The sequence below is a fragment of the Corticium candelabrum genome, chromosome 1 (assembly GCF_963422355.1).
Source record: "Corticium candelabrum chromosome 1, ooCorCand1.1, whole genome shotgun sequence".
Classification (NCBI taxonomy): domain Eukaryota; kingdom Metazoa; phylum Porifera; class Homoscleromorpha; order Homosclerophorida; family Plakinidae; genus Corticium; species Corticium candelabrum.
This window is the reverse complement of record NC_085085.1, coordinates 9540074-9611553: the sequence shown is the minus strand read 5'-3', so window position 1 is coordinate 9611553 and position 71480 is coordinate 9540074. Positions and strand designations below refer to the sequence as shown.

The window sequence follows — 71480 nt, the reverse complement described above, 5'->3', positions numbered from 1 at the left end:
TGGAAACTATCCGTCCGTATAACTTTGAACCTGTTCGAAATGCTGGAGAAATGTCGGAAAGTGAGTCTGGCGGTAGCGACGACGATGACCAAATACTTCATGTCCCTGATACGCGTACGGAACGACTAGAAAATACCGACTGGTGTACTTGTGGTTTGTGTATCGTCATGCCGAGCATTACATGATGCATCTGCTGCAAGGAAGTCGATGTTCTGAGCTGGAGACAGTATTCACACTGTCTGCTTGCACTATGAAGTTCTACGCACAGCGGTAGGTGTCATGAACGTCTCTCCAGGCTCCATTACAGAACCTCTTACGGCCAGGTATGATTTGAAGTTACGATCACGTTCGTTCTCAACTGCTAGTGCATGGTAAATTCTCTGTGTAGACTTTTGAGACTGGCGGCTTACCGCCAATTTACTCACTGGGCTCACGAGATGTTGGGGAGAGGTGTACGAATAGTCATACCATCGTGTGTGGTGTCTGCTGTATGCAAAGCGTCTCCAGAAGGGAGTGGGCACTATGTTGGGTTTAGAGATGCTAATGATTCTCAGTGATGTATTAGCAAATGAATATGTAGTTGACACAGACAACTGACACAGTACTTCTAATGGAATCGAGTACTAGTTCGACGTATAATCTCTTCTTTGGGAGGCTGTTCATGCCCAGCTATATATGTGGCTAAGTCTACTGGTGAAGATTTAGCGTTGTGGTGCCTGATGGGATTCTGCTCCATTGATCTACTCTTCAGCACAGACGTTGAAATTTCGTGGAGGTATTCATATGATTTTGTCTCAGCTATAGGCTTTGCTAGCTTCAGGAAATACAACTTTATACCTCTTGATTCCTCCACTTGTTGTTCTCGATCAATGTTGTAATTATGGTCATGAGCAGCCAGCTGTATTCTTGCCATGATGCCCTTATACCCAAAATGCTGTCACTTAGAACAGTACTTTGTGAGAAGTGAGTGATACACTTCTAGCATGCCTGTGTGACAAAATTTGGTGAGATTTGTTATGTTTTTCAGTAACCTTTGTCTAAAACAACCCTTTAGGGACTCATGAGCATTGGAGCCAGGCTTCAGCCAGGATTTTTCGCCACATGCCTCACGTGTTAGTTTTTCGTGTTCACATGTTGTAAACTTGCTAGCACCTTCCCAAGAGTAGACATTTACTATATGGTGGATAACTGATGTCCACTGTTCAGTAACTATTTTGGAGTCTCCATCATAACACTGAGAAGACCACCACAGGTGATTGGAGATGGAGTGGATCAATGGCAAGAGTTTACTGCATCACTTAGATTTTCCCTTCTGTGTCAGCTTTTTTGCTATTCCTTTAGAAACATGCCAAACATCAAATTGATGGTCTATGTTGGGGTACTTCTTTCTCATGGTAGCTGCAATTTGGATATGTCTGTCAGTTGCCATTTGTTTGATGTGCAAGCCTTCAGTTTGAAACTTTAAAAGTGAACGTTCAAATCCTTCTCGTTCCATGACAACAGAGTTGGCAACTTCACTGACTTAAACAAGTTGGAAGTCAAGTATTAGTGCAGTTTCCTGCTCAATGTGACTGTATGTGCCATATTTGGCAGAACAGCCAGGACTATCACAGCGCGCGTCTCCTAGGAGACATAGGGGGTGTCTTTGAACTGTTGAAGAATGGATCTCTGGTGTTTTTCATAAAAGTCTTTATGACTGATACGAGGTATGTATGTTGGATTCGATAGAAGGTTAGCCTTAGGGTTAGCCGAAGGTTAGCAGTAGAACTCCCTGGGTCAGCCGCTATCAAGAATGAAGGGGGATGAAATGCCCTATCAGTTGAAGGAATGGGAGGAGGTTAAACGATATGAATGTTCTTCTGGATTCACAATGTGTGACAGATCGTACTGCGTTGATGCATCACACATTATTGGTAGAGTGTTTGACTCCGGTATCTCCTGGTCTTCCAATCTTTCAAATTCTTGGTCAGATTCCTCTTTAGCTGCTTTAGATGATGACTGTTCTAGTATATCAGTAACAGCCTGCACATTACATAAAATTCTTAATTTCCTAGTTCCTAGTTTGTACTATAGAAGCGGGGATTGTTTACGTGAACATGCTGTCGACCCTTGCCTGTCACCCTCGTTGATGTACTGTTTACACAAGAGAAGAGTGTTGGAACAGTGTTAGGCTTCAGGCACACCCTTTGTTTCTAAGAGCTCTGCTTGTAAATCTCGCTCACAGCAGTCGGAGTGGAAGTGCTCCGTACACACACGACTGTTCGGTAACAAGGGCGGATCCTTCAGACGAAGCTTGGGCAACCACTCTTTCAGCAATGGTTTGTTCTTAAGCGGTAATCGATAGAAACGGAAACCACGCTGTCTGTCCTAATCTTTATTGTTACAGCCGTACGCAATGCAATACACATGTCAGGGCCGGATCCAGATGGGGGTTCACGGGGTTACAACCCCTTTTCTAATGGGCGTGGTTCACCACTGATAAAAATTAAAGAAATTGTATAGAAATTGGTATGAAAGCTCGAGGCTTAAAAACCACGTGTTGTTTGCTGTTGCAGCGCACGTTATCTAGTCCACGTGTCGTCTATATCTTCGTGCTCTTCCGGGAATCAATGCAAACATGATTCCTGCTCTGTTTAAAAGGTTACCGTTCACGTTTTTATACTAGTTATGAGCCATTTTTCAGACTGATAGGTTATTCATGCGTCTTCATTCAGAGCTTTAGAATTGCACAACAATCCTTCCAAAATGAAACGTGTGGTCATTACCAAAGATGGTTCAGCAGCCGGCACAGAAGCTCAAGTTGCCAGTGAAGCGGTATACGATGATGTCAAGAAACAGCCCTGTCGGAGTTCGGAAGATGGACACAGTGATTCTGAAACATTGACGACTTTCCTAGTATTGCCAGCTGGCACAGAATGTTCTAGTTCTGCTGGTGGAACTGGGTTAGTTGACCTAGGAGCCCTACTACAGGTTGCACGTGGCTCCTTTGATCGTTTGAAGCAGTTGGCAAAAGAAATGCCGGATGTCCAAACAAAGCAATATCTTTCATTACACTTCAAATATTTTCGTTCTGCTGTTCTCCACTCTCATCAAGTTACCAAGAAGAAATGAAAAGAACATGGAGTGTATCTTTCCACCAAAAATGGCTAGAAAAATTTCCTTGGCTTTCATACAGCAGTGTGCTTGGAGGAGGAATTTGCTGCTATTGCATCCTCTTTCCTGAACAGCCAGAGAGGGGAGGTGTTAAGGGAGAAAGACCTGGAGTCTTGGTATTATCACCTTACAAAAACCATAAACCAAAGAACTTGGTAAAGATGGCATTCTTGTTTGCCACGAGGAAACTGTAATGCATCGTCATGCAGCAGAGCAGGCGGATCTCTTTATGCAGAATCTACATAATCCTGATGTAAGAGTAGATAGCCAGCTGACAAAGCATCAAGTTCAACAAACCGAAGAAAACAAAGTCATTCTACGGCAAGACGTGTTAGCTGTGGAGTTCCTGGCTAAGCAGGGTTTGGCTTTTAGAGGTGACCGTAATGACAAGGTAGATTTCGTTTGTGCAGACGTTAACAGAGGGAACTTTATTGCCACACTACAGCTCTTGGGAAAGGAAAACAGTGTTCTACAGAAGCACCTTCTTCTTGCCAAGAGCAATGCAAAGTACGCCAGTAAAATTATCCAAAACGAGATCATACACATATATGCGTGCAAAATCAGAGAACGTTCGACCAAACAGATGGGAGAAAATGTCTTGCCTTTCACTGTCATAGCTGATGAGGTTACTGATCCACACGCGAACCAAGAGATCTTGTCTGTGTGTGTAAGGTCTGTAGACCTGCCTTCGCCTCGAGATCCCCATATCAGGGCGTGGCTTTTCAGTTTATTGTACTTAGAGAGAGCGAATGCCAGCACGATATGCATAAGTATTTTAGAATCTCTCTCTGATACGTCAGTCTCTTTAGATCCATCCAACATCCGTGGACAAGCATACGATGGCGCTGCAGTGATGTCATCTTCAAGGGCTGGTGTTCAAGCTAAAATCAAAGAGACAGCCCCTCTAGCGATGTACACGCTTTGCTATGCTCATTGCCTCAACCTATCTGTTTCAGCAACTTGTATCATTCCCGAAGTTACGAATCTGATAGGTGTTATCAATGAAGTATCTGTTTTTAGCCAAAAGTACCAAGAGGCAGGCGCTGTTTGAGCTGACAGTAAAGGTTTGCCTACCCAGTCGTCACACACAAGGCTTCCTGGACTATGTAAGACCCGATGGGTGGAACGACACATGTTTTGAAGTATTTCTAGAGTTATACGAAGTTTTAGTCACCTTCCTAGAGGCCGTTGTTTCACCTCACGAATTTCCTGATCTAGCCTCATCTGACGGTAGTTGGAATTGGGACAAAGACACCAGAACAAAAGCACAAGGGCTGAAAGTTTCACTCTGTTCTTTTCAGACACTTTCTGTGTTCATTACTACTAAGAGCATCCTTGATGAAGTGAAGTTGCTTGCTGTAAAGCTCCAAAAGCGTGATTAGAACATCTTCAATGCTTACAGAAAGGTTGATAAAGTTCTTCAAAGTATCAAGCTTGTTAGAAGCAACATTGACATGACTTTTAGTTCTTGGTATGATGAAATAACCCCGCTGGCTGAGAATATCAGAGTACAAGAGTCGATCCCAAGAAAGACCAGCTTACAAAAATTCGGAGCAACACACCAAGCGAAAATCCGAAAGAGCACTACAAAAGAACTGTGGCAATTCCTCTACTGGACTCGCTTTGTACCCACATAGAAGAACGATTTTCTGGTGAAAATACCCATGCTAGAGAGTTGTTGTTTCTGGTACGTTCAGTCATTCTGTGTCATAAAAATTCAGAATGGTTCTTTTTGACAACATGGAAAACATGCGCTACTAGGAAAAAGATCTTCCATTTCCAAAATCATTGGAAAATGAATTAAAAAGATGGGAAGTTTTGTGGGAAAACAGAAACAGTCACTTGAAGCTTGATGAACAGGAAGGGCGACAGTCTCACATCTCCATTCCAGACGACCTTCTTCTGGTGCTTGTGACGCTGATTCTTTTCCTAATGTCTACCGTTTACTATTATTTGGATGCACTCTGCCTATTACAAGAGCTGAAGCTGAGCGCTCTTTCTCTTTAACGAGGAGGATCAAAACATTTGCTAGGTCTACCATAAATGAAGAACGCCTCTCAGATCTTACAGTAATTGCTATGAGTTACAGCGAAAGAGTCCACATTGATGAAATATGTCGTACGTTTGTACAAGAACACCCAAGGAAGCTTTTTGAACCTTCTCTGTTTGCATAAAAACTAAGCAAAAATACTACCAACTACGCAGAAATATTAACACTATACTAGGACACTTAGGACAGTTAGTAAACACTTTTAACGAGTTAATTAATGCTGCTGATTTTCTAATTCTCTAGACAAGTCATTGCGTTAGTCTTAGATATGTAAAGCCAGTTTAGCAGTATTGTACAACTACAGAATTGGCTACTTCCTGTATAGCACGGGATGTCATTACGCCCTCATGACCAATTAGAACGACCACCTGTGACTTCACACGCGCCGCCAGGTCAATTGTGGCATTCTAATCACTACAGGGATCATCTGTTCCAGAAACAAAGACTTCTTCGCTTTCCGAAGTCTCTTCTTCTTGACGCCTTACTTACTTCAATGAGAACACGGTCGACCGCTTCTTCAACTATCCCGTCGGTCTCTCGATAGTGCTTTCTACTTTTTGAATGACGCGCTTGACACAGCAGTTGGCCCATTTCCCAGCTGTAACCTGCGTAATGCCTTCTCTCGCAAGCTGCTCAATTTCCGCCATGGTGAAATCCTTGTTATGAGATGCCGCATAGCCCTTGACGTGTGCCCAGACCACCTCGATCGGGTTCAACTCGCAGTGACCGACAGGCAATCTCAGAACGGCATGACTGTGCTGATTAGCGAAGACGTCGGTCAGGTACTGCGAAGCCGGGTTTCTTGCTTTTATTAGCATGAACATCTCTGCCTTTAACAGTTTCTTGTCGTATGGAATTTAATGCGAGCCCAGATACTGGATTATGTCCTTTTTTGTGCTTCTTTTTGTCGGGATTTTCTCAACCACGCTATTATGATACTTGGCATTGTCAAGAACAATAACAGAAGTTGCTGGAAGGTTTGGAATCGACCTCTCTCTGAACCACTCCATAAAGTGGGACGTGTTCATTTCCGGATGGTAGTCACCGGTGCTTTCGTTCCTCTAAAAACGAGGTCAGCCTTAGAAATCCAACCCTCTTTCCACCCTGCATGGAGAATATAATGAGTCTTCCACCCTTTCCTGATGGGACTCTCAAACCTCCTTTGCCGTCGTAGTCAGTCCAGCATCGTTCCAAGGTATGGTGCGCGTTGAGCCATGTCTCGTCTACATACACTATTGGTCTTCCCTCATCTCTGTACTTCTCTATTTGTCTGAGATAGTGATGACGAGCAGCAATAATTCTGTGTTGTTCGTACAACGCTGTTTTCTTGTTGCGTGTTGTATATTTGAAGCCCATTTTCTTGACTGTTTCGAGAAGTGTTTGTTTGCTGTATGAGTAATCTATGTCTTGTTGTAGAGCCAAAATCAGTTTATACATCGTTGGGAGTTCTCTGTCTGCGTAGAAATGGTGAATTCTACGACGAATGACTCCTTCTTGAAAGTTGTCGGTCTCCTGTTGGGCAGGACCTGAACCAGACTTCTTGCCTTTCTTTGCGGGACTATGCACATCTCCTTCAACATTTACTTGGCGATGAACTCTGAATACAGTGCGTGTTCAGATACCTGCATCGCCATTGCGGTTCTTTTTGTTACACTCTCCAGCATGATTGGCCCATCACGCTTCTCTTGCTCAAAGAAGGCATGGACGTTACAGATCATCCGTTTGTGCGAACTTCTATAGGCATTGATCCTTTTTCTAGAGCTCCTTCCTTAAGTGTATTTGAGCTATCTGTAGGAATAGCTACGGCTTTTGCAATAACAGTTGAAGACATTATAGCAAATGGGCAAGAAAACACCAAAATTGAGATACTGAATAGATTGAGTGTACTATATAGCTAAATGTACGCGTACATGGAATTTATGGATGTTACATATGACATAGAGAATGAATGATTCATTACTGCACTTTGTACCATTATGACATCAGGAATATGTTTACAGATGAACTCGCTTCCGTTTTGATGTGTAATGTAATCTGTATACCTTCCGTGATGCCCCTCCTACGCTCCTATATCTACATAAACGTTTGCCGCAATTCTCACACTGCCAGCTATTGCTTTTCCTACTTTAGATTTATTTCCCATGATGCCAAGAGTTTACGTCTAGGTTAGACCTAAAGAAAAATCGAAGTCGCTTGAATTTCTGTCTCTTTAGTGAGTCCGTCCTTTAGTGAGTGTGTGTTCCGCGTTCAGATATAGAGCAGTGTGTCTATAGAAATAGAGCGTCAGTTTTCCGTGGTGTATAATCAGTGTGTGCGTATAAGTACAAGTACACTACAATTGGCGACGAGGCTATGGCAACGAGTAGACACGGGAAGATTAGCGATTTTCGACCGGAAATCGACAGTGTTGAAGACTACAAAGAGAGGTTTCTACTCTATTGTGTAGCAAATGACATTTCGACAGATGGAGACAAGGGCAAGACCGTTTTTCTTACATGTATCGGAGCTACAACGTACAATTTGTTGAAGATTCTAGTCCGTCCGCAAAAGCCGCAAGACCTGAGTTTGGACGAGTTGCTCGAAGCACTACAGAAGCACTATCAACCACGCATAGTCGTGATCGCAGAGCGCTATCGCTTTTACAAGCGACAGCAAAGGGAAGAAGAGTCGATTGCAGTGTACCAGTCAGAATTGCGAAGGTTAGCAAAGGATTGTCAGTTTGGTGATTCTTGAGTACAGCTCTCCGCGATCAGCTCGTCTGCGGTCGGTTTTCTGAGGCATTGCAACAAAAGATACTAGCGAAGGCTGACCTAACCCTCGCAAGGGCTGTAGAGATGGCTAAGCCTTCGAGACAGCGACTCAGGAGACGCGTTTGTTACGTAGTGGTCCTGCTGTTCAGCCGCCAAGGAGGCCAATTATGCAGCAATCAGAGACCACACATGCCGTGAGAAAGGAAGCGACAGATGGTTCTTTTCAGAGGAAGTGGCTTTCACAAGACCTCAAGGAATGTTATCGTTGCGGAGGTATTGGTCATCATCCAGCGAACTGCAGGTTCAAAACCCAATCCTGCCATCATTGCAAAGGAGTAGGTCACATTGCCAGAATGTGCCGCAAGAAAAGGAGAGACGAGAGCACAAAGGCAGAAGCCACGCCGTCAGCCACGCCTTCTAAGCAGAAGAGAAAACCTTTTTTCGCTCACAAGCAAGGCGGAGTGAACGTAACAATGAACCCAGCGGGAAGTGACGTTGATATGGAGGTGGATACGGGAGCGACAGTAACAGTGATTCCAACAAAAGACTACCAGAGCGCATTAAGTCATGTGCAGTTATCACCAAGTACTGTGCGTCTGCAAACGTACAGTGGCGAGTCGCTAGAAGTACGAGGAGAAGCAGATGTTCCAGTGAGGTATGGCAATCAATTCGCTGTGCTAAAATAGTTGTTGATGATGTTAGCAAAAAGCCTGCAATTCTTGGAAGGAGCTGGTTGCAGGTGATTCACATGGATTGGAGCTCATTGTTTCAAGTCCAGGGAGAGAAACGTCTTAGTCTAGTTGAGCGGTTCCTGCACTATTTGGTCCAAGAGTCGGTATCTTGGAGGGAAGTCAAGGCAGGATGACACTGAAGGAGGGAGCTCAACCGAACGTCAATAGACCCCGTCCTGCACCATACGCGTTACAAGAGAAAGTGGACAGTGAGCTGTCACGGTTGCAAAACGAGGGCATACTGAGACCTGTGGAAAGCAGTCAGTGGGCTGCGCCCATAGTAGTGGTCAGGAAGGGACATGGGACTGTGCGTTTGTGTGGGGATTACAAGGTGACAATTAATCCTTATTTAGAGAGCAATCCATACCCTATGCCTAATCCGGAAGATCTTTTTGCCACATTAGCAGGAGGAGCTATATTTTCAAGGCTGGATATGAAACACGCTTACCAACAGTTGCAAGTGGAGCTAGACAGCCAAGAATATCTGACCGTGAATACCAGTAAGAGGCTGTTCGCTTACACTCGAATGCCGTTTGGAATCAGCACAGCACCAGCGTCTGGCAGAGAGAAATGGATAGGATCTTGGCAGGAGTTGCCGGAACAGTATGCTACATGAATGATATCTTAGTCGTAGGAGAGAACGAATCACAGCATGATGAGAGACTCGTGGCAGTTTTACAGAAATTGGACAAAGCGGGTCTAAAGCTCAAACGAGAGAAATGTGAATTCAACAAAGTCACAAGTTGACTATTTACGCCATGTTATTAGCAGCAGAGGCATCCAACTGTCAGAGAGCAAGGTGGAGGCAATTCGAGATGCCCCACCACCGACCAATGTTACTGAATTGAAGGCATTTTTGGGTCTTCTCAGTTACTATAGGAAGTTCCTGCCTAATCTGAATTCAGTATTGGAACCATTATATGAGTTGTTGCAGAAACAGAGACAGTGGTCTTGGGGAACAAGACAGATGAAAACATTTTTGGAAGCGAAACAGAAGCTGCTGCAGTCTGATTTCTTAGTACACTACGACTTAAAGAAGCCTGTCATTCTATGCGGCGATGCATCACCAGCAGGAGTTGGAGCTTGCCTATCGCATGTCATAGCAGATGGAACAGAAAGACCGATACCTTTCGCGTCTAGAACTGTCTCAAGCAGAAGGAAAATATGCACAGTTGGAGAAAGACGCACTGGCTCTTATCTTTGGGGTGAGACAGTTTCACAAATATTTAGTTGGAAGGCAGTTCACTTTAGTGACTGACCATCGTCCATTACTACGGATCTTAGGACCACATGTTGGAGTCCCAACCTTGCCAGCAGCACGTTTGCAGCGCTGGGCTCTTATTTTGAGTGCATATGATTATGAAAGCCAGGAGTTGAGAATAAGGAAGCTGATTTGCTATCCAGATTACCAATTCCAGTAGAAGTCATTGACCCAAATGAGCAGTCGTTCAATGTGGATTACTGTGAGGCCTTACCAGTCACTGCAGCAGAGATTGCAAAAGAAACGCAGAGAGATCGAATTCTAAGGAGAGTTTATCAATATACGAAATGTGGTTGGGGACCAAATGGTGAACCAGTCATAGAACAATACAGGAGACGAGCGAGTGAGCTTTCGATTGAGAACGGTTGCTTACTATGGGCGAAAAGTGTCATCATTCCAAGCAAGTTGAGATCGTTGATTCTGTCAGAGTTATACGAAGGACACTTGGAAATGAGTCGAATGAAATCATTGGCCCGCAGCTATGTATGGTGGCCAAACCTGCATAAAGAGATCGAGGAAGTAGTGCAGCAGTGTGAAGCTTGTCAAAGTCTGCGAAACAAACCAGCTCGGATTGATCCTCCACACCCTTGGAGTTATCCTCAGAAGCAGGGTACGTACAGACAATCCTAAAGGAGGAGTGTAATATACTATACTAATTAGGTTAGCTACGTGTATGTTACGAGACAATACATCTAGTGAGTCTGTGTTCCGCGTTCAGATATAGTGCAGTGTGTCTATAGCAATAGAGCGCCAGTCTTCCGTGGTGTATAATCAGTGTGTGCGTATAAGTGCAAGTACACTACAGAAGGTAAGCCACTTCTACGTCATCATCCAAAATGGCGGCGCACATACGGCACGCCCCCAACTTTGCCTTCTTGTTTCTCTTCCTAACAAGCTTAGGTAAGAACTTGTTGTTCGAATGGAGTTGTAGCAACTAGTACTTTGATTAAACATTAACTTGTACTAACGTGGGAGTTAACATGTAAGTAACGAACGACATCGATCCCACTCGCTGGTTGGCCTGCATACACAACTAACAAGATTGCCTCTGCTATTTTAAAGCCTATGTTACCAGCCTAGGAAGCCAGACTATACCTCAAGAAACAACAACCAAGACCCACATCAGCGTACTATGAGCGCCGCCATTTTGATGCACACATAGTGCCCGGATTTAATAGTTATCCCGTATAAGCAGTTGAAGTCTGCTTTAGCTTATTTAACATTCAATACGGTATCACCACATTAGAATTTTGTTACTGTTGAACCGACAAAATTATTATTTGAAACTTTAATTGACATCTTAAGTTAGCTAATAATTTATCAAACACATAATACTGCCTATCAGTGACACTGTGCTATGTTTACAACGGTATACTTTGCCATATCGCCGGTACAGTACATTTTACAGATAATATAAACTTTTAGACCATGTATATGGACTACATGTACCAGAGTCCAGCTGTCGCGGTAAAAACGAAAGCGGAGCGCAGCATGGAAACTCGATTTTAGCAGCAGTACGCAGTCATGAAAGGGAACAAGGCTTCGGTCTAGATCTTGAAGGCCCTGTGAGTGTCAACGGAAAGCTCGTAATTAGACAAAGTTAGCGCCAGTGTATTTACATGCAACTGCCATTTGTCAGAAGAAAAATGAGTTTAACTTAATTAAATGTGTTAATTAGAGAGGTCCTGTAACATTGGTTATAAGCTCTTCTTTCTAGTTAGCGTATCTAGAGCGAATGTTATTCATATATATATATATATATATATATATATATATATATATATATAGAGAGAGAGAGAGAGAGAGAGAGAGAGAGCAATTTTTATATAAAAATTAATAGTCTGAATGGATGGTGGAGATGAAATTGCTGGTGGTGTTGACAGACGCAAAAACGAGTAATGCATAACTAGATACATACCAATGGTTTACTCTGTTAATTTACTTACTTAATTAACTTTAAAGAAAGATATGTGTATTACATGTTTCTTAGGAGAACACCATGCATTTTGAGATCAGTGACGTCGCTACGCATGAACAATATTCAACATTATAATAGGATTGACTTCTCATATTATAAGCAAGGTCTTATAAAACTCTAGAGATAAACTATATCACCATTTTAGACGTCAGCGCAGCCCGCAAATGTGACATTTTACAGTCTGAAGGTGTATGTCTTGGTAAAATATATTGCAGTACTGTAGTGCCACAACACTAGGTGATATTCACTAAACCCCTTTACATGTTTCGATTTGCAAATTGCAGAATTCGAAGTTATGTTGTTATCGCTAGCCTCGTCTCCAGACTCACGTGGGCCTGGCAGTGTCCGGATCCGTATGACTCTTTCAGACTCCCGTCATGCGGGAACCGGACACTGCCAGGCTCGTGTGAGTCTGGGGACAAGGCTAAGTATCGCCAGGTGACCATCTTATGTACTAGTAGCGCCGTCACTCATTAAACTAATGCTGTACACAGTAAAGATCGTATCTTACATTTCCTGCATGACGACGTGGTGGCTACTTGGTACAATAAAGTGTACGTGAGTACCAAAATCGTGGAAACGAAAGTTGACTTGCATCCAAATATTATATCTACTTCATAACTGAAATTGCAAATCCCTCGAGTTAGTCATGCCTTGCCTAGTAATACAACTGGAAGGGCTAATACACAGTCATGTTTCAAATTTGCGACAATCGATTTCCGACTGTCCCGATTTCGCTTTACATTTTTTCGTATCAGAATTTAGCGAGCTGTGTCGTATTACTAAAGCCTGGTTCACAATACACCTCGCGTCAAAGGAAGCCGTTTCCGACACGACGCGCTGGAATAGGAAAAAATTCTATCCAACACGTCGAGTCGCGTCGGAAACGGCCTTCTTTGACGCGAGATGTATTGTGAACCAGGCTTAAGACCTAGGGCGCGTTTCTACTAAACCGGTTAACAAGTGGTCTAGGCTAGACGGGTTTTCTAGGAATTGACCTGTTCCCACCTTCACCAAACCAGTTATATTTTAATTAACCAAAACCGCTTTCTTAAACAAGGTTTAGTAATTACAGTGGTTTAGGTCTAACTGTCGCGTGACAGTAGCGCTCTTGTTTAGATGGATTCTAACGACGTCGTTTTGATGATATTGACTGTTTTGCTGGGCCCTAAAGATGTACGGATCGTTAATTAATTAAAAAAGAAAGCAGCTACGGAGGGAGAGAGGACGGTGTCCTTGGTCATCGTCATGCAAACTCCTACTAGCAGATGCTGACCACCAACAGTTGCCATGACTCGGCGACAGAGCAGCCCAATACTTCAAAATAAGGCTTTCTCAGACGGTTTGTTTTGCATATCCCGGATATTCCTAGTGAAAACAGTCGCTTTCTTGAACTGGCTTAGTTTTAATTAATTAATTAAACGCGTTTAAGCTAAGGTGCAGCTAGTGGAAACAGGGCCTAAGATACACAGACAGTAATTGCTTAGTGCTCAAGATTATACTTACTAGCCAGTCCTCTCCTCGTAATTACCGCTACAACAGTCATGATGATTCCGGGGGGCAGGTCAACGCAGAAAGAGCAGATATAGTCATACGTCTTACAACGTAACTTAGTAAAAATACGTAAACTATGCCAGCCTGGATAAAATCACTTTCCGTGTCTTCCATCCGTAGCAACTGTCTTCTGCAACATACTCAACATATATTACTAAGTTCATGTCAGAAGACATACAGAAATGCCTACCGAATGCTTTACTTTCCAAACAGGATTGGGATGGCTGCAACATAAGAAATGAGACTCTTCGATCCCAGAACAGTTTAATTCTCGCTTACGTGTCTTTTGGGTAGTCCATAAAGAGGATGGATTGCCGGTGATCAATAGGAGATGGAGGAAGTGCCATGCTTGGTCTTGCAAGAGCACGAAACGAAATGCTTGTAAGATCTATGAAAATTATGTAGTACTACAGTGATAACAACACAACGAAGGAAATACTTCGATACCTCCCTGAGGTGTACTGGTAGCTCGATTGACTACAGCAGGATGGCCAGATTGCCTACACAAACTCACATAAACACTCATGAACGCATGCACGAACGCACGCACGCACGCGCACACACACACACACACACACACACACACACACACACACACACAAATGGCAAATGGATAATACAGAGCTGCCGTTAAACGGTAATGCCCCAGCCAGATGGCTGGGTTCCTGTTCACTAGGCAAGAACTATGAACGAGCACCAAACACACATACACACGTACGCACGCACACACACACACACACACACACACACACACACACACACACACAAACACACACACCCCTAAAAAAATCCTAAATGTCGGGAGCTGCTTCTCAAAAGTCACGCCCCCAGCTGTTAGGCTGCGCCCTGTGCGCTACTCAGGGAACTCTGGGCCTGCGCTAGCAACTCCTGGAGCCGAGCCAGGCACTTGCAGGAGCATCGACTTGTGAAGCCAACTGTGGTGTAAGCACCCGAAGTCTCACCAGGACCTCAGTGGCTGATGTCACGTCACAGCCGATGGCTGCTTACGACCCCAGTCAATGACCAGGTACTCATTTATACGCCTGAGTCGAGACAAGCAAAGTGTGTTAGTTTCTTGCTTAAGGAAATTATGCCATAGCTCGCCATCACTGTGACTTGAACTTGTGACCCTTCAAGGTCCCGGATGTAAACACTCCATAAGATAACTCTCTAACCAACTGAGCTATCGCACCACACACACACACACACACACACACACACACACACACACACACACACAAATGGCAAAATGGCAAATGGATAAGGAGCTCCCGTTCGTTACGGTTACGCCCCCAGCCAGATGGCTGGATTCCTGTGCACTACGCAGGAGCTATGGGCCTTGCTAAGCAATCTCATGGAGCCTGGCCAGGTATTCGCAGGAGCACCGACTGCGACGCCAACTGTGGTGTGGGCAGCCTAAGTCCCACCAGGACCCCAGTAGCTAGCTAGCTGATGGACTTTGTCGCAGTTGGGGGCCTTTGCCACCCCAGTACTCATTTATACTCCTGAGTCGAGGAAGGCAATTGTGTGTGAGTTTCTTGCCCAAGGAAATTATGCCATAGCTCACCATCACTGTGCCTTGAACCTGCAACCCTGCAAGGTCCCGGATGTACACACTCCATAAGATAACTTTCTAACCAACTGAGCCATAGCACCACACACAGACAGACACACACAGACACAGACACAGACACACACACACACACACACACACACACACACACACACACACACACACACACACACACACACACACAAATGGATAGGGAACTGCCATTATACACAATCACATGTCCTCCCCCACAGATGGCTGGGTTCCTTTGCACTACGAAGAAGCTATGGGCTGTGCTAAGCAATCTTCTGGAATCTTGCCAGGTCTTCACACGAGCACCTACTGCGACAACAACTGTTGTGTGGACAGGTGGCTGATAGACTTTGTCGTAGCTTTGCCACCCAGTCAATGACAGCTACTCACCTACAGTATACTCCTGAGTCAAGACAAGGAATCGTGTGTGAGTTCACCCCACACATCACAACACACACACACACACACACACACACACACACACACACACACACACACACACACACACACACACAACACTAGCAAACATGAAGAAATCAATCAGTACGAACTCATTAGAATCAAATACATACTCCTGTGAGGCTCCTTCACTAGTATGCTTTTCAATAGTTAGACCAGCCCCTTCGTGTAACTGATGGATCTCTGCATTCTCGCCTTTGCCCGCAGAAGTGAATTGTGTTGACTTCCTGTGTGAACCAAGAGCGGGACTACCACCGACCACACCTGGAGACTGCATTTTTCCAAAACAAGATGAACGAATAGCATCTTTTCGAAGCTGTGGAGCAATGCTTGACTTTGGCGTTCTCAGCAAATTTCCCATTGCTCTAGGTGTCCCGGGAGATACCTTAGAATTAAAGCCCACAATAAATCACACAGTCACTAAAAACACGCCTAATTACTTAATTCAAATCATGTACCGATAACTTTCTCAATATGGATTGCCTAAACTGCTTATTAATAGTCAGGTTGTTTAGATAGTGCAGCTCATAATAATCCAAACATTCGAAATAACCGATTACAAAAAAACTGCATTCCTACAAAGCAGCATGACAATAATCCTTTTAAACGAGTATACATTATTACATCAAAAACAATAAAGAACAATACAGAACTAACTTGTCTACATTACTTATAAGATGTCCGACAAGCAAGTATACAGAAACACTCAGTCATTGCAAACAAGTTAATCAAGGTGTACAAAAGTATTAAATAACAAAATATGTAGCAACTACCGGTAATGACAACTTGAGAGCAAATACATGTTAGTACCCACCATCTGAGCCGGGGAAAACCCAGCTCTGCTTGATAATTCAAGAGCACGCTTGGCTTCTTTTCTCTCAGCTTCAAATCGTCTCAAATCGAATTCAATTTCACTAGCCAACTGCCGATCAGCTGACATAATATCTACAGGCAACCTCATGATAACCACCTCATCACAAACAGAATGCAACTCAAACAAACCATGTAGCTCATCTTTATAATCTTTCAGCAATTCCTGTAAGTATGCCATTAGCTCTCGAAGTAGACAAGAGTGTGCTGTTTCAAGCTAACAAGAGTCATTCAAACAAAGTCATGTGTTACTGATTTAAGACACATATCTAGATCCCATACAATCTGCTTCAATGCAATAATGATCGGAACGATATTCTCCATGACAGTCTTCTTCACCAGCTAAAGTAAATCATAAAAGTGAGTCATGTAGTACTGTACTGCAATGGTTGAATTAACAACACATGCACTAGTCAAATAACATTTGTCAAAGAATACAGTACAAAAGTGACATTTCACAGTTTCACCTGTGACACTACTTTTGTTTTGGCTTTCGCCAAAGCCGTGGCAGCAGCAGGATTGTCTTCAATTACATCTTGCTCTTCATCTGCAGTAGATTTTGCTCGCAAAGTAGTCAGTTTAATCTCTGATGAGCAGAGAACGGTCAGCGTATCAGCAATTACTTCTGAGCTATGTTCATTCAAAGGAATCAAATCATCTATAACTCCACCCAACACCTAATGAAAAATTCACTCAAAGTACAACAGGACAACATTCAATAAGTTCATACATCTTGGCACAGTCTGGCTGTAATCCGAAAGCGTTGCTCATCTGTGACATTCTCCAGCAGGAAAGCATAAATTTCCATTCTGTCACTATAGAAAAACATCGCTGTAGCAATCATATAGCAAAAAACAGCTACGTGTATCAACACATGCAAAACCCAACTTCAGTTTGCATTCAGTCAATGCTGCAACATGCATAATAGTGTTCAAATATATTATTTTTCCCGTTTTTCCTGTAATACACTCCAACTAAAATCGAAACAAATTAGATCTAAGCTAACTAATTTCAGTTGGACAGTATATGCACCAAGTACTCTGCAGCAAAAACTAAGATAACACTTAGCTTTGTGTTGCACAGAAGAACTGAAGCAACAAAACATAAGTTGAAGAACTGCAGTATAAAATCTGAATACCAACTTGAAGTAAAGGCAAAATCATTAATCACTCAGTCACAAAAATATCAATATTTCCAAATCATATCTAAATCAACATACTTTTACCTAACCTTTTTAACAGTATGCATGACGGAAACCATAGTTTTTGAAGGACTGAAAAGATCTAACAACATTTTGAAAGTGTAAAAAAGGGAATATTAAAGAAAAGCATAAGTAACTATTGTTTGTCTACAAGACTTAGAATAGCCCAACTGTCATTTACATAGAAATTCTGAAGGACCAATAAAACAAAGATACTAACATATTAATCAATTCTACATGTACTTTACACATACATGTCAGCAAATTAGAATTTTCAAAAAATAAAGTGGCTGTGCAAACACCTGCCAAACTGTTACAAACTGGTGTGCTATCAAACATTTTAGTGCCAACAATGGCTGCACGAATAAATATCTCTACGAGTATGATAGAAGGCTTCAAGCCAATATTTCCTAAACTAAGTAATGTATCATAAAAACAAAAACAAATACGATTTTCGCTGATTTCCTCTCAAGCTGAACACTTTCTTCTCCTTCTCACTTTGCACGAATTTGTTGTAAGCTACAAAACAATTCATAGCAGCTGATGTTGCAAACATTGCAATCTGCTTACCAGGGTGAGAATTATAATCATTCAAGTGAAACACGCACTCAACAAAGTGGTGAAAAAACATCTCCGGATGACGAGAGTGCAGTAAACGCACCAAACAAAACTTGGCTAGCAAGAAGAACGTCATTAAAAGCCAAACACACAACATGCAACACACAAGAACCAAGAAAAGACAAAACAGTAATAAAATTTATCCATAATCTATACATGAATATATCACACCTGCTATTATTTTAGCATATCTGTGGTCTAAACTACCATATAAATTGTGAAGCAAAACGCTCCTGAAGTGGTAGAAATAAATAAATAATGCATGCCCAATGTAACTATATTTACTTCTTACAATACATATCCTATTTCAGATGTAAAAAGCTACAGACGTAGTGGGACACAAGGTTTCCCCAGAATTAAAATCAAACAGAGCGGATTATTAATATTAATACATTGCTATTAATATTAATAATATGTGGTTAATATTACTAACAGAGCTACTGGTGGTATATAGTCAAACAATCAGTAGAACAATTGATAATAAAAGTTAGATCAAACAATACGTCTAGCACAGACAGTGAAGAGATCTTCACCACAAAGTGGGAAGACAACCATGACAACCAAGTTAGATCAATTTCCCCAATGCCGCTTAAAGAATGAAATTAAATGCACGTTCACCTGTTAATGTCAAAACAAGACGGGTCTGAAGGCAGAACTTCACAGATCACATTGCAAAGCTGACACATGTATACCTACCCTATTTCTATTTAACATTCTCTCCACCTCTTAACGTGCCTTCTGTATGCATACAAATAGATAGAATGTTCATACTCGCGTAGAGTACTGAGATCCAGGAATTTTCTCACACTGTTGGCAAATACTTTAGGAGCACACCCTTAAATCCAAATAGTGTGGCCCACCCTGCTACAGGATCCTGAGGGAAACCCTGGTCCGACACCTGACACTACAGTTCCTACTGTTACTGCAAACCAATTGTGTTTCTTGAGCCTGAACGATGTATTTCACATACAAAGCAATTGAGCAATACACATATCCTACAGTTTGACCAATTTCAATAGCTCATGTGAAACGAAATGGTTTAGCAGCTAAGGCCAACTGTGACTCATTTTAAATTCATAACTAAGCTTTTAGTATTACACTAGAAGAACCATATATACTAATGGGTGTCACTTACAGTGTCAAACTACAATTCTGCACCTACCTAAAAAGCCCTGAAAAATATAAATAACAAAAATTGCTCCTTGTTTGGTGGAAACCAAACACCTGTTGGTTACATATAACACTAAACTCAGCTCAGTAGAACAATAAGACAACCAAATTCTTTTTGTGTGCATAAAAATGTAGCTACAGTACAGTGCGTACAACTGCATCACACAACAAATGACATCAAAAGGGAACAAAACAACAAGAAAAACCAAAACAATAAAACAAACATTTTGCATCAAAATACCAAATAGTCTTATGTCTTTGTCCTGGTCCACAAGGCTTGTGAGGAAATGAAAGAAAAGAGAGCCTCTCCATTTGACATAGTCTTCTTGTAGTAAGTTAGTCAGCAAAATGAGCGTTTGCCTTCTCACAAAGGGTTCACTGTCTTGGAGGCATAAAGTCATGTTCGACACATATTGATCAACTAGAGATGTATACCTACATGCAGAATAGCAATGTAGTCCTTGTAGTGACTGAGTACACTTTTGCAGTACTAAATTCCCAAATAAACATCAAAAAATTGTCTTACAGTTTATCCTAAAACAAGCAAAAATTAAGGAAAAAAACAACAATATTCTATCCAAAGACAGCTGAAAGCAATTGACAAAAGACAAATAACCAGTAAGAAAAAGCAAGTAAAAGTGCCAAACAAATGAGCAAGCCAAGAGTACTCAATTTCACCACGGTATCTAACTAAGAACTTCACAAACACATAGGTCGCTTTACCGAACACATAAGTCACTCATAACCACCATGACATTGTTCCTCACAACAGGATCACTATTCTCCTCCAGCTCGCGTGCCAATAATACAATGGACTCCTTTGCAAGTTCCCTGTTCTGCAAGCAAAGCTTCCCCAGTACAATAAAAGCATGAGCACGGCATTTACCACTCAGCACAATTCCAGCTGATGAACCATTTACTGGCATTCCAACAATTAGAGACTGAACCATGACACCTACATCATTGGCCAATAACTCTGGACAGCGTTGGGCTGCCTCTCCCAATACATACAAATATCGAGAAAACTCTTCATCGCCATCATCATGCAATTGAACTTCACCCATAACCACTTGCTTTATGTAATCAGCACACAGACTCAAGACTGGACCCACCCAGGATGACAATTGACTTCGACTTCCTTTCTTTGAAGCAGCAAGCTCTTCACTAAACTTTGTTAGGCATGTAAGAATAGAGCAAACCAACTCTGGAGAAGCCTTCATTTCCCTAAGCAAACTGCTGAGCTCTGTTCCAAGCTTTTCCATTCGGTATTCACCCAACTGACGAGTAAGGTGCCCCATCACATTGACAATCTGAGACTGAATACTTGACTTTGTTGACTGGCTTTCAAAGTGATAATAGCTGTTTAGTACAAACTCAACACTGATATTTGAACAATATGGAGCAATACAAGAAAGGATTAGCCAAACTCCCTGCAACAAAAGTGTTTCAATGCCAATCATTGTTACACAGTAACCAAAAACTAATTACAGCCATATCAAGTTTCTCATCTTCACCATGAGCTATAACAGCATTTACAAAGTCATTGCCAAGCTTTTTCTGACGTCCCCATGCAATGCAAGCTCGTTGAAAATACCTCCTACAAAACAAATTAATAAGCTGTAACACACATATAAATTTAAACTCAATATGACAGAACGAACACAAAGAATAATAGCAGGGTTGCCCCCAGCATACAAAAGGCACGGCGCTCTGCCATGCCCTTGGCTTCCACTTGGTACAGGCCCGCCATGCTTTGCTGTATGAGTAGGCAGTGATTAGCTATGAAGACAATGGACTTGTATTTGTATTTTGAAAAGTGGGAAGTTATTTCAGGCTAACAAGTAGTTCCTGGGATGCTTGGTTTGAAGATAAGACCAATTACGACAAAGACTGCCATATGGCATAAACATCATTGTAATACAAGTACTCGAAGATAAACAGTGGTGGTCTTGCACTCTGCCCACTATTTAGGTCAGTATCTGATGGTAACGAACAAAGTCTGTAAATGTCTGGCCTTCCTATCCTATATAAAGGGAGGTTCTCAACTTCTTGAGGTCTGGAAATTTTCCCACTCGCATTAATCTAACTATCATGTGATCAAGCACAGTGAACTAAGTCAGAGAGCAAACTTTTTTAAAAAAAAGATAAACCACTTTGTTCCTTTTGTGCCTGAGCATTCTGTGACAACAGTTTGTGGCATCTCAGCGTAAGCAAACCTGCATCAAAGCTTTTGTGGTCTGACCATAAAATTTGGAATGGGCGGGACCAAAATTTAATTAAGGTGGGCGTGGTTATTTCCGCCGTGCCTTCAAAAAATCCTGGGAACACCCCTGAATAGTGACTATAAAGCATCTACTCAGTGTTCCAGCTATGTTTCTTGAACAGAGTGCAATGACTGCCTCACTCTGAGTGCACCCTGTCCCTTTGTTAGCAAGTCATGACTAATTAATTATTAAACAAGCAGAAACTACATCAAATTAACACTGTGACACAGTCCCCAGCACTATACATAGTGCTGCCTACTCTGAGACTTGAAGAAACAGCAAACCCACAGCAAACAACTAGAGCATGCTAAAAGGAGTCAAGCAAAGAGCAAAGCTATATGTAATAGAAAATAGATGCAGTGTGATTTGCAAATATGATCTACAAAACTTCGTTTATGAAGACATAACGGTATTTCAATGTTTGGTATGTTGTGACAGTAGATAATTAATATTTACCCCAATACCTCTTCTAGTCACCATTGTGTCTGTCCACCACAGAACAAGCAACATAAAAGCTCGTTTGTCAGGTAACTTAGAGCTCGATTGTTATAAGCGGATAAAACACCAAACGTTTCCCAGCACTTGAGTTAGTGCTAATAACTATTTAGCATAAAAGAGTCCTCACTGCCTTTCATAAGATCGTCTCTAACTGCAAACTAAACTGTGAATAAAAGACTCAGATGCTACATCCCTCTAAAGCTCTCCCAACATTCGTGCACCTTTGTGTACATTGCATGATCTTGCACTCTGACGTTCTTACAATTGGCCAATTACTTCTGATGATTGTTGAACCTTTCACATGCAATTTGCCTCTGACAAACACTTTCTTTGAAAACATATAGAAGTTCCTTCACTTTCAAGTTTCTAAGATCAAGTTTGCAAAATAAGGTACTTACAGTGTGCACAGAAACACTTGTTTGTAGCTTAACAGAGTGGAGTGCAAGAGTAGCTGCTTGCACCATTGTAAAACATGACAGATATTTGTTTTTTGCCTACTTGAGTCTACCATTTGTCAACGAGAATGCAACTTTGAACCACAAACAAGGTCTGTAACATTTCAAAGACAAGTTTACAGTGTCACCGAAAGTATTAAGCAATGGGTAATCCTTTCTGAATGACTACTGCATCCAAAAGTCCTAATTTATAATTGCAACTGCAGACACAAACTGATTTCTTCAGTGCAAAGTTCAAAAGTCAAAAGACAAGGTGCCAAGACTACTAATTAGCTGTCGTATAACAGAACCCCACACTCAGCGTTCACAACCCAATTAAGAGAAATAGTCATGCCTTGTTTAAGCCTCCCAATTAAAATTACTGTTCACAATCAAAGCAAAAGCAAAGAATATTAAAGAATTGGAATTATTATATATAAAAATTAAACAATTTAAATCAATTGGTGCGACATGTTACAAATGTGGTAGCTATTAAAATATTTCATACACACGGTAAAAAAACAGCATGAAAGTCTGGATAAGAGGCTAGTATTCTGCTACAATAATTGTCAAATCCAGACCTCTCAGGCTCATGTCAATTTAGAGATATGCAAATTTGAAAGTGAGAATTCTAGCTGACCTACATGTATTGCACAATTACACATGCATACAAAGCACTGCAAACCTCAATTGCCAACCATCATCACTAGCTACTATATTCAACAAATTCCAAGCAAGTTGGTGTTCTACATCAGATAATCTAAGCAAAGAAAATTGCATAAAAGATGCCAATGCTCCTAACAAACATACTACTTTTTTGCTCCAATGACTTTCTTCATAATCATATTTTCCATCAAGTCCAAGCATTTCTCTTGAGCAGTGGTTTCACAATCAACAACAACAGGTAGTACAGCATCCAGCCACAAACTAAATAAAAAACTGTTTAACAAATTAAGCAACAAATTAAGTAACGCAGTCTCATTGTCACATTGAAATAAATAACCCATTACTCACTATACTGTGTGCACCCACAAATTTAATCTTACCCTTTTTCATTCTTACAATAATTGGTGGATGATTAATGATAAAGGTTATTAATGATAAAATATACTTAACCACTGTCTTTCATTATATCCACATCGATGTAACAAATTGCAACCATTATATTAGACTATACCAAGTTAACATAAATTTGTTGTTGCAGCTGTTATTCATATGTAGCTACTTCTATTCCAGTAGTGTCAGATTTGACAAAGATATTTCTTGACCTGTCTGCTCACTAGCAACCTAAATCTTAAATATGATATCAAACTAAATTTTAAATGACATCAAACCAGTTCATTTCGTAAGGTACATGTACGGATAATTTGAGAGTTGTAACTTCAGGCAACTACTTCACAATATGTGCAACCACCAAATAAATTAGTAATGAAATAGTATACATTAGGCATGCCTGATCAATAGCTTTCCCAAAGTAAGTCTGACACAACTGCTAGTATTTCTGATATCATCTGCAACAATCTTCATTTCAAGTTCAGAAATTTGATTGTCCTTAGACTTATGGCCATTTTCCTTAATGCTGTGCCGATTACATACAAAAACCAGACACAGCCTCTAAAACAGCTATAGGGAAGGCCAGGGTGTCCCTGTGCCCTCCTGGAAGTACATGTATACCACTGTAGATATCCTAAACTCAAGTAACATATAACAGTGAAAATATGCACAAGTTTATGACGTTTGCCATTAACGTAGTGTTCAACAAAGCAATTCAGTATTACTGTAAATGTAATGCCAATATACAAAACCTTTGTAGTTTCTTGTTGTCCGGCAATACCATGAGTAAAGAGGTGATGGATGAAAGTGCTTGCTTCCTAACAGACAATCCGGGATCCATAGAACGATGACAAAATACAGCAAGCATCTAAATATTAAAGCAAATATTAAACAAAACATAAAGTACAAGCTACAAAAAATAGCACATCTTCCGTGACCGATGAAATATCCAATAGCAAAACAGCTTCTAAAGCCTACAAAATCAATCATATTAAACTTTCAATGACGGAATGGCACCTTCATTAACTTATATTATCACCAGACTGAAATATATCATAAAGACACAACACTGAGTTACAATGAAATTAACTTATTCAAATTCTTTAATTCATCCCTTGACCCTTGATTTCTCAACAGCTGCCACGAGTGATTAAAGGTGCCTGCTCACGAATTCACAAACACACACAGACACACCTACGCAAACTTGAAATCTTGTCTTTATCTACACATTTACCATTGGCAGTTGAGATAGCTTGCTGTTGAACGACAAGTGATTTCTCAATCATTTCGCTGTGGCAGATGACCCAAAAATGGGTCTGGCACTTCAAGGCCAGTAGCTATTATGCACGATAGGTGCACAATCTGCATTGTGGCTGCATCTGGCACCTCCCTGTGGCTCTGACTTTCGGATGCCATCATGATAGTGCATGATAATGCTCTGGTTTCCACCCATTTCCGGATCATGTGCAACAAGAAAACGATCGAGAAAGCACTTTGCCGTTCAACAGCAAGCTATTCAAGATGGTAAATAGTAAAGGTGTGGATAGAGAACCAAATACACTTGTCATTAACTTTCTCGAGATGTCTACAAGTAGCAAAGCTGCCGTACACGTGGCAAACAAGAATGCGATTCGCATTTCTCTTTGTACTAGGGGGAAAAGGCTGTATGTCATATAACATGATTCACCCTAAGATATTCGCTTGCTCTGCTTCATTAGGACACAACTTGAAATCGTGGCACATTTTCAAGTTTGTGTGGGTGTCTGCGCATGCGCAGTGAATTGTGAGCAGGTACCTTTAAACTTAATTTCAAAATACAGAATACACAGTATGTGTGACTACTGCAAAGCCTCTCAAGTGGAAAGTGTTCCAAGATTTATCTTCTTCAACTCCAAACTCATTGCCAAGTGCACCTCTGCCAGCCACACTTCTAAACATGAGCATGATGTTATCTGCATTATCAGCTGCAAACAAATCAATTCCGGTACTTTGCAATACTGGCTGTATCTGCCAATAGCCAATAACCAATACGATTATCAGTGAAACCATAAAGGCTTACTGACACGCAAAAACCTAACACTATTTTAAATTTTACATTTGATAGTTCTAAAGATGTACATACTGGAAAAAATAATTTACATTTCAAAAGCAAGGTTTCTATGAAAAAATTGCACCATAACGTGCTGACATAAAAGTGAGAATGGATGTCACATTAGCACAAAATGTTTTGATGACTAGCTCAGTCAGTGAACGTAACAGAGCAAGCGGCTTTAGTGATGAAGATGGCAGCACTCTCAAGAAAGCTTTGCACGATCATTCCCTTCACGAGGTATGGTCCTTAGCAGGCAAAACACCATAGTTTACAGCTAGTCAACCTCCAGAATCGCTGTTGCATGGTGGTTTGAAACGATCTGTGTTCATAGAACCTTCAGTATCGTATGGAGTAGATGCTGGTGATGTGGAGAATGGCTCGGAAGATGACGAAAGTGAAGCCATAGAAGAGGTGAAACTGTCTGACTTTGAGTCTGTCGCGCGTGAGCCGCCATCGCTGGTAGCACCCAAAGACGAGCAAATCGAACGACTACTTGATTTATCGTGGCATTTTGTCTAGGTGTACAACTATGTAGTTGTGGTTGCTGACCTCTGGTCATAATTGTGGGTGTTGCCAGGACGTACTTGAAAATAATTGACAAATATTGCATCACTGTACACCCAGGATTCTCTGGCATCTTCCTAGATGTGTGGCTTCTGCAGACTGCATACAGAAGGACTATAGCATATATTGCCTAAAACTGATCCTCCTCCAATTCACGAGAAACAATTCTACCAACAATGCTGACATTTAACAATGGATTTCTGTGCTGCACAGGAGATATACAGATATACTTCTCACCATCAAATAGCAAGATGGTGTAAACTGGCTGTCATGCCTCTTATCAGCAGATTCTGTACCACCATAGAAATTGTTCAGTGGCTCATAGTTATAATCAATTTAATTCATCACTATATGCAAACTTCTAGAAAGTCTAAATACAACCTACTCTCTGTCTTTCACGTTTTTGTATGCCAATTTCGTCTTTCTTGGTGTTTCCAACTGCCCAGCCTTCACACTGTCTCAATCAGTATGCACAGCATTCTGTTCAATTTCGGTGCCTGGTTGCCAAAACTAAATTGCTTGCACAATCCTGGTTCATCTTTTTCAAAGCAGTCTGCTCAGAAATAACGACTACACAAGACGAAAGAATCACTTGGGGCTTCCCAGCGACGTCTCGTTTGTCTGACTTTTCCACCCACTTTCACCTTTGTTCGTGGTCTTCTGAAACCAAAACGAGCCTCACACCTTGTTTCACGATATTATAACACCCAACTGCAACACATCGTCTAACCATTCTAACCCTAGCATACGCTCGAGTCTTGTGTGTTACCTATTTCCTTTCCGCTAATGCGACATCCTTTCTCACTTTACGCCATATGTACACGCCCCGAATCTACTGCTTGAAACCAGGTGCGATCAACCGGAAGCACATTACGGCACAATTTTCTTATAGAAACCTTGCTTTTAAAAAGCTAGAATTATGTTTCCCAGTATATGCAGCTTAGAACTTAGAATAATTTTCAATTTTTTGTGTGTCAGTGGCCCATAGTTATAGGGTATTCTCTCTCAGACTCTTCATACATTTGAGGAATAGCACTGCAAACGGAGAAGCAGCCAAAATCATCCACATTGATCTACATTGATGGTGACTCTTGACTTGTGTATAGCATCCTCTTCATAGGCTGAAGACTATTCTCTTTCAAGTGCATTGATTGTGCCTTTATAGTGTTCTCTTGCCAAACCCAATGGCAATTGACTACCTCTCAGTCATCTGTAGTTGAGAGCCATGCATTCGTTATAACTTCTCATGCCGCAGATCTGGAACTTCAAGGAAACATGACATCAGCTTCAGTTTTGACGAGTAGTGCTGTAAAGAGAATGGAACGGGTAGGAAACTAAAACGTTTTTACATTGTCATAACCCTAACTCTAACCCGCCCACAAGCTCTGCTTTCAAACCTCCCTCAAAGCCTACTGACTAAAATGGTGTAAGTATACTCTGGAATGTTATCCAACTGCCTCCCTTTTTAGCCTCGAATGCAGAATCCACGCTCAATTGAATGGATATCTAAACAAACTTCTTTCTCCATTCCCGGCATGTTTAAGACAAACTTTACAAGTCCTCGGCATAGCAATGAATGTTAGATATCTCAAATCAAAGTTCAGATTGGCTAAAAGAGTCGTAAACTAGAACACACTAAAGCAGAAGTTGATGTTCCTCGAACTTCCAGACCTATGCGCACAAAACTTGTAGCAAATGCCTCTAATGTTTTCCTCTCATTGCTACAATGCTGTACCTACTTTATAGCAAAAGTGACTGTTCAAGTGTTGTCTCCAATTCAGTGATTTGATATTTGAAATTAAGCGATTTGACAATTGGAAATAAAAACAAACCGCATTTCAGAGCTTGCCTTCTTCTGGCTGTCTACTTCCGTCAGCCAAGTCAACACAAATCGCGAGTACCAAAATACTCAGTTATTGGCACACAAAAAAAACTTGTATACGCAGCAGCATTGCCACAAAAAAGGCAACAAAGAAAGTGTGTCTTCACACATACAATTTCCAAAATAACTATTTTGTCACAAAGCACTCTGTTGATGATCAGACTCTGAGAGTACTGTAAATATCTTTCACAGAACAGCAAAATGATTGAATGCGTACGTACTTCTAAACTAAACATGTGTAACATAATGTGTACAAACAAATCAAAGTTTGAAGAGTAATGCATCCTCATACTGTCTAATCTGCCTGTAGCATCTATGTAAAGTGAGCCCAACAAAAGATGCATGATGATGAAAGTGCAATAATGTATCTGCCTGTAATGGCTTTTGGCCTGCAATGGCCCTGCATGCTTGATTACCATTCAATTCCCAACATCATCACTTTTACATTGCTTGGTCATGTTTGCTGAAGATGAGTTTGAAACAGCAAACTTTGGCCAGTATTCCACTGTTATCATAAACAAAGCTCCAAGAGTTGGAAAAGAAATAGAATTGCACTCATTCAGAACAAGTATTGCAATAGTGAACCAACATCTCACAATGGTATATATCAATAAATTTCTTCGCTGACTTGCTCTCAGTATTGTCACTGCTGCTAGAGATCAAGAATTTTATCTCAGAAACAGAGGCAGGCACAATAATGAAACCTATATCAATCGCAATCTTTCATTAAGAGTTATTACGTCGAACCAAGTTGTTTAGATATGACAGCTATGCACCACTCATGAAGGCATATAAACCAGTCTTCCCTCTAACAAAGTCAACATGTGACATTTTGTAAAGCACTCCTGACTCCCGCCTCAATTATAAGGCCACTGCGGCTGGGTTACCATTATGTGCACAGGGCTTTGCCCACGGTGGTCAGAGGTGGTTGGGCTCGACCATATCAACAAACACCAACCATGACGCCGCATGTTCCGACCACCACTATATATTTTACCTAGTATTTTACTTTCTCCAAGCTAATGAGCATTGGAAAGAGAGAAGTTTGTCGAGCACTTTGTTCACACTGTGACAAAGTGGCAGACCCGCCATGCTATGATACGAACTATAGTAGGATCTATCGCTCAGGGCACTAGGGTGGTGTGAGATCCAATACAGCAGTCTGCATGTCAGCAATGAGCAAGGCAAGTGTGCATCAGATCCCGGAACTCGCAATGATGCAGTGCCAAATGACAATGTTGGGCTGCATATAGACTTTGGTAGATGTCGCGTATTTCTCACTTTGGAGAATAGTATGGCATTGGGAACTAGTCAGCATGTTCCAGCTAAAAGTGTAAACGACATGCTGATGCACAGCTTCTTCCCCAGTCACCTAAGTCTAGCTCTGGCAGTACAGCAACCGGCATGGATTGTCCGGTTGCTGACGTTATTCATCTCCTCGGGACGGTTGGCCTCAGAATCCCGGGTTGGCGTCTGTGACAATGAGGACACATACATCCTGCGGTCCAGTACTCGTGCATTGTAGATAATAAGAAAAAAATTGTGAAAAATAAGAAATTCCGGCTGAACAACCCTGATTATTACTTATGTTACCTAAAACAAGGAATTTTCATAGCGATGTTAAGCTAGGTTTACAATATGACGCTGATAACGCCCACAACGCTCGCGAAGACGCGGAGTAGGTGTCAAAATGATGACGCTGACACTGTACCATTTACAATATAATTTGATGAGAGTCAGCAACGAGCCTCTACACGCATGCTCATCATAATCGCATACAAAAGTCTGTGATTCGGTTTTCATTTCCTGAGTTTTTCCCTCACCAAGTTGTTGCGGAGACGCTTCCACATTATTTGACAGCCTGATGCTGGGAGCTTGGTTGTTTGGATACGTTTTTCCAAGCGTTTTTCTTGCGCCTCTCATCTCCAAGCTACCGTAACTTGATCTGTTGCAAGCAGCTGTACCTACACGTATACATTTTCGGTAGGCTTCTCTTCCATAGTTTACTTCCGGTTATTTCACTCCCAGATTTGATCACTGATTTGTCGACAAAAGGCACGTGCTTCCAGTAGACACTAGAACACTTCCGGTTTGGACACTAGAGTTGAACTTGAATCAACTCAAGCATCGGCAACACTGACGACGCTCAAGACACGAGGTGCAAGTGTTTACAATATGACACCTGCCTGAGCGTCTTCACTAGCGTCCTCGCCAGCGTCATATTGTAAACCTAGCTTAAGATTATAATTTTTAATAGCCACACTACATAACTATGGTATTCCAAGCAAATGCAAAAATACTAGCACACCAACAGCTTCTGAGCTGCTTCAAGATCCCACACAATATCTTAGAATTATTCCTTGTCGATAAAATCCATTATCCACTTAGATACAGCAGTAAAACGTATGCACGTGCCCACACACACACACACACACACACACACCGCGCCGCTTTGGTCTATGTGCATTTTAGGCACTCAAGAGGTATGCAAATCCACCGCAAAAGACAAGCACAAAGAAAACCTGAGTGACACCATCGAATGACATCTTGTACCCGAGAAACTCTTATCTGCACACACACACACACACACACACACACACACACACACACACACACACACACACACACACACACACACACCAGCAGACTGCCATATGCCCCTGGTGTACATGCATAACAAGTGACAAATTCATAAGCCATACCTGTAAAGCAGCCCTTCGTACGAATAACTTCTGATCTTTTGTTCGCCTCACTAACATTGGCAACACAACACTAGCCCTGTGTGACGCCAAAGTATCCTCAATATCAGATGATAAGCCTTCAACAAATGAAAACACATGGTGAGAAATTCACTTACGTCTCTTATAAAAATGCCTACTTTAATACCTTTTTGGTACAATAAATTATGCAACTTCTGTCTTAAAGTATCATGAGTAGCACACAGACCAACACTTGAAAGAGCTTTTGATCTTACACTAGAGTGCAAACAATAATTATATCCATACATCATCTTAAATCTTAATGTACCTTGAAGAGCAATCAGAGCATCGATCTAGGAGTACAGTGATCAAGTGAGCAGATGTAACGGTCTCCTTTTCAGAAGCTGTAAGTGAGCTTCTCAAAATTTCATCTGCAATCCAATACCAACAAATCAAGAATTGCTGATGCTGCTACCATGTGCATCAAATGTGTGTGCATGAGTGTGTGTGTGTGTGTGTGTGTGTGTGTGTGTGTGTGTGTGTGTGTGTGTGTGTGTGTGTGTGTGTGTGTGTTAATTGTCTGTGTAAGTAGTGCCAACATATTAATGACAAATAGCATCTCACAAACTGTTTGTGTCTCTCTATCAAAAGAACATCATTAAAAAGTGGTGTTGGATGTGTTGGCTACACAGAATCACTTGTTAGAATCAACACTACCACAAACTCACAGTTCCAAACGTTAATTATTGTATGACAACCCCTAACCCAGGAAATAGTATTTATGGTAGAAATTGACACCCATCCACCTGCCCCAAACAAGTAAAATATCAGTGGAGAAAGTGCCCCGTGTAACCAGTAAATTTGTAGCACCTGACGATCACCTACTGACACCCCCTGCATGTCCACCCTACACCAACACACAGGAAACACTTGCTACACATTGTTTGGCAAATAATACTAAACAGTACTATGAAATTGTAGGTGTCAAGTAATTCTGTAAGTGTCAAATAACTCTATTGTTTGACATTCATTATGCTATGGACACATCTATAATGGACCATTGGAAATTTTGTTTCAACACAAGTCTTGCGCTAGCTTGATTCCTCCTCTTCAACTTGCATCAGTGAGGTTTGCAAAATGTCCTCTTGAGCACCTTTCTGTACCAATGCAATAAAGAAGCTCTAACAACTGCAAATTATTGCCTTATCACTACAATGGAGCTGCCCTAGCATGTCTTGTGATACTCCTGGACCAAAGTTTGCTGGTTGCAGTGGAGGGGGACAGCAGTGAACAACCACCTGAAAGCTGTCGCATGTCCTCATTTCACAACGTGAGCCAGCCAAAAAGACCTATAAGCAGTGCTTAACAGTTAAAAATGGCAGGAGTGTAACGAATCGCTCTCCTGACCCGACCCCAGGAGAGCTAGGAGAGTGATTAAGTTTTTCAACATTTCGTGTTATATACGTGATTATATGCTACTCTAGCAATTATTCGACCATGATCTCACAAGGCATGGAAGGTGCACACTTGGAATTGAATGTCACATAAATAATATTACTATTGATAAACAAACAACAACACAATGATTAAACTGTAATCAAGAATGTGGACAAATGCACTGAAGACATTGACAGGTCACTCCTAGCTAAAACGACTGTAGTACCTACGTGATATTGGTTGTCTTTGTGTACAACACGCTTTAGGCACGTGCTGCACGTGCGTGTCTCTGCCAAGTTGCTGCAGTCTCTCCATTCGCATTGACCTGGCCAACAGAAGTAGATAATGAGAAAGTTCAAGCTCCAGGAGTGCTCTTTAGATCTTTATTGTTAATTGTATTGACGTAAATGGTGTCAGGTATACATCATTGTATACATCCAGAGTACAGAGACTGCCACTGTCCAGTAATTAGATCACATCTTTAAAGATCATTAGTGGTTGCAGATATGCAGACGTCTTATCGCTAGCCGCTGCTATTTTGATGCCAACGATTTCCACTTTTAGAAATGTGAGGTTTAGCAGTTTCGAATGATACCAAGGATCATCTCTCCAGAACATCGCGTAGCGAAGCTATAGGGAATTTACGATCGGCCAGGTCTCACTAACTTAAATGTCTAGCGAAAAGACTCAGGAGAGCGACAAATCGCACTCCTAGTACAGGTTTCAGGCAAATTATTGAGCGAGAGCAATCGCACGTCTCAAAAATCATGGTCTGTATAAGACGGGCTATGCATACAACTGATTGAGAATGACTGTCATGTTAGATTGCTGGCAGTTTCCTAGTTTAGCAGAAAGAAAAATTCCTTATTGACTAGAACTAGCAGTCTTCACAATAAAAACCTACCCACTAATATCAACCGGCTTCTTAGTACACAGTACCCTCAGTACTGCAAATGTTTGTTGCACATGGTGGGAGGGAGAGTGGGAGAAGAGAAGAGAAGAAAGCAGTCTGGAGACAGCTCTATTGTAATAACTTCGGAAATAAGCAGTGTTCATCTTAATCGATAATACCTGCGCTCATTAGAAACAGCAACAAACATAAAGGATAAACCAAGTAATCAATAAATGCTACGATACGTAACATAGAAGGAAGAAAAGGTGAAGCTGCTCAATATTCCATGAGGTTCAACAAATGAAAAGAGCAGTCTCACGTAGCCAGCCCCTTTCCCGCCACGTTCTACTTCCAGGTAAAGTATAACGCAACGGGAAAGGTTCTGGCTATGTCAGACTATAAAAAGTGATGCAAGATCAAGTCTGTTTAATGTTGATCAAACTGTCAGCAATTGAATTAGAGATTTAGATAAGTACATGGAAACAAAACAGCAAACCATAATTTAGTTTTTTGCACTACGACATTACTAAATGATATTATATAAGTAATAGTCACTAAGTGACCACACAGACAAAGCAACTACATTTAGTTTGGGTAAACTAAAAATCAACTTATCCTGCCCAATGAGCAATTCCCCTAAAAAGTTAATTCTGAAGCTCTTACACTATTATTATATAACCCATCTATAAATCAACTCAATTTTAGTTGCTTATTTGCAACTAAAAAAAAGTGCATCATAGAGTATATCAAGTACAGTGTAGGCTGTATGGTAGTGTATGCATATGTAAATGTATGTGAAAATGTGCTGGGTAAATGGCTGCTTCAAACCATTTCTTGTCAAACACTCCCCGGTTGCAAGACCAACAATTACATAGAGAGCCATCATTCTATTAGACACCTGCACAATTTCATTGTGATATATGAAGTCGTGCAAATTAATTACAAATATCTTAACCAACCTGAGAAGTTTTTGCTAATTTGCATATCCAAGACACAAGTCCACAAAAGCAGTCGACTGGAATTTGCTTCATTATATGACATACAGCCTGTACAAACAAGTACCATTGACTTCAAACAATTAACTTAGCCAATTTACATAAATTTTTTGCAAAGACCAAACAGCAGCTAACACAACCTTAACACAAAAATTTAGAGCAACTATTGCAACATTATTTTGATACGTAAGGATACACCTGCTTATACATCAACAACCAAAATAATCAACAACATTCTGCTAATCAGACAATTGATAGCTATATGTACTAGATAAACTGTTCAACTAATGATATAAATGCAATTCAAACCAGTCAATATTAGGGCAAGTCAACGGAATAAAATAATGATCATCACCATCTGTCCCAAGTTCCGAGGCCATACCAGACCAGATGGACGTGTCGCCATTACTCGCATCCACCTACGAATTTTTGAAGGAAAAAGTGTGGCAACCCTGCTTAATTAATTAAAATGGATCAAATGCTCATAATAAAAAATTAACAACAAAAAACATTTCATGTACCAAAAGACATACAAAATTGCTGCTTAATTAGTAAGAGTTTTGAACCTGGGTTACTTTCAGCCGATACTCTGCTCTGTCTGCTACACGAATACACATTTGCTGCAAAAGAGTTCTTGTAGCAGTCTGTACTCCTTCGTCACCAGCATGAGCCTGAACAACATGGCTGCAAACACAAAACAAAACATCAAGCAGTGTAAAATAATAATATCCCTTAGTGCCTAGTCAGACTACATAAGTGTAAGAATGGGTATAGCTGAGATTGCAAAAAAGAGTGTTACTCACCAAACAAATTCTGCTGTTTTGTCCTTTACTTCCAAAAGGCTATGAGGTATGGTTACTGATGATGTAACTAATCGACCACGGTGCATCAGCAGCAAGTTAGGTAGCAGAGATCTAAAAATTGTGATCAGAGATTGTGCAGTCGAACCGTGACGTGACTGCGACAAAGAGTCAAGACCAGCAAACGCCAGCTGACAGGGTGACCACATGTTGCCAGATGAAACAGCAAAATCAGGGTGAATACTGTTTTCACTTTGAGTGAGAGACACAAAGATTTCAATCAGTTTGTGAACAGTTTGGGTATTGTCCTGCAGAGATGTTTCACTCAACAACAACACAATATCCTATCAAAGGAAAGTACAAACAACAATTAAAAAACAACACTGAATATCATAAAACAAAATAAAAACTATGCCCCAAGTCCCAAAGCCCCTCTAAATTGACTATAATTTCAACCTTCTCTTCGAATTTAAAGTGTATATATATATATATATATATATATATATATATATATATATATATGTATGTATGTATGTATGTATGTATGTATATATAGCAAAGTACAGTAAAAAGGAATATAAATCACAGATGTTGGCCTATGATCAAATGTTGAGAACATCCAGGAAATGGGTTTATAGATACAAGATAAAGGAGTGGAGTCAGTGACTAATGAGACTCTCTAGTTCTTGATTCTCCTTGTGGCTTTCGCAAACATAACAATAGATCATGCCAGCATATGTCTTGCGTGACGAACATCATATATGCAGACATCAGCAATGTTCCTTCTAATGATGCACTAAAAACCCTTCCAAGTAGAGAGTCTGAGACAGTGCTAAAGCCAACCCAATGGTCATGCTTCCATGTCAGTTGGTAATCAAGTAACATATCCAAGATCTAACCTAACGAGAACACCAACAGTAATGCCAGCAATCATAGAACCTGATGCTTGCCTGTTTTGTAGTCAACAGCAATCAAAACACCATACTGTAACTCAAGAAAATTCTAAAATTCATAATTTTTCCATTTGACATTTGAACATTTCGTCAGATTTTTGTTTTCACTTACGCGAATGAGCAGTTTAGACTGCTACTGCTATGGTAATTTCTGGCAAGTAGCAGTTGTAACATCTGACAGTAAGCCAACGTTCTCTTGCCCTTCAAAATATGATCTCATCTCTTTGCCTTTATTGTGGGGATGTTCCCAGTCTTTAACAGACCCTCTCATCGAGCCGTCATGCCCCAGGCTGTATACGTAACAAGTTCTCACGTGAACATTGGAAGCAATCTACTCGGCAAGCAAATATAGGCTTAGCCTTGGTACACCGGACTGCTTTCTGCACGTGATGAGAGAAAAGTGAGAGAAGAGAAGAAAGAAAAGACAAATGTAAAGTGCATTCACGAATTAGAGCGACTGGTGGAATGTAGGGTACACCCTAAGGTGTGGCATAGTGCTTGTGTAAACGGATGTTATGTTGTCACAGGAGGCAATTAACTTCTATGTTTCAGAGCATATGGTGTCAATGACAAATTACGTAACTATATTGTTACGTGAAGTGTACATATGAACGTGTTGCCTCTGGCTGCCTCGCTGGCTTGAAACGCAGTTTGCTTCATGATGCAATGATATCCTAAAAATTGTACTTTTGCTATAACCCATGACAACAGACCTGGACGTTTCTATGCGCTCACTGGTTGTATGTGTCAGTTGCCTCTTGTAGGAAAAGCTATATGTACCAGATACATACACTCATTCACATCTGGCTCAGGGAAGCGTCTGGAAACCACAAGACCTTGACTAATTTGACCATATCAGAACCAAACTGTCCAGCCATTTAGTGCATTCTTGAGCATTGATGACATCACTATGAGGACTCTGACCTTCCTACTTCCTCTGACCTACAGTTATGCTGCACAGCACAACACAGGGATTGCTGGGTTTGCGATGCAAAACATCAAGCGCCTTGTAGAGAAGGGCTAGCAAACGTTACTGTGGAAAAGTGGGCAAACTGCGTGAGGCACGTACATGAGCAGGTGGAAGCATTACAGGGCAATACACAGTGTGTTAGACGACGTTGTAGAGGAGATGGTAATTGAAGTTGGTCCTGAATCAGAAGATTCGTCGTCGTATGAAACTGAAAGTTCCAAGGATGATCATGAAGACTAGAAACGGATCCTAGACGCACTCTTTCTTAGCTAACCGACACCCCAACTGGGAAGTTTACTGTGTTGGGTTACTGTTAACAGCCTGCTAGCTATAACAATTATGTACTTGGCTTTATGCAATTAACCCTGATCCTACCTTAGTCCCGCCTTTCTCTGCCCCCTAACTCATTAAAATACAGGAAATTGGCTCTATTAACTTCAGTTACGTCTCTGTAGCCCAAGGGTGAGTGTAATTAGATCCGGCAAGTGAAGAGCTTTCGATTGATACCAATATCCGCCCGGAGGGCAACACACTTGTCACGCAAATAGCCACATTCCACCAGTCTCTCTAATGCGTGAACACACTTTAGGTTGGCCACTCGCCCCGCACAAGGAAAGTAGTCTACTAGAGTTGTCCTTGTAGAGCCCTGTTACTGCACATACAACCATAATATGATACACACATACCAATTACCGTATTTGCCCGTAATAACGCCCTGGTCGTATAGAAAAGAAACAACTTTTTTCTGGACGTATACTAGAGCATGGTGTTATTTTGGTCCTAGGCGTATGCATGGTCGCAAAAATGCTGTCATTTGGCCAGTCATCATCTAAATACTTGAAGACAGAAATACCACAAATGCTTGCAATTATCCACTCGCAAGATCAAAGGTACTGGTATCCGTACAGCATCAGCATACATGCAGAAACTAAACACTATATGTATACACATGCAAACAAGAGTGGTCAGCCTGAAGCCCGTCAAAAGCATCAGGGTCGATAATTGCAACGAAGACATGAGTCTAGCGGTGAGCACTTCCACTCAACACTGACACCAGCTCATCAAACGCACACAGAAGAAGACAAACTCAATGTCCCCATTTTGTTTTGTCTGCGCATGCGTATTTGGGCGGACTCGATGACAATCCGGGGAATGACAAGGGCGGAGAGAGAGTCCACATGAGCGTTTTAGGGCTAAAAGTTCTGACCTGTCGCACATGGGCATATATATACACGGTTTTCGTTTACAAGTTAACCATTAATTAATATGATCAACAACCATCCTACAAGCAGCAGGGCTCAAAAATTGGTCCAACTAGATGTCATCATTTGACAAGTTTTCAAAAATTCTAGGTCGGCAAAAGTTTAGGGTGCCGTGTTGATATCAATCATGGGGTTTAGTGTTACCACCATATTTTTATAATTTTGCCTTCCATTAGAGGTTCTGAGCATAGATATTGTTACAGATATTTTGCTCTCTCCACTTCCTAACATGCTGCCTGGACACAGATTTCATGCCTGTACTTGCTCGGAATTGATCAAGAAATTTTTCCACCCAGAACACTGGCTAGTCTCAAACTTCTAAAAACTGGCTCGCGCACTCCCAGTTTCTTTATCTGGGATTTGAGCAATTTACGCTGCTGATGTATACAAATTATGCGTCATGTTTCAGTACATTACAGCTATGCACCTGCCTATTGAGACAGCCATGACAAATTAGCCTTCGTAGAAAACTGGCTTTCGCCTACTACTCATCCCTGCTAGCTAGTCGTCATTTGACGACTTAGATTACAACTTAGTCATCACTTGTAAAAAATTTACTTGTCAAATGACGACTTGACGACCTATTTTCGAGCCCTGAATTGGAGCTCCGGTTTAATGGTTTCCACAACATTTGCAGAACAACCAACATGTGCAGTTAGTTTTGCAATAATGCCGCATGTCGAAAGAAGGTTGCAATGCAACTTGCAAATCTAAGACTTGACTGTAGGACTAAATGCTAAAAGTCCAGCCCCAAACTTCCTATCTTGGCTGTAAAACGCTATACAAATCATTGCACTAAAACCCACAGTACCAACTGAGCACAGCTGTGACCATACTGTATAACTAAATTACATGCTGGACTTTTGAGTAGAACTAGTTGTACTAGACTTACCTCTAACAAATGACATTGTAACATTTGGATACGTCTCATCTCTAAAGTGGAAGTTTGACAATGAAGTGTCTCATAATTCCATGCACTGCTTTCCTGTGAAACCAGATTTTGAGATGAACGGTCATCCACACACTGCACCTTCTGTTTGTTTGTCATGCCAGCTTGCCTGCCTCGTTTTCGTTGAGTACGATTGATAACTATAAAACAAAACCTAAACTGTTACAATTAGTTTAAATACAGTATGTGACAAATCCAGCTCAATAAAACATGCACAAATGACCGCACGAGCATGCGCGCGTGCACGTGCACACACACACACACACACACACACACACACACACACACACACTACCACATTCCTTCGCTGTACATGCACACTGAGACATAACAAGAGTTTACTGTATCTTTCGTCCAGAACTTGACAAATTGTATGGACATTAAATAATTTTATGGAGCAACTTTGAGAAAACAATCCCTTGAATTATACAATACTCATGTCTGAGTGCTACGATGTCTCTATGACAATTCTGGCTGACAACATAATAAAAGCAACCTGTCATAATCCTGTCATTTTCAAAAGATGTATGTAATATGTTAACCAAACTCGCAACACACATGTATGAAAACCTTGATAACAGTTGAGTGCAAAGTCATTTTCCGGCTGCATGCTAATTAAATGCACCATAATTGCACTATATATGCCCATTTGAATTTTCAGACATCTCAAACAATATAAGTAACTACAGACAGACTTTACGCTTAAAATGAATTTCAAACCATTATTGCCAGCCCTAAACAAACACATAACCATCACCAGGTTACCTTGAAAGTGCCATTGACTGTAGTTCAGTAGCTCTAAACATTTCTCAAAAACGAGTGAATGAAACACTTTAAATGCACTGCTTCCTAAAAACAGCAAACAATGTAATCATTAGCAAAGCAATTTACCCATTAACCATCTTACCAGGAATTCGTAGCATTGACACATAAAGACGAGCAGCCAACAAAGCTGACTCCCTCTGAGGTCCACACTCAGTCTTCTACAAGTCAAATAATTTATTCTACATTTATAGTACAACAACAGCCTCCAATACAATTTTACATACAAAGGTATTATAATGGGATTTTTGAGTTTGGCGCGTTCAAATACTAGTTCTGGAACTCGAATTGACATAGGGGTTGTTCGTACTTCGTGTTCAATTAGAACTGTCAGAAGAGTTCTAGCAGTTCAACCATCTGAGCTGGAATTGTTGAACTGTGGGCTTGGCAGTTCCAACAATTCCAGTAAACTGCAACTATACTAGTATTCAAACGTCACTCTAACGGTGCTTTATTAACTGAAACCCCTCTTTCTGACTGGCACTTGCAAAATAGCGTCTTAAATAAACAATTTAAATAAATGATAAATATAAACGTATGTGGCCGCGTTAAAGGTGATTGCCAAAGTCTAACATTCGACCACGCCCCTTAACACTGTGATAGTATCGTTCTCTATCAACCAGCAAATTTGTCCAGAGGCAGAACATTATCATATACCTTATCGCAGTTTGAGACGAAACAGAAGACCATAGCTGTCAATCCCCTAATGTTCACTTCGCAGGAATTCAAATCTGCCCAAAATCCTACTCCAAACCGACAAATGCCAATGACTTACCGTTGACATCCTTCACACAAAATCAGGGAGAACTCACTTTGATGGACAACGTCCGTTTCCTGTTGTGTCCAGAACGTCAAATCATCAACCGTCTTCGTGAGAGGCGCGACTAGGTAATTTTCATTTTCTAGCGCAGTCTGAAACTCGTCCGGCCACGTAGTGTTAGAATCTGTTAAATCTGACGACCATATGTCATCAGTCCAGTCATCAAGCAGAAGGTCCAGACGTAGATTTTGAAAAATCTGCGAAGTTCGCGCCAACGACATTCTGTTCCTTTAGTAACGCGCGTTAATACACACCCTTGGAACACGGAGTTTTGTCGCGCATACTCGTGTGTGCAAATGTACATAGAAAGATATTTTGTAAATGTTGTGGAGAAACCTCAGGAGCGTATTGTGGCATGGGCTAGACTGGACTATAGCCTCAATCATTTGTAGGCGTTGTAAAAAATTGTGGGACTCCGGATACGTGTGAGGACCAAAGCAGTATACTCTAGAGTCTAAACACCACCCTTTTCCAGTCTGGATTCTGCAGTATCAATCTATTAGAAGCCAATAAAAGTGAACGTGTTTATAAAAATGAGCATGTCTCCTAACATCGTGATTTATCTCTCCCCCCACTTCGAGGTCACGCTACGCTCTTACTTAGATAGTGCCGAAAATGCCATGTACAGAGCATGGTGATGATTGTGGCCCATCTGTGACCCCAGGAAAAAAGAGAAACTTTGTCAATTAGGGAGTGTTACACAAGTAATGTCGTCAATTTGTCACTTTGCCTTCTACAATTCTCATCAACTAGCACTCATTCTGTTCTAATTCTATAACGTCGATTGTTTTAATAATATACGTATGTACAGTATATTACTGGTCAGTCTTGTGTGACATCAAACCGTAACGACGTTCGTAATAAGAAAACATGAAAGCATCCGGGCATTCTAATTACCGTATCTTGATATCTATTATCATTGACGGAAGGGAAATCTTCGCAGAGTGCGCACGCTTTTCGTTAATATTTTCTAGCAATCGAAATGACCTTTCTTCGCTTTTACGTTTCCTTGGTCGTGTTTGCAAGCGTCTCAAAACAGTCGAACTCGACGCCAGCAAGAGGTACTCACAAAGTAGGAAACTAATAAGAGCTTTTAAGAGGATTGCTTAATTTTTATGTTAGAATCGTCCAACAGTGGATGCGGCCTTTCCAGAACGCGTTGTGCTACTGATGTTTGCAGTTGGAAGGCGTTGAAAGACTACAGCCAATCCGAGCACGTGAGTAGGTTGGCGTTGCCAACCTGGTGCTCTTCAAATAGTGCATGCCACTACTGCAATAAAACGGTACTAAATCAAAGATTATTTATTGCAAAAGACACAGAAAACATCGGTGGCACTTCTGCAAACCACAATTTTTGCCCGAGCACAGATAATTGTGACGTTTTGGGAGATATCTACAACTTGAAAAATTCTTGCCCTTGTAAAGGTATCTAGCTTAATTAAAAGACGCATTCTTATCAGCTCTCTCGCTAGATATTTTGGACTAGAAGGCTTTCTGCACTATAGCCACGCCCACAATGTTGCACACGATCAGTCGATCTACAGCAGCCTGTAACCGGCCAGTCATATAGAACTCCTACTAGATATCTATGCAGTTAGAACAGCCTGTGTCAGTTCGACAACAAATGGTCAACTGCTAGAACTGCCTCACCTCTAGCTAGACAGTGCGATTCAGTTACTGCATGCAGTGCAATGTCCACCACGATCGTTTGAACTTTTTTGATGGTGTTTTATAGATACAAGCGTGCAGGCGATAGGGCGTTCACATGCATTTCGTAATACAAAACTGCATGGCGTTCGATCTAATTAATTCTATGTGTAGTTGCTTAATTAAAGTAAAAAACTTGCAAAACCTGTACCACAAATTAATAAACATTGGCTACATGTACACATTGTTTTATAAACGTAGCAACTTATGTAGTTACATAGCTCCCTTCAGACAACACTTACCTAAAGTATTTAATTAATGATAATATTAAAGTACGATTTGCATTGCTGGTCTATCGTGAAGTGGATACACTACACTAGTTAGCTAAGTTGATATGCATGCACGCAAAATGTGTTAGACTACATGTGCCGATAAATTTGCTTTAGTAAATAATGTACATGCAAGCAAATTCAGTTCTTTATGGCGTTCTTTCAGTTAGTTAACTATCAGGAATACAAGTGACATGCCCTTCTTACACATTTAAAGTTCTAGCGAGAAAACTGATGTTTCTTTGCAACAGTTGCTGTAATAACATAGACTAGTAGTTATTTTGATGAATGATTGGCAGGGACTCCTATGTCAGGAGCTCTTTCACCACTATACTTGCAAGAAGAAATTATTCTTGTGAACTTGACCTCTTTCAAAAGGTATGTCCAGACCGATACTCATTTTTTAATTAATTTTATTCATAAAGGAACGTATTATAATTCTATGTGGAACGCCTATTCTAGAGAGACCGCTGTGTCTATTGCTTCTATTCTCTAAGCTCATTGTGTTTGATCTTATAATTATGTCTACAGGCTTAATATTAGGAGCGCAGCGTGTGCTAGCGCCCCAGCATTTGCAGGCGTGGTCATAAATACTGTAAATATGTGTGAGGGCCAAAGCTGTATATAGTACCGGTATATATACCACCCTTTTTCCAGTCCGGATCTGCCACTCATTCGTATCAGTCAATAGCTAAAAGCTAATAAAGCGAGTGTATTCATAAAAGTGGGCGTGTTTCGTAGCATCGTGAAGTTTAGCCCCCCATTTCCAGAGGTCATGCTACGCCCCTGGGCTTATAAAAATGGAAATATTTTGAAATTGATACCTTTGTATATAATTATGTGCATTTCTATTATTATTATTATTTATTTTTTATAGTTTGTCTCGTCGTTTGAAATAATTGTCAAATACAGTCGTGAAATAGACTGCTTTCTATACAAAAATTATTCTATTTTTAACCTGGCAGAACAAGACAACTCGATGTCACACACCGCCTATTGCAAACGGGTTTCAGGCAACGCAAAACATCTCTAGCTATGCGCCAGAGGAACAGTTTCTACATCAGTAGCTTATTTGCATACTGGTAGACTCTACCCATTGCGCTAATAATTAATTGAGACAATTGCATCATCGTCAATGAACTAAAATGTAAAACACTTTTAGAACGTTATTCAAATTTAAAGTGTTATATATTTATTTTTAATTTAAATTTAGAAACGAAACCGTATATTAAAAAATAAAACTTAAATTATTTAAAGATTTTACATCTATTTGCTTATAAACATTAATAAAGAAATGGTTTCTTACTAATACTGCTGTTTATCTATAGTTGCCACGAGCTCGAGGCAGATATATATGTGCATTTTAAATTGTCATTAAAAGAACCTTCGTGTGGCATTGCCAAAGTTCCTATGCATGAACTCTGTGGACCAGTAATTGTTCATGATTCTGCACACGGGTGGGATTTCTTCTGGCAGATATCGTCAACGAGCTATGATCCTGTATGGACATGGGATTCGAAGAGTGTTCATTTTATTATGTCTACTTACTGCTGTTCTTCAAGCTCATCCAATCCAAAGTCAAACACAAACATAACCGTTTTCGTCAACGTTTCGTTTGAGGGTGAAACAAAACCGATCGTAACCGCAGAAAATATTGATTTACTTCAGAAATGCAATTCTGCGTCCATGCTAAAACTAAATATCAATTATCCTCTTCAATATGCTCAATCGTTGTCTTACATCGATCCAAACACTTCTGGTTTTTCTTGCCTGCCCAAGAATGGTTACAGAGCAGGAAATGCGCTTAAAGTGCCTTATGCGTCGTCTGTTACGTGCACAGTAAGACTGAAATGTTTACAAACTAGCAGTCACATGTCGTCTAAGTGCGGAGACAAGAGACTGGAAGAAAACGTTCTCATTAGAGCGTTGTCTTCTAACTGTAAAAACGAGCTAAGCCTATCAAGCTGGTCAAGTTTATCGCACGGTGTACGAATGACATATGTAGAAACAAATGAGTTCGTGTGGAATGGATCAGTTCCAAAAGATCTTAAACATTGCTTGGTCACGCTTCAGGCTGTTCTCAATTACACCAAAAGGCAAGATCTGAATATACCAGTAAACCAAACTATCAATACAACTTTCACTGTGGAGTATAACTGTTTGAAACAAAATTGTAATGAGCCGGGCTCTCTAGGATGTGACAAAGATTCTACATTACAGTGTAAATGCAAAAGTGCGTGCACTGGGTTGACATCCTATGGAGGCGATAAGTGTGCAGAACTGCCTTGGTGTGCAAAGACATCTAATTTGGTAGGAATTGGGTTAGGTTGTTTTGTGGCAGTAACTGTCACTACCATCTTCTTCATCTGCAAGATATGCCAAAAAAGATCCTACAGAAGACTGGATCAACAACCCAATCAAAGCAACAATGGCGAATGAACTAAAACATTAGATATGTATACATGTCCATAGCACATGCAGTGTCGCGAACGTCTGTTGTCATCTTGCTGGATGTTGTTGATTAGCTGTTTCGATCAATTGCTAGATTATCTACGTAGTAATTTTACGCAGGTGTGTGCACCAGCGCAAAAAGCGGGGGTGAGGGGCTGCTCGCTCTCGCTCAGAGTAGGAATTAAAATTTTCTGTGCCAGTTAATTTTGCAAATCTGTTTACGGTCTGGCAAGCGAGGTAGTTTTGGCACTATACACACACACGCACACACACACACACACACACACACACACACACACACACACACACATGTATGTATATGTATATATGATCGTAATGACATCCACGGTGCAGTCCTCCTGCTCGTGAACATCTTCCTACGCCACTTGTGTGTGTGTGTGTGTGTGTGTGTGTGTGTGTGTGTGTGTGTGTTTGTGTGTTTGTGTGTTTGTGTGTGTGTGTGTGTGTGCAAAACTTGTAGTAGCTGCATCAGCAATTTCACAATACCAAGTTACTCTACACTAACAACCACAAGTGTTCGTTACTCTTCATCATTGCATGTGCTCGGTAACTCGTGTTAGCTAACTCAAGTAAGTGCACAGCACATTTTCACAATGAAGTCAAATGTCACAATGGAGTCGAAATTGGGGGCTTGATGGGGCACTTTGGGATTACAACTGTTGATATTAATACATATTTAAAATTGTTGATATTAAATATGCAAAAGATTTTAATTCATGGCTAAACTCGTATTTAATTAAGAATTTGCTGTAAAATACAAAATAGCCAAATACATTTATGTCAGTATGCTGCATGCTACACACTAGATAATAATAATCCTAGTCAGTTTTTCAAACAATGCATGCCCTTTTAGATCTGTTGATATCAGTGGCAATTGCAATTGACAGGCTGTGTCTGAAAGTTGAGATTACAGTCTTTAGTTAGAGAGTGTGGAGCATACAGTAAAGCAGCAGTGCCAGCTCATTTCTAGTTGCAGTCTTGCACAGGTTTGAAAACTCTTGATGGTATGTACTATATGTATACGTAGAGCACAATTAATCGAATGAGTATGTTACCATGCAACTGTTTAGTCTTTAAATTGCACCAACTCCTAGACAATTATCTAGATAGCATCGTGTTGCAATATTTTTCTAACAGCCGTTAACCCTTTTCGAATCAATTTCGCTAATTAGTAACTAGAATATGTGAAGGATATTTTTCAACTAAACAGTCAAGCTCTAAAACGTATCGAGCAAACTGATAACTATTATATAATTATTAAAAGTTTAACAAAAATTTTCTATTTGTGGTTATTAATTAAATAACTAGGCAAAATTTTGTTCAATTAATTGAATTATTGGTCGAACGCCACCTCTATAACAGCTCCTGATAACTAGGGTGCAATTCTTTGATCACATTTCCTAGCTGGACAACAATGAATTGGTCAAAACAGTGAGACCGTCCAAGCAAATCTGAGCGAACAGAATAGCCGATGCGCAGTGACGGCATATCTAACAGGTGCTGTCCACGGAGTTGAGAAATCCTGGGATAATACACCTCTTGTAAATGACTCGACTGATTCCAACAAATATCATCAACAACCAAAGATGGTACAAACATAAAATATTGCCTACAACAGCAATTCTATTTTACCATGGGTTTTCTGTTGTTCTCCCTCGTTGGTTGTAGCTTCTGGATGACATTGAAAGAATTCATAGATTAGAGCTTCAACGTTTGCACATACATGATGGGGATTGAGATGCTCCTTTTCGTTTCTTTTTCAATTTGGTGAGGGGTTCAGCCTTTGGTCTGCTCAATACGTCGATCTCCAAACGGAGGAGGATATTCTGGCCAAGTAGAGATCGAACATTTTAAGAACTTCCCTCTCAGTCAGGTACAGAGTTGTTCAGGGCAGTGATGACTTCATCAAGTCTCTGTTCAGTTGTGAGTAGTTGCGTACGGCTTGCGTGCGTGCGTGCGTGTGTCCATGAGTGGGTGTGTACGTATATATATATATATATATATATATATATATATATATATATATATATCTAATATATAAAGCTCAAATTGTCTGTCTGTGTGTGTGTGTGTGTGTGTGTGTGTACATGTTCGCGTTTGGCGGCCACGTCTTTTGTCCGTTCGCAACCGAAATCGGCACGCACACTCGGCACGCACAGGGGAAGGTTTACGTAAAAAAATTAAAAAAATTACGCACCGGGTCCCCTTTCGAGGGATCGACCCCCGCGTAAAATATCTCGACGACGCAAACGCTACACATTCCGGTTCATTCGAACACACGCCCGCACCAGTCCCGTGTAGACCCTATGCATCGCCGTCCTTCGCAAAGCTTCGAGCGATCGAATATCTCTTGCCGACGAAACCTACTCTTCTATCGCTTGCGTTTCTCTCCAAATTCTGATCGCATTTGCACCGAATCCAACCTACACGTTTTCTGCAGCAAGCGCTACACGGGGAGTGTGTCGATTTCTATCGAAACAAGCGCGAAGAGCAAGATTCGAATTCATTCAGTATATCCGGGACCTCGCAACAAAGATTGCACGTGACGTGTCCACAGACCTATCCTTACACTACAGTATCTTGCCCGTACGAAGGACGGGCCATGGATCCTAGTACTATATAAAGCTCAAATTGTCTGTGTGTGTGTGTGTGTGTGTGTGTGTGTGTGTGTTCGCGTTTGGGGGCCACGTCTTTTGTCCGTTCGCAACCGAGATCGGCACGCACACTCGGCGCACACAGGAGAAGGTTTGCGTAAAAGAATTAAAAAAATTATGTACCGGGTCTCCTCTCGAGGGTCGACCCCCGCGTAAAATTTCTCGATAACGCAAATCTACACATTCCAGTTCATTCAAACACACGCTCACACCAGTCCTGTGCAGACTGTTGTCGTGTATTCACTCAATGTACTATTCAACACACGTTAACGGCCGCTACTCTAACACTGACTCAAACACCGGTTCAGTCATCCTTTATCTACCGCAAAAACCCCAGTTCCCGTATGCTAGCAAGCATCTACAAACACAACATTTTCTCCCCCTTCTAATCGAATTGCATATTCCACCTCAAAATCTTCGAAGCGTTTGGGCCTTGTCCTCACTCGTTTTGGCCTTGTTGTTTCTGTCTCATTTTCATGATCATGGGCAGTGCCTGCATCACTTGCTGCCTCTCCTTCGACTTCGACATTTCCCCCATCGTGTTGGTTTCCTGTCATGTCTTCTGAGATCTCCTCTTCCCCATCAGTCCAGCTGAGTACTGCAGCTGTATTTGCAACACCAGCTGGCTTCGCCACAGCAATTAATTGGTCAGCATGCCACAGACGTCCATCTTGTAGCAGGTAAGTGTCCTTCCCTACCCTTGACCAGACTTCTACTGGATCGGACAATTGCGACTTCAACTTATGGCCTCTTAGCGGACGCTTTACTCTTACCCAACTTCCGGGAGAAAAGGACGAAGCTCTAGCTCTCCTTTTATGATCTACATATGCCTTCATCGCTGCCTGTTTCCTTGCCACGACCTCGTCCGCATTCTTCAGCTGAAGTGATCCCTTCTTATCTTGCCTAGGAATCATCTGGGATAAGGGCTGCCGAAGCTTTCGGCCCAACATAACTTCTGCTGGAGATTTCCTCGTAAGTGAATGCGCCGTAGACCGGTAATTAAACAATGTGCTTTGCACTGAACTCTCCACTGAACGTCCTTCCAACAACCCTGTCTTCAGGCCTTGTTTAAGCACTTGATTGAATCTTTCGACTCCTCCATTTGCTTTTGGATGATACAGTGGTGTGAGAATATGGCGAATACCCCGTTCTCGTAACCACTGCTGAAACTCATACGACCGGAACTGAGGTCCATTGTCCGTTGTTATCGACTCAGGAAACCCCCACCTAACAATAAGGTCTTCCAAAAACTGCACAACCTCTTGCGTCCGCACTTGTGAGCACAGTCTTACTTCTGGCCACTTTGATCCCAGATCATGAACTACAATAGCGTATCGCTGGTGAGCCATTGCTATTTGAATTTCTCCAAAGATATCTACCTGAAGTCGTTGCCACGGTACCGCTGTCCAAGGAGTAGGTTGTAAAGGAGTAGGTTGTAATGGAGCATGTACAGGTTGGCGAGACTTCCCGCTGACAAGGCAGGGCTCACAATCTCTCACCATTTGCTCAATTTGGCGGTCAATCCCAGGCCACCAGGCAAACTCTCGGCATCTCTGTTTCATACGAACAACCCCCAAGTGACCCTCATGAGCTAGCTGTAGCACCCGTTTCTGCAGCAACCTTGGTACGACTATTCGATTCCCTCTCATCAGACAACTCGACTTTCCACCCACAGGTGCCAACTCGTGTCGAACATTCCAAAAAGGACGGAACTCTCCTTTGACATCGTGCCATCCTTCCCGGACGCACCTTAAAACCGTTTGGATTTCTGCATCTGCACCTGACTCCCTTTCCATTTCATCCAAGGGTACCCCCGGGCTCCATGTGCTCAACAATAATATACATTCTTCCACATCATCAGAGTCCCATGCTGAATTCTCAGCTGGAGCTGGTGACCTCGACAGTAGATCAGCAACTTGATTGGAATGACCAGGTCGATATTCCACGCGGAATGTATACTTGTACAGCCGTTCTGTCCACCGGTGTAATCGCAATGGCCTTTGACCTGTTCCTGACGCAGATAGCAGTGATACCAAGGCTTGGTGATCGGTACGAAGTACAAACGGTCGTCCAAACAAAAATACATGCCACTTCTCACACGCCCACACACAGGCCAATGCCTCCCGTTCTCCCACAGCATATTTCTGCTCTGCTGGTGACAACGCACGGGACGCATATGCCACAGGACGTTCCTGTCCATCTTGTATTTGAGACAATACTGCCCCAATAGCTACTCCAGAAGCGTCACACGACACAAAGGTGTCCGCTGTGGATGAAAAGTGGGCAAGAACTGGTGCTGATGTGACAAGCTGTTTCAATTTGTCAAATGCCGTTTGACATTCAGTGGACCATTCCCAATGGGCATCCTTCCGTAATAAGCACCGCAAAGGAGAAGAGATATCAGCATAGCCCTGCACGAACCGGAGGTAGTAATTTGTCATACCGAGGAATGAATTTAGTTCTGTCACTGATGTCGGTTCTTTCAGTCTTTCAACTGCTTCTATGTTAGATGTTAGAGGACGAATACCACTCGCCGAAATACTGTGTCCCACAAATGATATTTCCTTAACTGCAAAAGTGCACTTGTCCACATTTAGTGTCAAATTGTGATGTTGTAGTCGTTGAAACACATCATTCAGTCTCTTATTGTGACTTGGTCGATCTGGCCCATGAACGACAATATCGTCCATGTAGACAGCAACTCCTGGTATTCCGGCTACGACCGTAACCATGACTTTCTGGAAGGCACTTGGGGCCGATGCCAAACCGAATGGCATTCTCTTGAACTGGTAAGTCCCCTTATGTGTTACAAATGCTGTAATAAAGCGACTTTCCTCTGCCAAAGGTATTTGCAAGTACCCCTGGTTTAAGTCCAGCTTCGAAAATACTGTAGATCCATAAAACTCTGCTGCTACAGTGCCTTGCCAAAAGTCATGGTAGTGCCAAGTATTTCTTGTTGTTTGCAAAGCACATACCCACAATACTCAAGTTATCATGCCCACAATACTCAAATTGCACGATAGCCATAAAGCAACACCTAATGAAACTCGCTGGATGAATCTGTTTGAATTATGCCTCCACGCAAGGAAATGACAACAGCTGAGCGGTCTGAAGCTGTTGGTATGTGGAAGGCGGGAAAGAAGATGACACAGATTGCCAAAGCGCTGAAGCGGCCATTGACAACAATATCGAATCTAGTGAGAAGGTACAATCTCAACGGACATGTTCATAACATGAAACGAGAGGGAAGGCCAAGGAAAGCAACAGCAAGAGATCTGCGCCATTTGGAAAGAATGGTGAAGGAGAACCGACGGAAACCAGCAAAAACAATAGCACCTGAGTGGAGCAAGGCCTGCTCAAAATCTTTCAGTCAGACAACAGCAAGAAGAAGGCTGAAAGACATGGGGTATCACGGTCGTGCTGCTCGAAAAAAGGCCTTTCATTTCTGAAAGCAACAGAAGGAAGAGGGTCTGTTGGGCAAAGGAACACATTAGAAAAACGGTCGAGGATTGGAGTAATGTGGTATTTACTGACGAAAGCCGCATCAAACTCAGTGGCAGTGATGGTAGAGTGTTTGTTTGGAGAAAGACCACAGAAGAATGGCTACCAGTCTGCACTTTAGGCACAGTAAAGCAAGGTGAAGCTGCCATCATGATCTGGGGTGCCATGACTTCATCAGGTGTTGGACCTCTGACTTTCCTTGAAGGCAAAATTAACGGTGAAAAGTACAAGGAAACACTGGAAAAACACTTCCTGCCTTTAGCAGCCGAGAGAGGTAGACATGGAATGTCAACTGTTTTGCAAGATGACAATGCTCGTGTACACAGAGCGAGGAAGGTGGCGGAGTGGAAGACCGAACATGGCATCACATCCCTGGACTTGCCGGCGCAGAGCCCAGATCTGAATCTGATTGAACATTTATGGATGATACTGAAGAAATCTATTGGTGCAAGAAATCCTCCGCCATGCAACGTTGATCAGCTGAAACAAGCTATCAAAGAAGAGTGGATAAAGATACCACAAGACGCTGTGCATAAACTGATGTTATCTATGCATTCCAGGGTAGAAGCTGTCCTGAAATCTAAAGGGTTGGCAACTAAATACTAATGTACAGGATATAACACAAGGCGTGTGAAATTAGAAGCTTGTGTAACAAAACAGGAGCACTTCTTGCGTGGTGCAGCCTTTTCACACAACTACCATGACTTTTGGCAAGGCACTGTATGTCTTCCATTGTTGGAAGTGGATGCTTGCCAGGTATGATTGCCTGATTGGCTCTTCGAAGGTCTACGCAGAGTCTAATTGCCCCTGATTTCTTCCATACAACTACTAAATTTGAGATCCATGGGGATGAATCCACTTTTTCAATGATATCCAAACTCTCCCAACGATCCAACTCCTCTGCCACCCTCTCTCGTAGAGCCAGTGGCAATCTCCTAAGTGGCTGCATAATCGGTGGTACGGTGGTGTTCACTAACGGGCAATGAACAAAGTGATTGGCTTTCCCCAATCCACTGAACACCCTAGGCCATCTCCGACTCCAACCTCCCTTAGTAACTCCATCGTTGAGCAAGTCAACCGCTTGTACACTATGACTGCCTAGTTCTTCTGGATCCCAACAAATTTGAAATCCCAGGGCATCAAACAAGTCGAGACCTAGTATGTCTGTCCCCTTGTCTGTAATATAGAATGGAAACTCTGCTAATTGACATCTCCGGTATCGGACTGGTAGCTTTGCCTTTCCCAACACCTTTATTGGCGATCCTGCATAACCAACTAGCTTTCGATTTGCTGGTTCCAGCTTACTCCAAGAAAACCATCGATCATATGACCTTTTTGACAGCACTGAAACCTTCGCCCCCAAGTCAATAACAAGTGACAAACTGACACCAGCTAACTCGCAAACGCATTGGCGATACTCGAGTGTACTGGACTGACCACCAACAACATTGATTCGAACGGTCTCCAACTCTACCCCTTGCTCATTGCCACAATCAACTTCCTGGATCTGTGACTGTTTCTTTGACCTACAGCAACGTGCGTAGTGTCCTATTCTCCCACATTTTCTACAGGTCTGTGTTGATGCTGGGCATGTTGAACCCTTGTGAACCGCGAACCCACAGTTACCACATTTGCCGTCTCCTCTGCTACTCCAGCCGCTTTTACCTGGCCGTGTCTGTACTTGACGAATCCCACGTGACTCCTGTGCCAATTGACCCAAAGCTGTATTAGTTGAACCTCCTGGCACTGCATCCATTACGCTACCTGACACTGTCGCAATAGCTGCTGAATCCCTAGCCGCCTCTTCCATTCGTGATGCCAGTACAATTGCTTTGTCTAGAGTAAGATCTTCATCTTCTTCCAACAAGCGGTCTCTCACTTTACCACAAACCGTCTTTTCTATAAGTTGATCCCTAATCATTTCGTCATGCAACGGTCCAAGCTTGCAAGTGGCTGCTAGCTGTCTCAGAGCAAACACATATTGCTTCACGGACTCTCCTTGATGTTGCTTTCTTTGTCGGAATTTGAATCTCTCGACCATAGAATTGAGTCTCGGTCCGAACAACGTCGCACACACATCACGTAACTGAACGTATGATTCCGTCTCTGTCTCCGTCGAAAGTATCCGCTGCCCTTCCAGTCCTAAGCAATGAGTCAAAAGGGCGCGTAGTCGAGGCTTGTTGTCTGCTTCGTCTTTGATTGCCGCGGCTGCCACGTAGGTGTCAAAAGCGGACAACCAATGCTTCCATGGCACCGCCGGTTCCCCGGGGTGTGGAAGGAAAGGAGGAGGCGGGTGAATGCCTGAAGTCGCCATCCTCGTCGCCAATATTGTCGTGTATTCACTCAATGTACTATTCAACACACGTTAACGGCCGCTACTCTAACACTGACTCAAACACCGGTTCAGTCATCCTTTATCTACCGCAAAAACCCCAGTTCCCGTATGCTAGCAAGCATCTACAAACACAACAACTGTATGCATCGTCGTCCTTCGCAAAGCTTCGAGCAATCAAATATCTCTTGCCGACGATCGAAACTTAATTACTCTTCTAGAGCTTTCGTTCCTCTCCAAATTCTGATCGCATTTGCAGCGAATTCAACCTACACGTTTTCTGCAGCAAGCGCTACACGGGGAGTGTGCCGATTTCGTTCGAAACAAGCGCGAAGAGCAAGATTCGAATTCATTCAGCGCATCCGGGACCTCGCAACAAAGATGCACGTGACGTGCCCATACACTGAGCGCGTCTTCCGCTAAAACACTACTGTGCCTCTAAAAGGACGGGTCATGCATTCGCTGATCAACTAAATGCGTCGTTTGTAACGTGTCTAGAAACCTACCGTTTAATTAATTAACTACATACTACGCGCATACGTGTAGCTGCAGACAATTGCGTGCCAGAGCGAAGTTTTGCTGACGTTCGAACGTTCGTAGTAATTAAACTAAAAGAGACCTTCGGAGCAGGGTGCCAACTAAAGTTTAATTAATTAATTAATTAACTAATCGTACTTTGGACATGGCCATGCATGCGTGAGCTATCTACATCCGGGTTTTGTGAAAATGCTCGGGATTGTGATAGTAGCATATGAGTCAATTTAAGAATCGATTACTAACGACATGGGACGGCCAAAACGCGTAGCAATTGGCCGTCGCACATCAGCTGCGAAGAGAATACGAAACAACAGAGCTGAAGAAACAGCCGTTAGCCGTGAGTTGAGACTAGCCATGAACAATGACAGAACAGCCTGAGCGAGAGAGTTGGAAACATCAGAGCAGCGGCAAGAGAGACAATCTGCCAACAGAAAGATGACCACCAGAGCACAACAAGAAGAGACACCAGAGCAGCGGCAAGAGAGACTATCTCCCAACAGAGAAATAACCGCAAGAGCACGACAAGAAGAGACACCAGAGCAGCAGCAAGCAAGAATGTCTGCTGACAGAGAAGGCACTGCACGAGCACGACAAGAAGAGACACCAGAGCAGCGACAAGCAAGACTCCGAGGTAAGAAGGAATCAAAACCAACAGTTGAACGATGGAAGGGGAGAGCTTTTATCTACGACCAATCGATTGACTACAGCGGACATGCTGATGTACAGATTGGGGCAATGTCCAAAGAGTGTCAGTATTGCCATTCCCTAAAATGGGTTGGCGAAGCACCGGGAATGTGTTGCTCAAATGGGAAAGTCAATCTGCCTCTTATCTCAAACATCCCCGAGTCGCTCAAATCTTTGCTTCTCTTAGAGAATCACGATTCAAAGCAATTTGTTAATAACATCAGAAAATACAACTCTGCATCCCAGATGACAAGCTTTGGATGTTCGGAAAGAGTCTGTCTACCAGGATTTATGCCCACATTTAAAGTTCAGGGCCAGGTCTACCACAGAATTGGTGCCATGCAACCTCAGTCAGGAGAAAACCCAGAGTTTCTGCAAATCTATTTTATGGATGATAAACAAGAACAAGCTAGACACGATGCATAGCTGTGCCTGGTGTGAAGATTGACATCATTTTGTCTCTTCAGGAGATGCTCCACAACGTAAACAACTATGTGGCGAGCTTCAAGACTGCCCTAGAGAAGATGGACCTACCAGAGCACCGCATAGTTATTCGACCAGACAAAACTCCAACCATGGAACATCCAAGACGATTTAACGCTCCACTGACAGATGAAGTTGCTATTCTCATCGTTGGCCAACAATTCAACAAGCGTGATATTGTTCTGCAAAAGCGCAACGACCAGCTTCAACGAGTCGCCGAAACCCACAGATCCTACGATGCGCTTCAGTACCCGCTACTCTTCTGTCGCGGCGAAGATGGATATAATTTCGAACTGCGTGAAGTTGAACCAAGAACAGATTTGCCTACCAACAAGAAGATATCCGCTATGGACTTCTACGCCTACAGAATCATGGTGAGGACAAACAATTTTAACCACCTACTTAGAACCAAAATCCTCTTCCATCAGTTTTAGTCGATATGTACGCTAAGATTGAGGGAGAACGTCTCCGCTACGTAAGCCACAATCAGAGCAAATTGCGAGTCGACAGCTACATCCACATAAAAGATGCTCTCGCCCAGGATAGCCTAGATACTGACCTTGGACGAGCAGTCATTCTTCCATCTTCTTTCACTGGCGGTCCCAGGTACATGCATGAGAAAACTCAAGATGCAATGACGTATGTCAGAAAGTACGGCCGTCCTGATCTTTTTATAACTTTACATGCAACGCCTCTAAAATAAGCTGATGAGACGACAAACATCCCAGAACAGACACGACCTTCTTGCCAGAGTTTTTCGCCTGAAGTTTAAAAAGCTAATGGAATTGCTCAACAACGGTGCCATCTTTGGCACAACACGCTGTCACATGTCCTTCATCGAGTGGCAAAAGCGGGGCCTTCCCATTCGCATATCTTGGTGTGGCTTAAAGAGAAACTTTACCCTGCTGATGTCGACCCTATTATTAGTGCAGAGATATCCAACCCGGAAGAAGACTCCGTGCTGTACAACATCATCAAGAAGCAAATGATCCATGGGCCATGCGGTGCACTAAACCGAAAGTCGCCATGCATGAAAGACGGTAAGTGTACGAAACGATATCCAAGAGAGCTTCTCCAGGAGACTCAGACAGGGCACGACGGGTACCCACTTTACCGCAGAAGAAAGGCGGGAGATGGTGGATTTACAGCAAAAGTGACAATCTTAGGTTGCAACGAAGTAGAAATTGACAACAAGTGGGTGGTCCCTTATTGCCCTATTCTGTCCAAGATCTTCAATGCGCACATTAATGTTGACTACTGCAATACAGTAAAATCGATCAATTTCATATGTAAATACGTCAACAACTGTAGCTATCAGGCAGTATTCGTGCTTGAACGGCAAGAAATGAGGAGGGATGAGGTTTCAAGGTACGAGATTGGAAGATACATCTGCAGCAGTGAAGCAACATGGCGTATTCTCGACTTCCCGATTCATCACAGGTATCCACAAGTGGAGCATTTGTACGTGCACCTGGAGAATGGGCAACGTCTGTATTTTACCGAAGACAACGTAAGAGACGGAGTAGCAGAGCCACCTAGAACTACTTTGACAGCATTCTTCGATCTTTGCCGAGAAGACGACTTTGCCAAAACTCTATTGTATTGCGAGGTGCCACAATACTACAGATGAGACAGCTCCAGTAAGAAATGGAAACGACGCATTCAGGGCATCCACGTGGAAGGACATCCAGGAATCAAGTCATGCGACACTCTTGGTAGAGTGTACACTATCCACCCAAGCGCATTTGAATGCTATTGCTTGCTCCTTCTCCTTCACATAGTCAGAGGGCCGACATCGTATGAAGATCTTAGAATGGTCAATCAATTCAAGTGTGAAACTTTCAGAGAAGCTTGCTCGATGAGGGGTTTGTTGGAGGATGAAGGTCACTGGAGCGCAACTCTAGAAGAAGCTGCTCTCAGTCGCTCTTCCCGCATGCTGAGAAATCTGTTTGGCACTATGATCGTCACGTGTGGGCTGGGAAACCCAAAAAGCCTGTGGGATAAACACAAAGAGAACTTAGCGGAAGACATACTACTTGAGGTAAGAATTTTTTACCTACAAACATACAGGTTACAGCAACTGCAACTCTAACCTTTCCTTCTCCATTTTAGGTGCGCTATCACAATCTTAGCCAAGAACCTTCCTTCAACCAAGCACTCATACTGTTCGAAGACATAGTTATTAGATTAGGAGGCCACGAGCTTAGAACGTATGGTCTGCCGACACCTCAGAGAGACCAGCAGGTATGCAATTGCAGAGACTTGATCAGAGAGACCAACTATGACCAAGATGAGCTTACAGCGTACGTATCAAGCAACGAACCATTACTAGTGCCAGACCAAGCTGCGGCTTATCACGTCATCCTAGACAACATGCAGAGTGGATCTAGTGGTATTATCTTTCTAGATGCACTTGGTGGCACAGGCAAGACGTTCCTCTTCAACCTTTTACTTGCTAAGGTGAGGCAACAAAAGAAGATTGCTGTTGCTGTTGCTTCATCGGGAATTGCCGCAACTTTGCTTACCGGAGGCAGGACTGCCCACTCAGCTTTCAAAATTCCGTTAAAATTGGCACCTACGGACACGCCAACCTGTAACATCGCTAAGGGTACAGGAATGGCCACAATACTAAAGTAATGTCAGCTGATTGTGTGGGATGAGTGCACAATGGCAAACAAGCGTTTTACTTGCTGGTGATTTTCGGCAAACTTTGCTAGTCATACAGAGGGGAACCCCGGCAGATGAGCTTTCAGCTTGCCTTAAATCTTCTTTTCTATGGCAGCAAGTCCAAACTCTCAGCCTGTCTACTAGCATGAGAGTGTATCTTGAAGGGGACGCAACAGCGGAAGAGTTTTTATCGATGCTTCTATCAATTGGAAACGGCGAACTGACTGCTGATGAGAGCGGACTGGTAACCATACCACCCGGATGTGGAGAATTAGTTAACGGTGTAGAGGCAATTAGCGGAAAAGTCTTCCCCAACTTGGATGTAAACTACAAGAACCACAAGTGGTTGTGCGAGCGTGCCATCCTTGCACCAAGAAATGACATGACCAGCAAAATCAATGAAAAACTTCTTATGCAATTGCCTGGAAAAGACAGCTGCTAAAGTCTATTGACACAGTTGTAGACATGTCGGATTCTTTGTAGTATCCAACCGACTTCCTAAATTCCTTAGATCTTTCTGGCATGCCACCGCATAATCTTAAATTGAAAGTGGGGTGCCCGGTTATGCTTCTCCGAAATCTGGATGCTCCCGATCTTTTCAATGGAACACGACTCATCATTAAACAGATTTTACCGCACGTTCTTGAAGCCACCATACTGACAGGACTAGCTCAAGGAAAAGACATCTTTATACTAAGAATACCACTCATACCATCGGACCTTCCCTTTCAATTTAAACGACTGCAGTTTCCACTAAACGTTTGCTTTGCAATTTCCATCAATAAATCACAAGGTTAATCATTGAAAGTTGTTGGGTTAGACTTGCAAACACCTTGCTTTTCGCACGGGCAACTATACTTTGTGTGCTCAAGAGTTGGCAGACCTAGCAGTCTCTTTATCAACGCACCGGAGGAAAAACAAAAAATGTAGTGTATCATAGAGCGTTGCAGTGAATGTTGACATGAAAAACAACTGACAGTCTTTTAGTCTATGCACTTGAAGAAGAAATGAAAACAATGCGTATGCAAAAGCACTACAGTGAAATGATAATATTCCACCAAATCTTTAAAAACGGGCTTTCTAAAAGCCACTAAACACGCTCAGAAAGAGTCAGATACCTAGGCTACTGACGTGCATGTGTTGCCATTGTGCTACTCTTTTCATACTGCTAGGACTTAGTACCAGTAAAATGTGCAGCAAATATGGGGAAGAAACACCCACACATCTATAGTTGTAACTTTCGCCTACTAATGTAGCCCGTGCAACAAACGGGTTCAGAATCCGGGACCTCGCAATAAAGATTGCACGTGACGTGTCCACGGACCTATCTTTACACTACAGTATCTTGGCCGTACGAAGGACGGGCCATGTATACTAGTAATATATAAAGCTCAAATTGTCTGTGTGTGTGTGTGTGTGTGTGTGTGTGTGTGTGTGTGTGTATGTGTGTGTGTGTGTGTGTGTGTGTGTGTGTGTGTGTGTGTGTGTGTGTGTGTGTGTGTATGTGTGTGTATGTGTGTGTGTGTGTGTGTGTGTGTGTGTGTGTGTGTGTGTGTGTGTGTGTTCGCGTATGGCGGCCACGTCTTTGTCCGTTTGCAACCGAAATCGGCACGCACACTCGGCATGCACAGTGAAGGGTTTGCGTAAAAAAATTAAAAAATTATGCACCGGGTCCCTTCTCGAGGGGTGGTCCTCCGCGTAAAATTTCTCGATGACGCAAACGCTACACATTCCAGTTCATTCGAACACACGTCTACACCAGTCCTGTGTTGACTGTATGCATCGTCGTCCTTCGCAAAGCTTCCAGCAATCGAGTATCTCTTGCCGACGAAACTTACTCTTCTAGCGCTTTCGTTTCTTTCCAAATTCTGATTGCATTTGCACCGAATCCAACCTACACGTTTTCTGCAGCAAGCGGCACACGGAGAGTGTGTTGATTTCTACCGAAACAAGCGCGAAGAGCAAGATTCGAATTCATTCAACGCATCTCCGGGACCTCGCAACAAAGATGCACGTGACGTGTTCACAGACCTATCTTTACACTACAGTTCCTTGGCCGTACAAAGGACGGGCCATGGATCCTAGTGTGTGTGTGTGTGTGTGTGTGTGTGTGTGTGTGTGTGTGTGTGTGTGTGTGTGTGTGTGTGTGTGTGTGTGTGTGTGTGTGTGTGTGTGTGTGTGTGTGTGTGTGTGTGTGTGTGTGTGTGTGTGTGTGTGTGTGTGTGTGTGTGTGTGTGTGTGTGTGTGTGTGTGGTGTGTGTGTGTGTGGTGTGTGTGTGTGTGTGTGTGTGTGTGTGTGTGTGTGTGTGTGTGTGTGTGTGTGTGTGTATTCTCTACATACTGTATATATATACTTACGCAGTGCATATATTTTTAAAAACTAACCCAAAACCAACCCAATCCCCCACTCTACAAAAGTCTAGAACGTCATCAGAGCAATCTACAGACAATCTCTCTAGAGTTATCTTTGCATTATACAACCAGAGTTTAATAGAAAGCCGTTGGTGGAAATAGGATGTGGCCTGGCTCATTGTGAGATGACTGTGGAATGTTGTTCTTCTGCAGATTGATTTTAAAATCTGGAGACTAGACGGCGACCACAAGCCCAGACTTTCAACAACTAGTGAATAAAACACACCTCCATTCTCACTAACAATATCTTTATATGAGCTGTCTTTCTCTCTTTCTTCAGCTTCTGCAGCAACCCCTGCTTGACAAGTTGCCTTTACCATATATGTTGGTTGGAGAGAATTTCTTACTGTGATGTCAAAGTAAGTCGGTAGCTCTCTCTCAAAATCTGGATGGTATGCATCTCCTGGTCTTGCATTCGAGTCACCACAAAGCCGTTGCTCACGACGACAATTGGCATTATCAGATAATAGTGCTTCGAACATTACGTCAGCAAGAGCGTTGTGTCGTCTGTTTCTCCAGTTTCCCTCTCCGCAACCCAGTAGATGGTCCCCATAACTGTCTAAACCCTGTCCACAAGAACAACGCTTTAAGCTTGGAGGAGGTGGGAAGAAAGATATCCCCAACCATGTGCGAACAGCGATTATGAACTCCCTCTGGGGCATGGCAAGGCTGAGATTGGGATTGGGTATTGCCCTTAGCCATGCTCCAGCGTGAGGAGCAGATATCGTGTTTAGTCGAGCACGATCTCTCAAACTTGCTTTCTCTAAGATAGTTGTTGAAAGCTTGGTGTCCAGGAGACGTTGCAGGTCACGTTGACTACTCGATGTAAGATCAATGGTGTCAAGCGAGTCAGCCACAAGACTTCGAATATGATCCTTAGCAGAAGACTCTCCAGGAAAAGCACTAAAGTCAGGCGACAAATAATTACTATTGGGCACTGACTCCTCCAGAAGTGGCGAAGTTGATAGAAGACGACAACATAATGACCGAACTGAGTTACAGCTGCCAATAAATTCAGAAGAGGACGTTCTCACCGCCTCTCGTAGGCCTAGTCCCCCTTGACGAACAGGCAATGAAACCTGCAACCAAGACATGTCTGAGGTGGAACATCGAATGATGGCATCAAGACATACCCGTAGGTTTGAATCAAATCTGGCCAGTTGATGGATACCTTTGTTTGGTGGAACTGTTCTCAGCAAATTATTGATCTTGCAATAGGATAGACAAGATCGTAGTAGTAGCAGCTGTATCTGGGGATCATCCATATCCAATAATTTCTCCTGACATTGAAGAACTTTGTCTACACGTTTAGCGATGTGGCCACAGTAGTACTCTTCTAATCCAAAGACTGGATATCCAAGAAACTCTACACCACCCACTGACCCAACAACACGTTGAACCTCAGAAGAAAATTCCGAAAATTATTGATCTCCAGAAGGCCAGAACACTTCACATTCGGTGGGATTCAAAAGAAAGCCAAAGGAAGGACCTCTAGATTGCAGAAGATGGAAGAGTTGAGCAATTGCAAGTCGAGGTCCAATGAACGTACCATCATCAAGATACCAAAGTTGAAGTAGAACTTTTCCAGCTGAACCTATGTCATCCATCAATTCCAAAGCCACAAGTGAAAATAGAAGAGGTCCCAAAGGGTCACCTTGTTGAACTCCGCCTGATGATTGAAGGCGATGGCTTCCAAAACGAAGCCCACCCTTAGAGTGGTAGCACCACAGTGCCCAAGAATATATTTCAGAAAGTTCTTTTCGAAGATGGAGCAGAAAAGAGTCTCTAAAACAGTTGTTGAAAGCATTGAACATGTCTATCTTTATGCAACAAAGACTTGGATCTTGACCATGATCATCAATGAACTTAGAAAAATGGTGGATTGCTGCCTCCATGCCAGACTTGGTGCCAGTTCCCACTTGGCCATAGGGAAGAAGAATGTCGGGCAGCTTTGACCTTACAACCAAGCAGCAAACCTGGCTAGCCAAACGTCGTAGAGTTATATATATATATATATTTGTTGCATGTTTGGGTGGTTATTCCGCCGTTGCTAGGATTCTTTTTCTCGTTATATTACACTCCTACCATAGCAACTCAACCACATGTTGTATATTTACCGGTCAATAAACGTTTATTGACCGGTCAATAAACGTATATTGACCGATCAGAATCTGTATACTGCAAACCAACTAGCAATCAATACATGGGCATACCTATTTTAGATTACGAGCTTATTCTTTACCAATGATAATGTTCACAGTACTGCAGTTTGTAAAGACGCAGTCAGAAATGACAAATGGCGCCGGATTCTGTCTTCCCGTTCAGACGGCTGTTCAACCTCGACTACTTTCAGCTCATCTGCCTGTTCCGCTGTCTCTCCGGACTCCTTGACTTTTGCGTCAGTGTAATCGGTGTGTCCATGGCCATTGCCCAAAACTTTTCACGCTGCCATTTGCTGAAATTCAGATGGCTCTTGATATTGTCTCAGTGCTTGCAAGGTTTTGTGGCCGGTTCTGCCTTGAATTACATGTTCAGGAACTCCCGCTTGAAACAGCCTTGTCGCACTAGTAGCTCGAAGAGCGTGGTTGGTTCGAACTGGAAGACCAGCTTCAGCTGTCATCGCTTTCATCATTGTAGCCAAAGTGTTATGACCGACTACTTGCTTTGAATACCAAGGACCAAATGAAGGAGTAGACGACAAAGGTTTATAATAGAAGGCTTCTCGAGAAAATCCTGCTGGCAACTTACTAAGATAGAGATCCAAAATTTTTACGTGGCAACGGTCACCAGCTTCTTCATTAGCGTATCTGATAAACCACAAACCACAAAATGCTATTACCTTACAGAAACACGTTGGAGCTTGACTATAATTTACCTTGTGACTTTTTTGTTTGGATGCCGTAGATCACGTAGTCCACCACTATGATTTTTGGATCCGTGCTCAACATAAATGTAACAGACTCTTGACAATCCGTCTGTGGTTTGGCTGCATCTAGTCACCCGACTCCATTTGAGGCTTCTGTGCTCCGCACCACCTCGAAGAGCAAATTTTATCCCATTATAAAAGAATACTGCCCTCAGTAGTTTTACAGGTGTGTCTAAGCCAATTACTCCCTTCTTCCATAGACTGTCTTCTTCTTCAGCAGTGAATACACTGGAACCCTTGCGGATCGTTCCTAGTCCTTCTCGACGTAATACTCGACAGACTTTATCAAGAGCATTGCGCAAACCTTCAAAACGATGGTCTGCTTTGTCGAAAAAAGTTAAACGAATCGCTTCTGTGCTGAGCTCGAAGTATACGTTGTAGCCCACACACCAATTGTACGAGAGTTTTTGGAGGATACTTGTCACCGTTGGTCTTCCTCGCTTCCAGTAGGAAGCATATTAGCCACTCTTGCAAAAGTTGTGAATCCTTCGTTGAGAGAATGTCTGTGGGTACCCGCTCTTCTTGTGGAGCATCCTTGTTTCGATTGCTTCTCCATGCTTCAAATGTTCGCATCGTCCAACTGTTGCAGGCAGTCGTGTTCTTGCAAACCGTACCCTTGCTGTACTCCTGTACTTTGTTCGTACTCGTCTTTTCAGCAAATCTGCTGTCAAGCTGGCTAGTACTAGTGGTAACCTTTTTGGAACCAATGCGTCTCATCTTTGTTGTCGGCTGAAAGTCGTCGTCCTGGTCACTATTACGGTCTTCTTTCTGATCCGACATCACGCTGGCAAAACACGTGGATACTGTACTGTACTAATACTTTTGAGCACGTGGCCTTATGGGGCTGACGTGCACGTCAACTACACTTCACAGCTGTCAAAATGTGGTTGTTTGACATAAAACTCTAGCTGTCATTGCAATACACAACCACTCTAATTCAACTTGAATAATCTATGAACTCTAATTACAGTAGGATGTTAAACATGCAACAAATAGGTTAAAGCATGGTAGGGTCGACGATATCCAGTTTATTGACCGAGGTCTTTTTGGGGCTTTCTCCTCAAGACATCGGTCAATAAACTGGATATCGTCTCCCTACCATGCGTTAACTACTACATATATACTGTATATATCAACCTAAAATAATTATCTCCAGATGACCGTATATATATACGGTATAAGATAAAATATCGGCGGGAAGTTTATTTTGGCGGATTGGCGGATTTTCCAGCGACTGCCAATATAAAATCCGCCAATAATTTTGGCCACCGAGATATACGGGTATGACATTATATTGACGTCGTCACCCCCGTTCATCAAGCATTGATAATGGCGATAACAATGGCAACAGCATAGGAATCATGTGGGTTTTGTTCTTTACGCTTACACAGCAATTCTTCATCAATAGTTGAGACCACGAAGCCGCGGAAATGTGATGGCCACGAATGCAGGTGTCAACCTCCCATGGCCACGTGTGAAGTGGGTGGAGGCTAGCGTCGTCCAACCGCCAAAATAAAATCCGCCAATATGCTTTTCTGTCAATCTCTTAGCAAACGGCCAAAATAAACTCACGCCACTATTTCATTTTATACGGTATATATATATAGGTATGTATGTATGTATGTATGTATGTATGTATGTATGTATGTATGTATGTATGTATGTATGTATGTATGCATGTATGTATATATACGTGCACCCTGTCAAGTGTTGTCAATGTATAATGCAAAGCAATTTAAACAACATACATGTGTTGAATTCTACCAGAAAGTACATGTTGACAAAACTAGATGTGAAGAAAACGGAAAAGCATACATGATTTTGTGCAAACAGTGTTCAATAAAAATTATTCAAATAATACCAATAGAGCTGCACCGTGCAAAATTTATCATGCCTGTCTTTTGGCCACATTGGCTAGTTTGCCTTGCGTTTGACGTATGGAGCAATCAATTTCAATATAAGAAATAGAAGAACAAAAATGGCAACTATAACATCTGCCCAATAGCAGAAATCTACTGATGTTTGTTCACTGTTTGCGTTTGCTTTATTGATAAGAGCTGGTGGCGCTATCTTGTAATATGGAATGCATCCATAGACATCATTCGGACTGCAGAGACAGAGCACTCCACAAGCAATTCTTGTCTTGCTTGAAGATTTTATGACCATTTTCCAGGCGCCACCGTCAAGCTCCAAATGACATCCATTGTCTCCCGTTATTGTACCAGCTGCTGCAATGTGCACATAAGATATAAAGCAGTGCACAAACTTTTCGTTGCCAGTATTCTTCCCAACAAATCCCGTCTGCGTATAGCCCTTAAGAAACACTCCGTACGGGCACACACCTAACGTCTGAGGAGCTTAGTGCACAAGAACAAACATATCTGGATCAGTCATTAAATTGCGTCTCGGAACAACCAATTCTAACCGTTGATGCAGTATCCCTGACAAGACGTAGAAATGACGTCGCCCTTATACGTCTCTCCACTCCATCCACCCAACGCCCACCTTGTCTCGTCTACGTACAATTTGCAGAAGCCAGCCTTTCTTACAATGTTTTGGAATACTGTTGTGCTCATTCCTGAAACAAGGCATACCCAGCATCTAGAGTCTGCCTCTGGACCTATGCCCTGTTGACGAGGTACCATGTACTGTAGCGATGCCATATCAACTGTGTTATTTGCTTCGAACTGTGGTACCTGTAAGTTACTTTCTAAAGAGAAAGTAATGATAGTTGAGTGGCGCTTATGCATGTATACAAATTGAAGTACATGCACGTGTACTTACCACCATATTTGTTTGTCTTCTTGAAACACATGACGCCGCAGCTGGCTTGATCTTTTACATCCAGTTGCCAGTATCCGCTTTCTGTCCATTTGAGATGACAATCGACTTTCAGAGACGATCGCTTTTGACCTACCCTCTTCACGTAAATACCGATTAGAGAGCAAGCTTTAAGTTGTGAGCTGTGACAATTGTCTGCTTTTCCTCTGCCTAAATTTTCCTCTTGAAGGCAATAGCTTCCTGGTGATGCACGATTTAGACTGAAACAGGGGATTAAATCGGTTCCAGTAAGGCCAGAGTACTGGGAGGAGCAGTCAATATAGTCCGGAGTATTTGAGTCGACGCCATAGTCCACTGTATCTTTGGTTGTCGTAGACTCTTTGCCTAGAGTTTGGTATCCAGAAATAACGTAGCAAAATACGACTGCTAGTTTTACAACGGTAGCGATCAGATTCATACTCACTAGAGGAGATCACGTGAACTTCACTATGCAACCTAACTCAACTAGAAGATAACACACACGAGCCTGACACACACCCACACACCTGAATTACAGCTATACCCATTACGAGCGTATGTCTAGCAAAAAACCACCGCCAAGCATGACGGTCTCCACTGACACATTCAAATATTTCAAGTCTCGTTAGCCCTTTATCAATCTAGCATTGTTTCTGTTTCATAAGCTGGTCGCTTCGGATTTGGTAGCTTACTCCATTGCAGCTGTTTCTGAGTTAAGCTATTGTTCATTCCAATGATGTGCCTATAGCCATTGCAATCTCTCTCTCTTTTTATTTGCAACTCAAATCTATAGGGTCTTAATTTTACGGCTTCTCAAAGGTTTCTATATAGTTATTGAAAATCGTATGCCACAGTGATACACCTAGATTATTCTGATACATTTCATATAAAAGGTAGACAACTGATTAATATTCACAATTTCTCACAAATCACTAAGCAGGACTCGCAGCCATATAACATGTAGAATTGTGGGGATTAAACTCTAAATATTCTCAATTAGACTGTTCTCAAAACCCCTTTTTTATTAAATATTCGTTTATGTCAGTAGTAAATGTTGTACTTGCTTTAGCAATCGTGTTGCCAATTTCATTAGAACAACCACATGATTTGTGGACTACACGTGCTGCCCAGATATGAGAACTCATCAACATTTTGTAATGACCTTGAAAATGACAGCTCTTTCATTCCTCTTTTATTCCTCACAGTGGCGTAGAGTCGCATGGACTAGACCGGGTTATAGCCCCAGCATTTGTAGACATGGTCTTAAAAATTCTGGACTTTAAATACGTAATGCTGGAAGTATACTCTACCCCAGTTAGAAAGCTGTTGTGTTGGACATCTACCATCATTCCCAAGAATTCTATCAAACAATGCGACAGAAATTAATTTTCAGACATTCTTACTCTCGCTTGTAACCAGTTGCTCCTATAGGTCTGTTTGCCCATGCAGTATCAGTGCCCTAAGATATTGCAGTCTTAAAACTTTCCTAAAGTCTACAATGAGCCAGGTCAATGGACTTGCACTACACTCACTTCAACCTTAGAACTGATGTTGATTATCATGCAGCATTGGATACCTTTGTTAACAAACAACCTCTCAGAATGTCTTTCTTGAACATTCAGAACATATTCAATGTATGTTTCGTGTTTCTCATGAGTACACACACAATACCACGATGCTATGTTGTATACAAATTTCATCTTGTAATGAGACATTAATTAATGTATACTATGGTATTTACAAACTTTTAGTGAAACCCAGCTAAATTGTCCAAGGTTGTAACACTTTTTTCCAGTCTGGAAAAGCCATTGATTTAACGTATTACTTAACTCAAAGCCAATAAGAAGTGGCGAGTCCCGTAGCAGTGCTAAGTCGTCTTGTTAATGTTGATACTCATACCCACAGGACACATGATTTGTATAGATCATCAACAGATTGTTGCAAACCAAATGGAGACTATGATGTGAGAACCAAGTCATCTAAATACATTCCCGCTCTGATCTCACTGTAACTCTATGTAAGATTTCTATATATAATTTATGCATAGACCACATTCAGTTTTGTATACAATCTGAGTGTCAGTAGCAACAATCAAAAAGAGAGTTTCAAGAGCTACTTTGTCCATATTGATTACTAAAGATAAGTAACAGCTTTGTCTCTTGTGGATATTCTGAACACGTCTGACTTTCCACTGTTAGTCGTAACAACACATCCGGTGTTAATTATTATAGATATCAACAATTAACATACAGACTTCTTTTTCTACTCTTAAGATTTCTCAATAACTGAAAGATGGCATGTCTAGAGAGACTGGATTACAGGCTTTCGCCAAGTCTATAACACCTGAGTCATGCATGCTCTAGACCTTTCTCGATTATCCAGTAGCGGATCTAGAGGGGTTCCTGGGGTTCCGTGGAACCCCCTAAAATTTTGTGACGTCATCACACGGAGATGACCGCGTACCAGCAGTGCTTGCTACTTCCTGACGTGACTCGCAGCTCACGTTTTAGTTTAAATAAAGTAACTTCACACGGAAGTGCAGTACAGATTATGAACTTTCGACGTAGGTCCATCATCGTCGGACAGTACGAGTGAGTCGTACGGTACTCCTGCTCTTTCTTCGTTAATTTATGGTAACTTGTTTTCAATCTCAGTTGTTCTCCAACAACATGTTTCATTTACTTCCTTGCAATGATGATGTTTCAAAGTATTTATTTTCTATCTCATGAAAATATACTTCCACCTTTGATGGTCACAACATTCACAATTTCATGAAACCATATATGCCTGTAGAAGCTTTCTTCGGAAAGAAAAGAAAAAGCGGTAACATTTGTCTGTCTAGCGAAAGACATATATAGGCTTGCAAAATCAATTCAAATTCTCCAGTATTGTAGAGTCATTAACGTATACTTCCGTTCTATGGTATAGATGATTAAATAGCTAATTTATATCTGGAGGCGTGGCTGACCCTAACCTTTGTGACGTCACGTAACCCCATTCGAAAATCCTAAATCCGCCCCTGTGATCTGCCTCTCAATGCCCAGATCTGGTCATTATATCCGTCAAGAAGATACTTACATTGCTCTTCTAAATGGCAAAGTTTGTTTACTTTCGTAGTTAAGACGATTAAACAGGATGTTTGCCAAAACTTTTTGCTGGAACGATAAGCAAATTATGGTATGCCTTTATAGTTATAACAAGTTATTCTTGTCTACCATTTCTTTCACATAATGGCCCCAACACACACACACACACACACACACACACACACACACACACACACACACACACACACACACACACACAAGCACAAACACACACGCACGCACGCACGCACGCACACGCACACACACAGCGGCGTACGAACTGGAAGTATAAACTAGCATTCGTCTATCCAACTTTGCATAGCGGACTTGGTCAATTTGGGTAATGTGCTCAAGCTTCAGAAACTGACCGTAATGCTAACAACGCAATGTGGATCAACCAGCAAGACATATAAAACGTACATCTTATTGAAAACTTATCTTGTTATCGTTGTGTTCTTCCCATTGTATAAATGTTCTTTACTAATAAACCTATATAGTTACGCCAACACGGCTAAGAGCATGCAGACTCCCAACTTGGCACTACTACAGTACGTCCAGCTTTGACAGCTCCTTTAACAATTTTAATGCATAAATTCACGGTCAGTAAATTAACACACCAACCATATAGCTATACAGTAAGACCACATTTACGTATTCGTTACGTGACTCAGACAAGTAAACTCAACTGGATGTAGCATGCATAGCAACGAGTAGTGAACGTCTTTACGAGCATTCAAAACGTAGAAGCATTTTCTCTTCTGCGTTATTAATTAAAGCGTACGTGCGTTGAAGTGCTGACTAAAAACAACGTGATTTCTCTTCTTCGACATGAGTCGACATTCTTATATAAAAAGCAGTGGCGTAGGAAGATGTTCACGAGGGGGGATGTACCCTGGATGTCATCATGAGCAAGCAAGAAAGTACTTCGCTTGACAGACCGTAAACAGATTTGCAAAAGTTAGTAGCACAGAAAATTTCAATTTCTACAGTGAGCGAGGGAGCTGCAGCCCCATCCCCCCGGTTCCTATGCCGGTGAAAAGTGTAATCTTAATTAAGTAAATCTTCTAGCCACTCTCAACAACTCTGAACCTTCCTGAGAGCATCTTGACTACCAACATATACTCTTCTGTCAGTATGCATAGGCAAACGCATCGCTGGTATACTTTCAAACAGTGCGTACTTGCGACACATATGACGATGAATGGAATCACTCAGTAGAGTCTGGGTGAGTCTTGCTCTCTCTATTTGTAAGTGTGGCGGTATTGACATGCACGCAAAGACAGTCTCTCAAAGTTTGTAAGTATAGTATAATTATAATAGGTATTGTAGAGAGGCTGACAGATTTCAGTTGACCAACGTGAGGTTAGCGTGACTCATTGCAGTGCGAAAAAGGCAGAGAATCAGACGCTCTTACATTATAGGTGTCAGGCATCGAGACGTCAGCAGAACGAGCCAAAAAGCAGCGTGACATGCAGATCAATCTTCAACTGCAGCTGTGGAGCAACCCGTACCGGAGCAATCCTAAGAAATCCGCGGTGTCGCATGTGGACGACAAATACACGCCGGAACCTATTCCCTGCAGAATGCCCTCAAGACTACTCTAGCTGGACCGTGTCTAGTCCTCTCATGATCACCTAGCAAGCCACCGTTGTAAGCAATGGTTATGTCTCTGACTTGTATTCTGTTTTATTGTCGCTGGAATATGTTGTAGTGTAGAATTTTTCGAAACAAAGAAGGGGCTTTAGATATGTCTTGCTCCGCAAGTAATGTGTGCAAGATTTGATTCCTGCATGAGTATCCGAAAACAAGCACTCAACTTTAGATACGGCATACGTTTACAAATTTACCGTCTCCTGCATGAGACTTTGAAAATGAAACTTGCTTGCGACACATATGACGTGGCGAACTCTGCGATTGCCTGTACTATCAAATCGCCTAATGTTCTCTTTGTTGATCTTGAAGCCTGATGGCTAAGATGTAGAAAAGTCGAAAAAAACTGTGGATACAGCTAATTGAAAAATTTTCAACTACTACGCCCACTGTTTTAACCGAGCCACTTGCCTCATGCCTCATCAAGCACTGAGACACATGTATACCTTACCACAACAGCAGTTTCGCACCACACCTGATCATTGGACCCGGTGTGACAAGATAATTCATCCCATCACATTTTTATCCTCCCGCA

At 42.0% G+C, this 71480-nt stretch overlaps 7 protein-coding genes across 7 annotated transcripts; 3 read left to right on the top strand and 4 right to left on the bottom strand.

The window, feature by feature from the left end:
• The first annotated feature begins 8814 nt into the window (after positions 1-8814).
• Positions 8815-9300, top strand: LOC134195463 (uncharacterized protein K02A2.6-like). The gene has a single exon (XM_062664522.1). The coding sequence runs from the start codon at positions 8815-8817 to the stop codon at positions 9298-9300; it is 486 nt and encodes a 161-aa protein (XP_062520506.1).
• Positions 9301-13420: 4120 nt separating this feature from the next.
• LOC134191471 (condensin-2 complex subunit D3-like) lies at positions 13421-40976 on the bottom strand. The gene is made up of 30 exons (XM_062660091.1): positions 40759-40976; positions 40604-40689; positions 40032-40107; positions 39890-39973; positions 39068-39264; positions 34994-35334; positions 34757-34874; positions 34155-34241; positions 34024-34093; positions 31195-31297; positions 31054-31142; positions 30870-30985; positions 24382-24497; positions 23390-23503; positions 23262-23336; positions 20869-20977; positions 20104-20810; positions 19622-19815; positions 18163-18267; positions 18042-18111; positions 17122-17206; positions 16859-17068; positions 16674-16733; positions 16524-16608; positions 16336-16466; positions 15635-15906; positions 13925-13977; positions 13757-13865; positions 13668-13701; positions 13421-13607 (listed from the first exon to the last, which is right to left on the bottom strand). Exons 2-30 carry the CDS (start codon positions 40634-40636, stop codon positions 13572-13574), a joined length of 3879 nt encoding a protein of 1292 aa, XP_062516075.1. The 5' UTR covers positions 40637-40689; positions 40759-40976; the 3' UTR covers positions 13421-13571.
• Positions 40977-41690: 714 nt separating this feature from the next.
• LOC134195100 (uncharacterized) lies at positions 41691-45394 on the top strand. Its single transcript, XM_062664116.1, has 4 exons — positions 41691-41827; positions 41889-42191; positions 43042-43120; positions 44071-45394. Exons 1-4 carry the CDS (start codon positions 41749-41751, stop codon positions 45179-45181), a joined length of 1572 nt encoding a protein of 523 aa, XP_062520100.1. The 5' UTR covers positions 41691-41748; the 3' UTR covers positions 45182-45394.
• Positions 45395-48107: 2713 nt separating this feature from the next.
• Positions 48108-49272, bottom strand: LOC134186317 (uncharacterized protein K02A2.6-like). Its single transcript, XM_062654250.1, has one exon. It carries the CDS (start codon positions 49215-49217, stop codon positions 48216-48218), a length of 1002 nt encoding a protein of 333 aa, XP_062510234.1. The 5' UTR covers positions 49218-49272; the 3' UTR covers positions 48108-48215.
• A 2699-nt stretch (positions 49273-51971) lies between these two features.
• On the bottom strand, positions 51972-53683 carry LOC134195188 (uncharacterized). Its single transcript, XM_062664213.1, has 2 exons — positions 52069-53683; positions 51972-52012 (listed from the first exon to the last, which is right to left on the bottom strand). Exons 1-2 carry the CDS (start codon positions 53681-53683, stop codon positions 51972-51974), a joined length of 1656 nt encoding a protein of 551 aa, XP_062520197.1.
• Positions 53684-58217: 4534 nt separating this feature from the next.
• Positions 58218-58870, top strand: LOC134195086 (uncharacterized). The gene is made up of 2 exons (XM_062664128.1): positions 58218-58394; positions 58556-58870. Exons 1-2 carry the CDS (start codon positions 58218-58220, stop codon positions 58868-58870), a joined length of 492 nt encoding a protein of 163 aa, XP_062520112.1.
• A 6298-nt stretch (positions 58871-65168) lies between these two features.
• Positions 65169-66655, bottom strand: LOC134190846 (uncharacterized). The gene is made up of 3 exons (XM_062659378.1): positions 66195-66655; positions 65836-66120; positions 65169-65767 (listed from the first exon to the last, which is right to left on the bottom strand). The coding sequence occupies exons 1-3, from the start codon at positions 66646-66648 to the stop codon at positions 65325-65327; spliced, it is 1182 nt and encodes a 393-aa protein (XP_062515362.1). The 5' UTR covers positions 66649-66655; the 3' UTR covers positions 65169-65324.
• Between the last annotated feature and the right edge of the window lie 4825 nt (positions 66656-71480).

Excerpts from the sequence above, each read along its gene's own strand:
- LOC134195463 (XM_062664522.1), top strand. The coding sequence starts at position 8,815 with ATGACACTGAAGGAGGGAGCTCAACCGAACGTCAATAGACCCCGTCCT.
- LOC134195188 (XM_062664213.1), bottom strand. The coding sequence starts at position 53,683 with ATGGCGACTTCAGGCATTCACCCGCCTCCTCCTTTCCTTCCACACCCC. Across the intron at positions 52,013-52,068 it reads GTGCCTTGCCAAAAGTCATG|CTTCTAATTTCACACGCCTT; the intron begins GTAGTTGTGTGA and ends TTGTTACACAAG.
- LOC134191471 (XM_062660091.1), bottom strand. The coding sequence starts at position 40,636 with ATGGTCTTCTGTTTCGTCTCAAACTGCGATAAG. Across the intron at positions 16,734-16,858 it reads AAACAAAAGTAGTGTCACAG|CTGGTGAAGAAGACTGTCAT; the intron begins GTGAAACTGTGA and ends GATTTACTTTAG. Across the intron at positions 16,467-16,523 it reads TTATAAAGATGAGCTACATG|ATATTATGTCAGCTGATCGG; the intron begins GTTTGTTTGAGT and ends GGTTGCCTGTAG.
- LOC134190846 (XM_062659378.1), bottom strand. The coding sequence starts at position 66,648 with ATGAATCTGATCGCTACCGTTGTAAAACTAGCAGTCGTATTTTGCTAC. Across the intron at positions 66,121-66,194 it reads GAAGACAAACAAATATGGTG|AAAGTAACTTACAGGTACCA; the intron begins GTAAGTACACGT and ends CTTTCTCTTTAG. Across the intron at positions 65,768-65,835 it reads TCAGGGATACTGCATCAACG|CTCCTCAGACGTTAGGTGTG; the intron begins GTTAGAATTGGT and ends TTGTGCACTAAG.
- LOC134195100 (XM_062664116.1), top strand. The coding sequence starts at position 41,749 with ATGACCTTTCTTCGCTTTTACGTTTCCTTGGTCGTGTTTGCAAGCGTC. Across the intron at positions 42,192-43,041 it reads AAATTCTTGCCCTTGTAAAG|GGACTCCTATGTCAGGAGCT; the intron begins GTATCTAGCTTA and ends AATGATTGGCAG. Across the intron at positions 43,121-44,070 it reads AACTTGACCTCTTTCAAAAG|TTGCCACGAGCTCGAGGCAG; the intron begins GTATGTCCAGAC and ends GTTTATCTATAG.
- LOC134186317 (XM_062654250.1), bottom strand. The coding sequence starts at position 49,217 with ATGGCTCACCAGCGATACGCTATTGTAGTTCATGATCTGGGATCAAAG.
- LOC134195086 (XM_062664128.1), top strand. The coding sequence starts at position 58,218 with ATGAGAGTGTATCTTGAAGGGGACGCAACAGCGGAAGAGTTTTTATCG. Across the intron at positions 58,395-58,555 it reads AAGTCTTCCCCAACTTGGAT|TATCCAACCGACTTCCTAAA; the intron begins GTAAACTACAAG and ends GATTCTTTGTAG.